Source organism: Oreochromis niloticus, unplaced genomic scaffold (genome assembly GCF_001858045.2).
Source record: "Oreochromis niloticus isolate F11D_XX unplaced genomic scaffold, O_niloticus_UMD_NMBU tig00007510_pilon, whole genome shotgun sequence".
In the NCBI taxonomy this organism is placed as follows: domain Eukaryota; kingdom Metazoa; phylum Chordata; class Actinopteri; order Cichliformes; family Cichlidae; genus Oreochromis; species Oreochromis niloticus.
In genome coordinates this window covers 1,235,039-1,286,546 of record NW_020328614.1, presented here as the reverse complement: position 1 = coordinate 1,286,546, position 51,508 = coordinate 1,235,039, and the positions used below count along the sequence as shown (strand labels likewise).

Genomic DNA, 51,508 nt, shown 5'->3' with positions numbered 1-51,508 from the left:
TCGGTATCGGATCGGTTTGAAAAAATTGGTATCGTTGCATCCCTAATACATACCAGTGACATCGCGTCACCCCCCCCGTTAACGACCACCTCAGTGGCTTCAAGCGTAGGCTTAGCCTCTACAGCAAATATATATTAAAAAAAAAACAGAAAAACTGGAAATATACACAATAATAAGAGTAACAGATGAAAGTTAAGAGCACGCAGAGGTTTAAAGATAAGCAATTTTAAACAGGTGAGTTTTGAGGGTGGACTTAAAAAGAAAAGTGGCTAAAAGCCCTGCCCCCGATTGTAATAAGACAAGAGGAAGGAACAGAGAGAGAGAAAGAAAAGCTGAAGATCTGAGGCACTGGGATGGGAAGTTCATCTGTAGTAAATCAGAAAGGTATGGTGGAGAGAGACAGAATGAATAGCCTTAAATGTATAAAGGATTATTTTAAAATGAATGCAAAATTTAACTGGGAACCAGTGAAGCTGCTTCAGGATTGGGGAGATGTGGTGGGTAGAGGAAGTCCTAGTAATAATACGGGCAGAGAGTTCTGGACACATTGGAGCTTGTTGATGGATTTTTTTTTTTTTGTAAGGCCAAATAATAATGAATTACAGTAGTCAATTTGAGAGATGACGAGATTATGGACGAGAATGGCAGTGGCATGAGGAGTGAGGAAGGGGCGGAGGCAATTGATGTTACGGAGTTGAAAATATGCTGCTCGTGTGACATTATTGATATGTGAATTAAAGGATAATGTACTGTCGAGAATGACACCCAAGCTTTTCACAGAGGGAGAGATAGGAACCAACGAATTATTGATAGTGAGAGAAAAACCTTTAATTCTGGACAGCAATAGTTTAGTGCCAACCAGGAGAAGTAACACACCCTCTGAAACACCCTCGCTGCAGGAAGGAGCGCTTTCACAGATCATTCATCCCAACAGCAGTTAGACTCTATAACTCCTCAATCACAATGTCATAAGTCACTGGACATGTATATTTAGTGTGTACGTGTGTGTGTGTGTGTACATGTCTATACATAGGAATAGTAGTGGTACAATAGTTATGTTAAGCTATATAGTTTATGTCTTGCATATTTCCACAACCATATCCATAATCCCATAGTGTGTATGCTACCGTTGTATATAGTGTATTAACTTATTTATTTTTTATTTTGTTTGTACTCTATTTGTATTTTTTGTATTTTTCCTTCTGATATTTCTTCTTTCTGATATCTGTACCTGAGCAGAGGTAACGCAAAAGTTTCCCCGTCATGGGATAAATAAAGTTTCATCTTATCTTATCTTAAGTTCTGATTTGTTGCTGTTGAGTTTAAGGAAGTTGGAGGAGAACCATGAATTGAGTTCACAAAACACATAAACATTTACGATTATAAAAAAGCATTCAAAAGCATTTAAGATTATACATTCAACTCAACAGTTTAAAGTGGTTATCACTGCACCTATAATAAAGGTTAATTGGGTGCCAATATGTTTAAACATCTGAATACAATATCAATGCTGTAGATTATGTTATTAATGCAATGGTAATGATGACGATTATGAACAACAGCAGTAAAATATTTCCCCGATCTCCACACATCCCATTTGTCCATGGAACTGAATTTGTGTTGCTGGAGTCCGGTTTGTATTTCTCTGAGAAACCTCTGGGGGAGTATCCCCTTTTCCTGAGGCTGCGAACCAGAATGGTGATGGACTCCTGGAGAGCTCCGTGTTTTGGAAGGGATTCTGTGGAACCTGATTGAGATTTTTACAATGCCTTTGTTTTGTGTTTCCTTTTTTGTTGTTGTTGCTGTTCTGTCTGAAGATCACCTGCTCGGGATTTAACTTATTAAGAACCGCAACTGGCAGATGCACATAAGCAGATTTGGTCAAGTTACGTGAAAATAGTACTTAGTTATTAATTACTTCTTCAAGAAAGTAAACCAGTTACTTTACTGATTACTTATTTTCAAAAGTAATTAGTTACTTAGTTACTTTTTAAAACATGTCACACAACCAGAATACGTAATAAAGCAATAGACTTTTCAGCACAATTCTATTTTTTTCTGTGCAATATAAATATAAAATGTAATCAAATGAAAAAGGTTTTATTAGTTTCAGTCTTTTAACTTTATCCGTCAAGCAAAAATAAAATTATATGCAACAGTCTCTGACTGGTAGAAATGTGTTTAACATTTAAACCTATTTTCTGCATATTCCAGCATCAAAGAAATTAATTTTTTGTGTTGACACTCACTCTTGTGAGTAAAAACACAGTAAAAACGATTCAGCAGCTCTTAAATCTATTGTCACCTGTGTAGCAGGAGTGGGGCTGGTGGAGGTTTGCGTGGTGCCACAGCGGTCATGTCAGAGGGGGGATCCGGGGGTTTCTCTGTGAATTAAATTTTTCGCTGTAGAAAGAAGTTTTCTTCCCATGCAGAGTGTACAGCGGATGCTAATGTTTTTGTCACTTTTTACAGAATCAAACTTAAAGTAATGTCAGTATTTTCAAGATTTAAACGCTGCGTGGTCGGACTCTCTCCTGCACTCCATGTTATCCATCGTTGATTTACACAAGTCTGTTGCCACTGACGTCGCACACTCGTACATCATTGTCATAAAACACTCTCACAAACTAAATTGCAGTTAACACAGTGTGCTTACGGGAAAGTAAATGTAATCTAATTACTTTTTAACAGTGTTGGGTAAGTTACTTTAAATTAGTAACTTAGTTACATTACTAGTTACTTCTCTAAAAAAGTAACTCAGTTACTTCAAGTTACTCGTTACTTTCAAAGTAACTAGTTACTAGGGAAAGTAACTTTGGTTTTACTCAGAATTCTCTTGTTAATGTGTTGCTTCCGTAACTGGATACCCAGCAAGATTGCCAGTCTTCTAGCTTGCTTACTTGCCACAAGTGCACTGTGCCACCTACCAACAGAAAGGAAAAAATAATGTGCACATTTCCACGAGAGAAATCCCACGCCTGGACCGTCGTTGACCGTCGCCATGATTCTAGCCTGCTTTTTACATCCAACACAAAAACTGCAGTCGTGGTGCTTTTGGTTGTACTCAGAACTTGGAAATTCTGCCTTCTGAATAGGAAGATGTAGGTAACACCAGACTGCAGATGAGCTGCATACAGAGCTGGACTGGGACAAAACAATCGTCCCGGGCATTTTGACTAGAGACCGGCCCACCATTATAGGAAAAATCATAAAGCCTTTGAATGAAAATAAACACTGTTGTGACAGTGATGTACACTGTTCTGATGGTATATATGTATCAATCTATCAGTTGTTTGTTGTAAGACTCAGATAATTATTTTTTTAAAAGCGAGACATTTTAAATGAGAATAATAAAGAAAAGTATTTCCTTGTGCCCCCCTTTCCCTGTTAATGCCCTACCTGCCCCCCTGGCAACACTTTGCTAGACCCGCCCCTGCACAGTTACCAGCTGTCAGCTACGTAGAAAAGGATGCTGCTGTTATTTGTCTCTCAGAAACAGTTCATAACTTCCCTTCAACTCATCCATGTCACCTACAAGGTAAACCTGTTTCTCCATCACCTGTTCAGCTCTGATGATTCAGTAAGGACATCTCCTGGTTTCATCTTCATGTTTCCCTCTCACCAGATAACCAAACCGATATCATGACCAGCAGCTTTACAGCTGTGGCTCCAGCAAACATCAGCTGATACTAGAAATTAATATTAAATAAATTCTAACAACAGCTGATCAAGCTTAAACGTGCTGCTGTTGTTTAACGCGACATCCGCTGGTTTCCTCTTTCTGGCGCAAAGTGGGCGATAAATAAACAAGAGAGAAAAGCCGATCAGCTGATCATTGATCAGTTTCACGATTGAAGTAGAAACAGGAGAGAATGAGAGAAGAAGAGGCAGCTGTGCAGCTTCAGCTTTGTGTCTTTTTCATTGTAGCTGAAGAACAAACTGTGTTCCTTTTCACCTCAGTACGAAACGCGTAATATTTTCTCTGAATACCAGACGATTCTGGTTTTTACGGGACGGTTGGCAACTCTAATAATTAACCGTAAGAACAAAATAAAGTTCAACATCAGTAACATAGCACCCACCCAGCTGTATAGAAACTCCGTCATGCTAGCTAGCACGCAGTACGAAAATGTCAGCATACCGAAAATAAACTCCACCTAAACTTGGTTTATATCTGACCCAGATAGACTGCAGGTCATAACTTCTTACCTGAAGTTCAGTTCACCTGACACGCGGATCGGCGGCCGCTTCGGGTCTCTCCTCTTGCCTCCCTTTTCCTTCATCCACCTGCTGGCCTCCACCACTTGCTAATGTTGTTGAATCTGCGGAAGCTCCGCGATATCCACCACACGAAGTAACGAGTAACGAGCCTATCTAAATCCCAGTAACGAGTAACGCGTTCCTGGTTTTGGCATAATAACTAGTTACCGTGCTCGTTACCACAATAATAACGTAGTTACTGTAACGCGTTACTTAATAACGCGTTAGTCCCAACACTGCTTTTTAATAATCCCTTACAATACTCATTACTGGAAAAAAGTAATCGGATTACTTGTAATATGTTACTGCCCATCTCTGCACATAAGTATGTCATTGTTTTAGTCCAGAGTTACTCATACATGCCTAAGAAATGCTCCAGCTCCTCATATAAGTGAGGTAATACAGTTGCAGGTGGATGCCAGTAAGGTGGGTGCTAGAGCTGCTTTTCTGCCTAGCAACACCCTTCGTGTTTTAATTAACCAATGTGCATGAAATAAAATTGGTATTTACTGTTTTGAAATTGATTTCATGAAAGTAGTTAACTTCATTTGGCATAACGGACTTTATTGCAGAATTCCTTAGTGTAGTCAAATTTGATCTGTGGTGTTTACTAAAGTGCAACAAAAGCTGTTTAACATGTTTCATTTTTAATTCGGACAGAAACATTGTTATATTTGTCTTTTAAGCAAATATAGCAGTCTGTGACATTACTGATGAATCCATCAGTTGTGTTTGAGCCTGTTATCACTACACAAACGTTTGTTTAGTCTTTCCCGAGAAATAACGTCACAAACATGGCAGTCAGACATCCCACGCTGGGTAAAGGTCAGGGTTGGTGGCTACACTTAACTCCCAGTGATTTTAGAGAATATCAGTGGTTACACACTACAGTGGGATAGCCCACCACTGACGGTAAGAAAATGCACATTATTAAGTAAAACAGGCACATTCGAAACAGAAATAACTTTTTGTAACAGCCGCATTAAACTTGGAGCTGATTTAGAAACATCACCTGGGAGCACTGTATGTTACTGTAATGTTTTACACTGAATGACAAACTTTAGTGTCGTGTATAGTTTAGTGTTCAGTGCTGAAAGCAGGATTGGGATTTTGTAAATGTGTAAGTTATTGACTTTGTGGAGATCAGAGTACATGAGTGCGTTTCAAACATGTGGCTGTAACAGTGTATGTGGGTGGGGACGATCAGCCGATATTTAGCAGAAGCTGACACTGAGGATTGTCACAACCAGTCATGGACTGTCTCTGGATCCTGAGCTGCACTCTGTGTGTCCTCCTGAGCTGGATACATGTGGATCAAGCGGTGGCTGAACCGTGAGTTTGTCTTCAGCGTGTTTTTGTCTGTGAGTTGTTCACTGCAGTAACTGCTGTATGTGCGATGCTGTATGCAGCCAGTACCTGGTGGCCATTCCTGCAGTTATTGAAGCTGGAGCTGAGGCCAAATTCTGTGCAACTCTCCGACAGCCCAGTGGGACTCTGGTCATGACTGTCACTTTGAAGTCCCGAGAGAAGAACACGACCTTATTCACGCATACGTCAAATGAAGCATTTCAAACCTGTGTTCAGTTTAAGGTCCGCAACCAGCACTTTCACACACAAAGTGTGTTTGTTAGTTTTTATTGTAAGCATTATTGGCTTTAACGACTATCTACAATATCCCACTGTTTCAGGCTCCTTTTGTACAAAAGGAGGTGCAAATTTTTGAGGTGGAGGTACGAGGAGATGCATTTTACTCCAAACAAGTCAGAAAAGTGATGATCCAAGCGTATGATCCCTTCACATTCATCCAAACAGACAAACCCATCTACCTCCCTGGACAAAAAGGTAACAATGTGTTGTTATGTTATATATGACATGTAGTTCATTCAAATTCCATCATCATGAGCCAGCTGCTCCACCATCTCCAATTTGTGGAACAAGTTTTGTGGTCCAAAATTTGGACACACATACAGTGATTGATGTGAAATGTTTGCTTCATATAGCAAATGTTTTTCAAGATATTTAATATAATATTTAATATGGTCGATGACCGAGATGTTTGTTCGCACTTTGAAATCCGACTCCATCTTTGAACATAACTACCGTTTTTTCCAGACTATAAGGCGCACTTAAAATCCTTTCTTTTTCTCAAAAATCGATAGTGTGCCTTATATATGAATTCTGGTTGTGTTACTGACCACAAAAAGATTTTATGTGGTACACAGTGCTCAAAAATGTGTGAAAAAAATGTTTTAGTACGCCTTTGGTAAGGTACGAAGCCGCACCGCTTGATGGATTGTTGGAGCATTACGGCTACAAGAGTCAGAAGCCTCGCGGACTCGGTCTAATCTGGGTCCTAAACGCCGTCTACTTCAGGTCCTAAAGTCAAGCGAACACTGCAGCATCACTGAGAGTTAAAAACTGTCTAAATTCTTTCATCTGTAATAAAATGATCAGTGTTGCTGCTTTACCAGGTGTAACAATTAAGTTTAACATCCAGGAATCCATGAAAACAGAATTTATTAAATTTAACAGAGTTAGAAGTTAGCAGGAAGTTAGCTCGCTGGTTTTGCTAGCTACCTAAACATGATATAGCATGTTCTGACTGAGATTTCTGGATAAAAATAAAACGTACAGCTCTGCTATCACTTTCAACATAAATGAAGACAGAAAACTAAACAGCAGTGATGTGAGTAGGGTTACTGAAGTTGGGCTAGCTGGTATATAATGATGTGCTACGTGATCGCTAGCGACACAGCTATGTTAGCATAACATAAACACAGTGAAGCTGGAGGATGAACGCTAACTTTTTTCCACTCAATAAAAGTTTCCGATGGTTTTTGACAAATGCAATCGCATGGAAAGATGCTTTAAATGGCCCAAACTGACCAAACAGTCAGGAGAACAACTGAGATAATCCATCCACAATACCAGGTTAGTCATTATTATAAGATAAGATAACGTTTATTAGTCCCACATGTCGGAAATTGGTTTTGTTACAGCAGAAAGTGGACAGTGCAAAGTTACATAGCAAAAATTATAAGGCGTTTAATGCGCCCTAGAATCCAGTACGCCTTATGTATGAAAACAAACCCGTTTCAGACCCGTTCATCGTCAGTGCACCTTATAATCCAGGACGCCTTATGGTCCGAAAAATACGGTATTTTAAAAAAACTATAAAAGGAAAAAAAATCCCACAAGTTGCATATTTGAGCTCACACTAATGAAGAATTTCACACTGCTGCTGTGATGGAGAATTAGACAGTAATTCAGCTTAACTTTGTAATTGGGGACAGATAGCACAAAATGAATCATGTCTGAGTCAAATTCTTTTTATTTGACAGTTTAATGGTTTTATTTTTAATAGTTCACAATAAAATAAATATGTTTAAACATGGCTTTGGAATTCAAAGTACAAAAAAATCGTGAGGGAAGAATACACTCTAAGAAATAAAACGTTGGATTTAATTGACAAAGTTAAGGCAATCTTTTCCACAAAACCTGGTCAATTAAACATAAATCAATATGGTTGTTATCTGCAATTTCAGTGGTGATGTATATCAGAAGTGAAATTGTTCTATAAAAGCAACAGCTTTCCTTTCATTGTTACTATTTAACGCTATCAATTAGAATTTAAACACTTTGTTCATTTTATTAACTGTATTGCTTTAGGTTCAATTGACAATATTAATTTGAATTTAATGGCACCATTTAGATTGTGTTTTGGACCTAATTAATTTGATTAATAATGATTTAATGAATAGTTTCATCTATATGCTAAATGTTTAGGTATCAACAAAACAAGTCTAGAAAGGTTCCTGAGTTGTCATCTATACATTGTAATTAGGTGTTTGGACCTTTCAGAGGTCTTCAGCAAAGGTCTAACACTTAACTACAGAGTACAGGTGACAACTCAAGAACTGTTTTGCACTTGCTCACACGTTAACATTTGTAACATTCAAGATCCTTGCACTTCAATAGAAAACTCTTACACCAAAGCTTACATAAAGTGTAAATGCAAAAAAGGGTGCTGCATCAACAACTTTATTTACGGTAAGCCTTAACAAGGCAAAGCTTCTACAGGGAACAACACCGCATAAGGCAATATTAAATGCTTAAAGTGCATGACCAAAATTTAAACATTGTTGAAACTCGAAAGTTGGTTCCAAAGTGACATTGTAGTGTGCTGTAAAATGTCAAATTCAATACAACAACTTGTTTTTTTGTTTGTTTTTTTTTTGTTTTGTTTTTTTGTTTTTTGTTGCCTGTCCCATTTGGTTCTTAAGCCGTCAGAATTGTTGTCTGAAGACCAACAAGGATACCAAATGGATTTATTTTGCCAAATGGATCATCATGGCATTGCCGTATTGGTCCATTTGATCAAACTTTGTTATTATTATTTATTTTATTTTCAGTTGTTACAGATGGGACAGACATGACTGGGGGATAGGAAAGGGAGAAAGAAAGAGAGGAAGGAAAAGAAAAACAGAAGGGAAAAGAGACAGTGAGAAAGGGCACTTATAAAGACAAAGAGAAAGAAAAAAAAAAAAATCTCCTGGATCACCTGTTGAGAGAAAAAGAAGAGAAGACAAGCAAAAAAAACCAAACAAAAACAAAGCAACATACTAAACACAACACCATCACGTTAATCTAGCTAAGTGTGAACAGCAGTAAATACTAAATATTGAAAGTTGTTGTGCAGCACGCAGGACAGACAGCGCACAATGTGCTTTGAAGTAGCAGCTAAGAAAGGTGTAGTTTATGTCTACGAACAGTGAACACCCGTGTGCACACCTGTGTGGATCAACGCGCTTGTATACAAAAGGTTTCCCCATGTAACGGTCTGCTAGAGGGTGTGGAGGGCCATAGCCCCGTCCCCCAGGGCATGAAGCAGGCATGGAGGAGATCCAGGCTCCAGACATCCAGAGGACCCAGAGTGCGAGAGCCCAAGGAGTACCACCGGAGGGGCATCCGTGCCACCTTCCTGGGAAGGGCTGAGGAGATCCCCAGACGAGGGGGTCACCCAGTAGCCACGGAGCAGAAGCCAGAGGGGGCTGCACCGGTGTGCCCGCCGGCTCTGCCGGCAGCCAGCTGTGCCAGAGTGAACCGAGTTGCAGGCCCCGAGGCCGGAGGCCCGAGGGCCCCCTTTGCCCCGGAAGAGGCCTGACCGAGCGACAGGCATCGGGCCCCGCCAAGTAGCCACCGGGAGTGAGCCGGTGCATACCTGAGCGCCCAGCCCCGGACACCAAGAACCACCAATGCACCAACCCCTGAGGGCATCAGCTACCAGCAGGGAGTGTGGTGAGGGGAGATAGGCCTCCACACTTGGAGGGCCTGGGAGTACCCAGGGAGGTGGAGTCTAAGACCCGACCTGACATATAGACACAGACAAACAGGCACACACAGACATAAACATGCTTTCCCACCCTCATGCACACATATACAAACACTCAGCACTCACCCAACGTAGGGATAGACATACATAGACATGTACACACAATCATACTCCCCAAACATACTCTATGCCCTGGGTCCAGGTACCCTCGCCCCCAGAGGGGGAAACGGCACCCAGACCCAAGAGATGTGACCCTTTCCCCTGGGGTGGAGGCAAGCAGACCGCCCCAGGCTCCGCAGCAGCAGGGAGGCCAATCGGACAGCCAACACCTCCTCCCAGCCCCCGCCCCGATGGCTAGTAGAGAACGGGGGTGTGTGAAGACCCCATACCTCCCTCCTCCCGCTCATGTGTAGTGTTGCTGCGTGTTGTTCTAAAGTGCATTCAAAACAAGGGAGGGCATGGTGCTGCTGCCAGAGAGCAGCAGGTGTTAGCACGGCCCCTCCCGAGAACCCTCAATGTCTACATGGATTTAAAATTGAGAGGTGGGCACCGGCGCCAGAGGTAGGGTTGAATACACAGACCGTCCTCTGGACGCCGTTAACGTGGTCACCCTCAAGGCCCTATATATATATATATATATATATATATATATATGTGTGTGTGTGTTATGAGAGTGTGAATAATGTGGATGTCTAAGTTGTGAAATAAAATTGAGGCACAGGTGGCCAGAAGGGGACAGAGGGGGGGGGGGGGGATGCCTCCCCTGCACCCTGGTGACACACCCGCACCCCAAGGCCCTACCTGTGTGGGTGGGTGTGGTGGAGCGGGAAGAGGGAGGCAGCCGGGGATGGGGAGGAAAAGAAGGGAGGGGCAAGATGCCCCTCCTTAGGGCCAGCTCCCCGGCTGACCCCAGTAGGCACCCCCGTCCTCTAGTACCCACCAAGGCAAGGGAGCCCAGGCCCATCCCGATCGGGGCCCACGGCAGCAGCACCGCTAAGCCCCACAGGACCTGGGGAAGCCCACCCCACCCCACCGCAGAGGAAACTATACCCACCCCAACATTCAATCATCTCCAGACTACACAAGACAACAGACACCCAGGTTAGGTTTATTCTCCACCTCTCCTGTGTCTCTCCCCCACCTGCAGAGTGGACTTCTGCAAGGATGGAACAACCTCCCTGCCAGTTGAAGAGTCCCCCAGTTAGGTCGATGCACCAGAGGCCCCCTGCGCCAGGGCTGAGCCCCCGTGCACCCACCCGCCCACAACCTCGGCGACACACCGACGAGGACCGAAGCCCCAAGGCCCAGCCAGAGCCCCATCACGGAGACGAAGCACCCCCGAACCCCAAGCCCCCCGCCTGCCCTGGATCCACTCAGGGGCAGCCAGGCTACCAGGCCAGTAACCTACGTCCGCCAGTACAGACCATCCCCCAGCCCCGCTGCACGCAGCCACGAGGAGAACACATCGAGGAGAATACAACAACTTGTGATTCTAGTCAGATCTGCAGATTTACCACAGCAACTTAAAAATCACTGTATAATGCAATTACAGAAAATACTTAAGTGACACAAAAAGGTAAATCTGGACAATTTAGTTCCCAGTTCCAAAAATCTGATTCAGAATTATAAGTTTTCTATTATATAATAAATTTTATAATATAAATCATAATTTTACAATTAAAAAAAATGCATATAGCAAATCTCAAAATATTCTTAATTAAATGCTAAGACCAAAAATCCAGCACTTAACTTGAGTACAGGTGACAACCTTAGAACCTTTTCACATTTATTTGCACATACACTTTAACATTTATAACACTCAAGATCCTTGACCTACAATGGAAACCTGGTACACCAGAGCTAATATGAAGTGTAAATACAAAAAAAAATTGTGTTGCTTTAACAACTTGAACAAAAGCCTTTAATGAGGCAAAGCTTAAACAGGGAAACAACACTGCATAATGCAACATTAAATGAAGTGTGTAAAACAAAATGTAAACATCTGAAACAACTTTCCAGTTTCAACTAAGTGACAGTGTAGTGAGGAGTAGGATGTCAAACCTGCCAGAATGATTTCAGGATCTACAGTTGTAGGTCTGCAATGGCTACAGTCTGCAGAATTACCACAGCAACTCAAACTGAAGAAAATGTTGTGAAACAAGAAAATATATCAATCTGGGTAATTTTGTCCCCAGTTCAAAAAACTCTGTTTCTGAATTACGTTTTCTTTTCCACAATCAAAAGAAAAATAGCATTCAGTAAATCTCTTAAATATTAAAAGCTATGACAAAATATTTACAAACAAGGATCAACATATATATATTTATAAACTTTTAAACAGTAAAACTTTTAGTCAGCAAGAAAACAGAGCACTTATTTTGGGGGACATTTCGATCTGGAAGAGTCATTGCGTCTCCTTTTGGCAGAGTTTGTTCTTCAGCACTTGTATTTTGTTAGACAGTTTTTTGTCTTCCAGTCCCATGAGCACCTTCTGGAAGAACTCAAATGTGTAGCGAAGTGACTTTGGGTATCGCAGATTGAGGCAGTTAATTAGCCCAAACAAAAGTGCACACCTGCTCGCCACATCGTGAAGATCCTGCAAGACGGTGCATCTCTCGATAATGATGCCAACATCTTCAAGGGAGTCATCAGGCTGTGCTCCTTCGTGGATTATTTTATAAACACCCCAAATCCATCCTTTCGAGCTCTTCAGCTTCCATCACGTTGAAATCCTGAAAAGGACAGAAATATTTTAAATCCGTTGTATTTTGGTCATCCCATCATCTGTCTATTCACTCCATTTTAGTTAAATGGTCCACACTACCATAATTACACAGACCCCTGAATGAGACTGAGGAGAACAGACCAAAGAAAAGTGTGGATTTAAGACTATCACCAAATAAAGACCAAGAAGAAGAGAAATGAAACATGGACTGGGCAGAAGGAGCATGCAGCGGTGCACACCGTTAAGCCCGGTTCACATGGCAGGAGTTTCAAACGGCCGAGAGAGTTCCAGACTGCACACGTATCGAATGACAAAAACAAAACTAAAAAACTGACACTTGTGGGTGCCCCTACCATGTGTGGTGTATGGCCGCACGATGCTAATGAAACACCCTATGAGCACATTTTTCTCGCGAACATTCCCAGGGCAAACAGCAAATCTCAAACCCTCTTGAGATAAAATGTGACTTTGGAGTAAATAACCAAGTTGGCCAAGGAGGGGGCATTTCCAATAGTTGTGTGAGTTGTAACAGAAAGGACGACAAAAACAATAAAATGGCTGTAAGATGAAGGGTTGGAATCCAGCAGCAGCTGGATGCTACCTGCTACACAACAGGTGGTGAGTATTTTCCCCTCTACACTGACTGAAGAGTTAATTTACACCTCACTCAGATGGACCTGTGCCAAAGTAATATTATTAATAATAATATTAATATTGTGCTGACCAGGGTTATTTTCTTTAGTTTAGCATAAAACAATGTAAGTGCATGGAAACAAAATCCTAGTAGTTCCCATGCACTTTATTGTTGTAAGCTAATTTAAAGAAAACTATTCAACTTACAAAACTCTGGGAATTATGACAGTCAAAATTTTACTGAGGGGTGAAAATATCCCTTTAAAAATAAACTTACCATGTACTCTTTGATATTTTGAGGGTTCTCATTCAGGTATATAATCACAGCTTGAAGGATGCATTCACACTTCACTTCGATTCGGGAACTCTAAACAAAACAACACATGCAGGGCAATTACTGTTTTGATGTTAGTAGAGACCCCCACAAACATAAAAAGACAATTTTTATTGTTGTTTAACCAATTCATAATTGTTTGTAAGTAATTTTAAACATGCTTTTTCCCCATAAAGATGAATTTATAATCCTCATTTCACAACTTGCAGGGAGAAACAATGTCACAGTAATGTAACGTAGCCTGCTAGTTGACAATCTTGATGTATGGTTTTTAACTGGATGCACAGCAGACACCTACTTTCACAAATGTCTGCTTTCCAAAATATACTAAAGGGCAAAGCAGATTTTATTCTAATATTTAAAGTAACAGTGTGTAGTTTTCTGCCATTAGGGGGCAACACGTTGCAAGCAAGCACTATTTTGTGTTAGAGAATGAGAAGCTTACAAATTCATTCCCATAAAGATTATATGTCAACTAGCTTTCCAACAATATCTTCACGTTGAAGTCACTGCTCCAATAACTTTAGCAGTGGAATATATTGAAAGGTTTTTTTTGTTTTTTCCTCTAGAACATATTCCTCTGGCTCAACAGCATTAAACTTTTCATAGTAAAACTTCTTGCGCTTAAATGTTGTTTCAAGTGATCCTCCTTTTGCAATACTTTTAAGTAGTGGATTTTCAGTGTATAATACAGTGCACAACTCATTCACTAGCGATGCACTAACCTCAATATTATGCTCCTTGAGAACAGCCAAAGTTAAACTATTTGTTAAGGGTAAAGCAGAAGTAGTGAATAGAAAATGTAGCCCCTTGATTAAATTGTCGATTGCTATTGTTGGTACATGGGAAAAGATGTCCAACGTCAATAAAACCAAGGCAAGGTTTTTAACTACAGCTTCCTCCAAATTTTCAGTAACTACACCAGCTTCACAATGCAAGTCAGAGGACCCTTCATCTGCAGACTCCTCAGAAAGACCATTTTTACTTGTAAATTCAGTTCTTTTCACTATTTCATTTTTGAAATCTCTTAGCATGTATGAATGTTTTCTACTCTTGTGTCTGGAAAGTACCATATACATTAGTTTTGAAAGAACAATTTTGATAAACAATCTACTGTCTCAAACCTCTTGAGATGTTTATTAATATGGAGGAAGCATTCTCTGCTTGTTGATATGTGGCTTTCAGAACAAGAAGGACAAGTCAAAATAACATGTTCTACAGTGTGAGAGGGCTTAGCAACATGTGCACGACTTAGATGAGTCCTAAGACCACCCCATGTTTTGAAAGTACAAAGACAATGACTGTAAATGCACGGATATGAGCGTCTCAGACCAAGAATTGAGTGTTTAAGTCTCAAGTGTTTTAGAATTTGGTACCTTTTAGATACACTTAAAGAGCAAAGCTTACAACACCACATTTAGAACCTAAAAGACCAAACAAGAGAATTCAAAATGTAAAATTGCATATTAAGGAGAAAGTAAATAATATGAAAGCATTTTGTACCTTTACATGCACTTTTGGAGCACAGCTCAAATCTCCACAGCTCCAAATTCCACAACCAGCAACCTGGGAGAAAAAGAAAACCACAAAAAAATCGTGTACAGTGAGACACATGCAAGGGGTTGCACGGAGATGGTCTAAACTTAAGAACACTCCTATTTCTTTTAAAATGTATTAATAATACAAGTTAAATTTCAAATGCTCCAACATTTCTGTTACTCATTTCATAAATCATGCCTTCTATCTCCAATCGATTGTCTTCTGTTCATGTGACCACGTTTACCATTATATACCGGAGCAACCCAGTCTGAACGTGACCCCTTGCCCCCCAAAATAAAATCAAGTATACTAGGTGGTTAGTGTCGGTTTGTGCTGGTAAAATCATCGTTTGTATTGCTACGGTGTCAAGGATATAACACTTTTATTTAATAGGTCATTCAGAGTTCACGAGCCCCCCCAAGCAACACGAAAATGGCCCAAAATAGGTCAAAACATGCCACAAAATGCTCGGGTGCGAGCGAGCGTTCCCTACGACGTCTACATCACCCTACGACGTCTAAAAAAACTAGAACAAAGTGATGAAACTGGTGGAAACAGGCAGAAAAAAAATCTAGAAACATAAAGATTAGAGTAAAAGGGCGCTCACTCGCGCCCGTAAGCACGGGGAGCGTGCTCGACGCCCGTGACGTCATCACGAAAAACTAAAACATTAATAACTGCAAAATCGTAGCAGCACAAATGTTAATTTTACCCGCACAAACAAGCACTAACCAAGCAGAGCATTTTGTGGCATGTTTTTTTTGTCCTATTTTGGGCCGTTTTTGTGTTGCTTGGACCGGTGAACTCTGAATGACCTATGAAATAAAAGTGTAATCACTTTGACACCATAGTGATACAAATGATGATTTTAACAGCACAAACCGACAGAAACGGAGCATTAACCACCCAGTATACTTGATTTTATTTTTGGGGGTAAGTGGGGGTCACCTTCAGAGGTCGCCTGTTAGGCGAAGCTAAGCAAGCCGTGAATAGCTAACATTCTCCTAACTTGATACTGCAATAAAACAAATAACATAAGTGTGCTATTCGGAGTGCGAATGAAATTTTAAACGCAGATGGGGCAATATTCAAATGTGCAGTAACATCGAATATGCAAATCAATGTTTCCAATACTAGCTAAATGCTACAAAATGCTAAAACCTACAGAACACACACGGCCCATATATTTACCGGAAAAATATACGCCATATATTATCACAAAGTACTAGTTAAATTATATTCTATTAAAAATATGAAGAAATTACCTTAACTCCAACGGATGAATCACGATGAATCGCTCTTTCCAGACACGTGGCCAAAGCACACTGTGGCGTAGATGAAGAAGGTGAATGCGTATGCGCAAAGATTTTTTTCATTCTCTGCGCATGCTCAGAAAGGATGTGGAAAGGGCTCTTTGGATTTAATTAAATGTGTTCAATAAATTGAAAATATCACTATTATTTAACATTAAAACGGTTTAGAATTAATTAAATCACATTTAAAAATATTAATTACACACATAAGATTAACAATTTTAAGTATATTGAACATAAAACTATGAATTAATTTTTAAAAAGCCCAGGGTCTCGGGTGCCAAAATGTATTAAGCACATAATTAAATAATAAATTAAATTAAGTGACATTAATTAAAATATAAATTAGCAATATCAGTTCAATTTCAATAAATTAGATATATATGTCTCATACATGTTAGTCCATTATCTGAGATCTGTCTTGGCTTGCTGTGTAGGGTAACCAATCAGATCTGTGTTTGATAAGTAGCAGTGACTTTGTTTTAAAGTATAAAGAGAGAAACAGAGGTAACCTCTCAATTTTTTTCAAAGTGAATTTCAGAGTCGTTACGATGGATAATAAAATGCGACCTGCCAATCAGCTGGTGAGTTTTTGAACAGTATTATTAATAATGCTGTTTGGAATTTGGATGCAGTGATTTACACAACAGTTTCTTAACTCCACCTGTCTTTCTTCCTTTTTCTTTCAGTATGATGTCATTGAACTTCAGGTAAGGGGGCGTCTCCAGAAAAGGCTTTTACTTCTCTTGTAAATGCATCAACACAACACTGAACATATGCAGTCAGACAGCCTTGAAGGTTTCCTGCTCACTGCTTGCATACACACTGCTTCTGCAGTATTACTCCAAGTTACTGACAGTGCAAGGTTTAAAACTTGGACAAATTGGGTTGCATGTATGTAATACACACCGTGCAGGGGCCTGTTCTGTCACTGCCCCACATGTAAAAATAAAATGACAGTGATTAAATCAAAATAATAATCTTGATTTAATTACTCCACAAACACAGCCACAGCTTCCCTGTCATTACAGCTGAGGTTTCTTTATATCACTTAATTTTTAAACATTTATAAACAAGTGCTTCACATCTAGAAGGGGACAAAGCTGGTTACAAATGAAGACAGGTCATTTTTAAGTCCCTCTAAATTTATATTGTCCAGTTTTAGCTCTAATGTTGTTGAAAAAGAAAATAAAGAATCTAGTTGGTACTGTATTTACACCTGTGTAGTAGCTGTCACTGTCATTTGATTTAACAGGATCCTAATAGTAATAGGATTGGACAGTGGCTAAATGAAACATCCAATAGCAGAATACTGCAGCTTTCTTACTCGTTGGACACTGAGGCCCGTGAGGGACCGTACCAGATCATTGTGTCAATGGGTGAGAGGAAAATATCTCACAATTTTAAAGTGGAGAAATATGGTAAGTCAGTCTTATTTATTTTTAAATTCTTTGTTGTAATGGAGTGCAAATGCTGACATTCATATTTTCCCCCAGTTTTACCCAAATTTGATGTGACAGTAAATATATCTGAAGAAGTGAGTATTGGGCAGGAAGACATTGAAGCTAAAGTGTGTGCAAAGTAAGGAAAAGTTCTTTCAGGACAAATGACATATTATTGAAAAATCTGGAGTTTGGAGAGCAAATGACTCATAATGTGTACTTATTTTTCTTTAAACAGGTACACGTATGGACAGCCGGTACCAGGACGTGTTACAGTTAATGTGTGCAGACCTATTGATAGGTACTTTTTCCATGGTGTATCGGTGCACAGTGAGGAGGATTTGGCCCTATTGCAGATAAGTGCACCCTGCCACACAGAGACAAAGCAGGTACAGTTATGGTTTTATTTCTCTCTAACCTTTTTTCCCTGATACTTTGGGTACATTTAGGCCACTGCATTAGCATTACAGCATACAGGTTGCCTGCTCTACCCAGATGAACTGGCGCCGTGTGTCCTCTTCACTGTTTTTCCCTACATGTCATCATCTCGTACTTGTCTCATCCACGGATTTGAATTTTTAGTGATATCTCATCTTTCTTGGATGGACGTGTCAGCTCCAAAGGAGTGAAGTGGTTATTGTTGTGCCTAAAAGGCTGCATAGGTTGTGTTGGTGTTTCTAATATCTGCTAGATGATTAGCATTACTGGTAAGGCTAAGGCAAGTGGTGTGTCTCATTATGTCTGTTACACAAAAGAATACAACTTCTGTGAGAAATCTAAGAACTTCAAAAATACTCTGATCAGACTGCGACACCTAAACAAGCTGAATGAATATACACATATCCAAAGATTCAGCTCCTGTTTTAAGTTTGAACAATTTAGACTGATTTACTGAGTTACTGCTCAGTGTTGGGAAGGTTAAAATGTATTCCACTACAGATTACAGAATACATGCCTCAAAATGTATTTTGTAATGTATTCAGGATACGTTACTCAATGAGAGTAACGTATCCTGAATACTTTGGATTACTTAATAACTTATCATTCTTTTTACTACTACATGAATGAACTATTTCTGTGAGTTTTATTAGTATTACTGAAGGCTACTCGCCTTCCACTTATCCTTTTCAGGGTCACGGGGGGCGCTGGAGCCTATCCCAGCTGTCATAGGGCGAGAGGCGGGGTACACCCTGGACAGGTCGCCAGTCTGTCGCAGGGCTAACACACAGGGACAGACAACCATTCGCACTCACATTCACTCGCACATTCACACCTAGTGGCAATTTGGATTATCCAATCAACCTATCCCCACAAGCTGCATGTCTTTGGACGGTGGGAGGAAGCCGGAGTACCCAGAGGAAACCCACGCAAACACGGAGAACATGCAAACGCCACACAGAAAGACCGCGGCCTGATGGTGGGATTGAACTCAGGACCTTCTTGCTGTTTGGCAAGGAGGTCCTTTTTACTACTACATGAATGAACTATTTTTGTGTGTTTTATTACTATTACTCAAGGCTACTCGCCATACCAATACCAACTAGATGTTAAAATCTTAATATAAACGAGTAACAGTAGGTGGACATTAGGTAAGGCTGCACCTTTTGCAGCGATCTCACATAGAAAACTATTCCGCGCGTTTATAAAACAGGTCAGCAACTCCGAACCGTAGTAAAGGGACCTCTGGTTAATACGTCGGGTTTGTGTTGGGCTCGTAGCTGAAAACCAGCTTTACTTTGTTGTCTGGGTCAACTTTGCTAGCGAGAGACAGAGAGAGGCATTGAAAGGCTGCTCCAACGGAACTTATTTTTTCCGGAGGAAAACACGAACAGTCCAGTCTCAATACAGTGGCTTGCAAAAGTATTCGGCCCCCTTGAACTTTTCCACATTTTGTCACATTACAGCCACAAACATGAATCAACTTCATTGGAATTCCACGTGAAAGACCAACACAAAGTGGTGTACACGTGAGAGTGGAACGAAAATCATACATGATTCCAAACACTTTTTACAAATAAATAACTGCAAAGTGGGGTGTGCATAACTATTCAGCCCCCTTTGGTCTGAGTGCAGTCAGTTGCCCATAGACATTGCCTGATGAGTGCTAATGACTAAATAGAGTGCACCTGTGTGTAATCTAATGTCAGTACAAATACAGCTGCTCTGTGACGGCCTCAGAGGTTGTCTAAGAGAATATTGGGAGCAACAACACCATGAAGTCCAAAGAACACACCAGACAGGTCAGGGATAAAGTTATTGAGAAATTTAAAGCAGGCTAACTAACACTGCACATCACTCTGAACACACCATCCCCACTGTCAAATATGATGGTGGCAGCATCGTGCTCTGGGGGTGCTTCTCTTCAGCAGGGACAGGGAAGCTGGTCAGAGTTGATGGGAAGATGGATGGAGCCAAATACAGGGCAATCTTGGAAGAAAACCTCTTGGAGTCTGCAAAAGACTTGAGACTGGGGCGGAGGTTCACCTTCCAGCAGGACAACGACCCTAAACATAAAGCCAGGGCAACAATGGAATGGTTTAAAACAAAACATATCCATGTGTTAGAATGGCCCAGTCAAAGTCCAGATCTAAATCCAAGGGTGAAGGGAGCGCCATGCATCGCAAAGGCCGTAGTCGCTCATATACTGTTTGATTATATTTGTGGACTGCCAATTACGCTGAGTTCCTGCTGAGCCTATTGAGCCTATCCATTTCTTCATTTAGTCCAAGGTTGAGGTCGCCTCCAAGAACAAGTGTGCCATCTAAGTGTTCAGAGAGTGCACTGAAAAAACCGTGAAAGAATGAGGGGTCATCAACATTTGGACCATATATACTTACAATACATAGCTTTTGGTTAAGTATAGATAGGTTAACGATTAGGAATCTGCCCTGTGGATCTATAACTCTTTTGAATATTGTGAAATTAATATTTTTATGTATTAAAATTGCTACTCCTCTTTGTCTAGAATTATAACAGGCTGAGAACACATTAGGAAACTCAGGTGTTTTAAGTTTATTCAAACCTGTGACAGGCATGTGAGTCTCTTGTAACAAACAACGTCTGCCTGTAGTTTTTTATTTTGGTTAAGTATTTTTAACCTTTTTTCCCTAGAGCCAGCTCCATGCACATTCCATGTGACATGCTTGCCCATAGTTGTGTGTTTGTGGCTAATGACGTACGCTGTGTGTCTTGCTTAGATGGGTGAGGAAAATGGAAACACATCATTTTTTTGTAAATAAAGAGAAGAAAATGTGCAGCGAGAAGCTCCATAGGTCTGACTATGTGTGTGCATAATAACTAAAATGGGCAAATGTGTGCGTGTGTGTGTCCTATATCTGTGTGCACTGTGTGGCTGTTGTAAATGTGCTGCCTTTAAACGCATGTGTGTGGGTGATCGTGCAGAGTGAGCATGTAGAAATAGACAGTGTCCTTTGTGGATGGATAGGGAAACAGGTGATCGACATGGTGAAAGAAAAGAGAAGCAAAGAAACCAAAGAGCAAGGTGCGCGACAAGAGAGAGAGAGGGAAAAAGAAATACAAACGGACACATTCCAATTAAGGCATTGGCGGAGAGTGACAGTGACGTTATACTAAATTAGCAAACTGATATTACAAAGTTAAACAGATGTTAATGCAAGAGAGTGTGAGTGAAAAGTGTAGTGTAGTGGATTCTTATCTGGTGTGCGGTCAATACAGCCATGGAGTGGTGCTGGGGTCGCGGTAGAGCTGTCCGTCCATGTAGAGCCAGTCCACAGCGATGACAGCCCGGGAGCCTTTCTGAATAAAACTACGTCGGACTAGAAAGAGGACCCTGCGTCGTTCCAGGATCTCTCTGGGGAACTGGTCGTTCATGCTGAAATCCGTTCCTTTCAGCTCTCTGCCGCGACTCTTCACCTGCTCCTTCTGCTTGATGTGACCGAATTTGGCCACAATAGGACGTGGTCTCCCGCTTCCTGTCTTCGGATCCCCGATGCGATGCACTCTTTCAAACCCTATGTTGTTCACCGTGTCCTCCGGCAGCTTCAGGTGGGTTTTAATAAAGCTTCTCACGGTCGTTTCTGGGTCCTCTCCGGCAGACTCTGGAATACCAGAAAACACAAGATTATCTCTCATGCTACGGGCTTGTAGATTGATAATGGTCTCTTTTATTTTTTTATTTTCTATGTTTAATTGGGTCACATTTTCGGTTAGAGATTTGACCGAGTCCCGTAGCGTGGCGTTTTCTGCAGCAAGTGTTTCCACCTGCTGCTGGCTGAACTCCAGGGATTCTTTTAGAGATTTAAATTCCCGGTGTAAGATCTCCACCAGGGACAGCCTCGCATCAAAACTGGACAATCGCTTATCGATTGACTCCAGGATGTCTACGATGTCTTTGCTGGCAGGCGATGTTGTGCCGGGGGAGTCTGCCAGGCGACATCTTTTAGATAACGGCGTCTCAACTTTGGCCGGGGAAGACGCGCTCTGGGCCTTTCTCCACTACTAGGTCGTGGAAGCACCGGTCTATGAAATCTTGGAGAGCGTCTAAACTCTCCTCGTTGTCCTCCAGGGTGTTGGAGATAGTTGGACAGATGTGGTTAGTTAAATGACAATTGTTTAATGTATTTGGAATACTTGAAGTTTATGCTATCGTTTGCTTTTTTTTTTTTTCAGCCAAATCTCCAGCGTCTGACGTCACCTACAGCATAGTTCGCTCTTCCTTCCTCAGCTCCGAGTTCCTTTCCAGTCACCTTTCTCACTCACTATATGTTAATAGAACTCTCTGCATTGAATCATATCTGTTATTAACCTCTGTCTCTCTTACACAGCATGTCTTTTATCCTGTCTTCCTTCTCTCATCCCAACCGGTCGCAGCAGATGGACCCGCCCCTCCCTGAGCCTGGTTCTGCAGGAGGTTTCTTCCTGTTAAAAGGGAGTTCTCTTTCAAACATTCGTTTCGGTGTCTCACTATGGGGAACGCTCTCTCAGCGTTGTCCTCAGAAGCCTCTATATCATTACTCCAGCTAGCATTGGCTGGCAGTCATGACGCTTGGCTTCTCATCTCCACCCAAACCAGAAACTTTCCATGTCATCTGGTCCGTCCCTGCCCTCCAAGGCCGAACGCCTGCAGTCCTCCCTGGCTGACAAGGCGTATAAATCAGTTGCCACCACCGTGAGGGCATTGAACGCCTCATCGCTCCTGCTAGCCTACTAGGCGGAGCTCCAGGAACAGACAGCTGCAAACCCGGATGCTAGCGAGCTGTGGGAAGAGCTGGGCGTTGTTACGGACCAGTGTCTCCACCTCACTAGAGCAGCAGTACAAACGGCGGGCAGAGCTCTCAGCATCATCGTCCTACAGGAGAGAGCAAGATGGCTGAACTTGTCGGGGCTTTCGGACAGAGAAAAACGTGACATTCTGGATGAAAGCATCGACCCCACTGGCCTTTTCGGGACCGCCGTTGCCACCATGCAGAGACGGTGCGAGGATGACAGGGGATTTCTTTAAATCACCCTGCCGTTCTTTGTTCAGCTGAGACACCTGAGTTAGAAAACACACAAACACTGCAGATTTTCTTTAACTCACGAGGACGGTCACAGAGCACTCGCACAGGAGACACTCATGGACTCGCACTTTGTCACCGTCCGCGTTTCTTTATTTATACACGATGTTTCTGTGTGTGTGTGTGTGTGTGTGTGTGTGTGTGTGTGTGTACAAAGATAACAGAGTTATTCTCAGAACTCAGAGCTGAGGTTCCCCTTTTCTAAGCCTGTATCTTCCAAAACAAAAAGAGGAAGCTGCAAGTTGTTTATCACAGAAGAGTTCATGTCAAAAGTTAATAGGTGAAAAGTCACGTAGACATGTGCTTAATAATGAATTAAGGAATACATTTCATGGAGCTGATCACATATATCTTCAATAATCTTTTAACAGAGGAGAAAAAGAAAGAGGGAGAGGCCCTGCAGCTGTGTCTCCCTAGGAAGACCCAGGATGCATCCCCGCCTCCACCCAGTCGCCGCACGTTCGCTCAGGTCACCAGCCGTCCAGCCGGCGTGGCGACGTTTAAAATCCCTCACCGCCCAGCCCCGCAGGTCGTGGCCCAGGGTCCCCTAGGATCGCAGAACCCTAAGACCCACTGGCCCAGGAAACATGTCCCACCTGCTGCCGCTTAGGGTGCCCCACCACCAGCCAAGCAGTCGGACCGCAAGAAGAAGCGGACTGCCTAACATCCCCCACGGGGAGATCGGAGCCGGATCAGCCCGGGCTCCAAATTCACTCCAGGGCTCAGTTCCGGAGCCCGTTTGGAGAAGTGTGTTCTGCCTCCACCCTTCAGCGCCTGGGACTCGAGTTGGATCCCACAGAGCGCATTTCAACAAAGAGACGACGAGACACTGTTTAGCTGAATCAAGCATGTCACAGTCTCACAAAAACACACTGTTTATTAAAAACTCACCCGCTGCATCCAGGCATGTTGTCAAGGGCACGGGAAAAATGTGTGAAAAACACAGAAAGTATGTTGAAAAACATAATGCCCCCACGCACCCAGACACCACCGGGGTTGATTCCCTCAGTGGTGTCCGGCCCCATGAGCGCTTATCAAGCGCGGGCCGCCCACGCATGCGCAGTCGGGTCTGGCCTGCAGGACCAGTTTCCGCCACAAGAGGGAGCCAAAGCTCCGTCTACTGTGGAGTGCCTGTCTTTGGGGCCGCTGTCAGCAAGAATAGAGAGATGGCGAGCTCTCGCTGCGCCAGAATGGGTTGTGAGGACATTAGAGCGAGGCTATCGTTTGCAATTCGCAACCACCCCTCCCAGATTTCACAGAGTGATTTTCTCTCTTGCAAAAGGCGAATCAGCCAGGATCCTGCAAGAAGAAATAACTACCTTGCTACCAAAGGGAGCAGCACGAGAAATAGCCCAGGAGCAGAGCCAATGTAGCTTTTACTCGAAGTATTTTCTCGTGCCCAAGAAGGGAGGGGGACTGCGTCTGATACTGGACCTACGGGCTCTGAATCAGCATCTGTGGTCATACAAATTCAGAATGTTGACGACCTCCACTCTGCTGCATGTAGTGCGCCCAGGCGATTGGTTTACATCAATGGACCTGAAGGACGCACTGATCATGTGGAGCAGCATCAATCTGTTGTCACTGAGAGCTACTCACATTCCAGGAGCTCTGAAGTTGGGAGCAGATTTAATGTCCAGGGGAAACCCGCAGTACGGGGACTGGACCCTGCACCCACATGTGGTGACCCAAATCTGGACCCACTTTGGCCACCCACAGGTCGATCTGTTTGCCTCGAGGGAGAACGCTCAGTGTCCACTGTATTTCTCCCTGAAGGACCAGGAGGCTCCGCTAGGGTTAGACACATTAGCTTACACCTGGCCACATGCTCTGCTTTATGCGTTCCCTCCACTGGCCTTAATTTCTCCCACTCTAACCAGAGTGAGAGAGAGAGGGCTAACAATGATATTGATCGCCCCGAGGTGGACGAGGTCCCATTGGTTAGCGGAGATTATGCCCCTCTTGTGGAACGAACCTTGGCCTCTCCCTCTCTGACGAGACCTAGTCTCCCAAGCCAGGGGGGAGATTTTTCACCCTCACCCCGAGCGCCTCGTCCTGTGGGCTTGGCCCGTGAGAGGTTGAATCTGAGTACGGCAGGACTCCCCCAGGTTGTTATAGCCACTATTCAGAGTGCTAGAGCCCCCTCCACGAGATCATTGTATGAGAACAAGTGGAGGGTATTTGAGGAATGGTGTGGAAAGTCTCACACTCTCTCCTTTCAGTGCTGTGTTACAACAATTCTTTCCTTTCTCCAAGAACTGTTAGATAAAGGAAAGGCCTTTTCCACGATTAAAGTATATCTAGCAGCCATTTCAGCCTGCCATATGGGCTTCGTGGATGGCCCAGTGAACCATCACCCGCTAGTCTGCCATTTCATGAAAGGGGCACGACGGCTCCACCTGGTGTCTAAACCTCTCGTTCCCACGTGGGATTTATCCCTGGTGCTTTCACAGCCACCATTTGAACCACTAGACCAGGTGGAAATAAAAATCCTGTCTTTGAAGACTGCATTGCTCCTGGCTCTCGCATCTGCGAAGCGTGTCAGTGATATTCATGCGCTGTCAATACACAAAGAGTGCACCTGATTCACGCAGGATAACTCTAGAGCAGTGGTTCTTAACCTGGGTTCGATCGAACCCTAGGGGTTCGGTGAGTCAGTCTCAGGGGTTCGGCAGAGCCTCCGCTGTGACATGCACGGCACATTTTGTGCACCAGTAAGAAACGCTACAACACAGAGCGAACACCATCCCCACTGACACAGCGGCCAGGGAGGCAGAAGAACAGCACATCAAGAAGGCCCTGAGTAAATGTGGTTATCCCAGCTGGACTTTTGTCAAAGCTGGGAAGGCGCCTAAAGAAAGCTCCAGCCGATCCAGGAGAGAAGGACAACCGCCGCCCAGGCGAAAACCTGTAGTGATCCCATATGTGTCAGGAGTATCGGAACAGTTGAGACGCATTTTTTCTAAACACCGGGTCTCTGTGGCTTTTAAACCCCAAAATACGCTGCGCCAAAAACTGGTCCAGCCCAAGGATCGGGTCCCCCGACACAAACAGAGTAACATAGTGTACGCTGTTAAGTGCCAGGAGGATTGCCAGGATTTATACATCGGGGAAACCAAACAACCTCTAGCGAAGCGGATGGCACAACACAGAAGAGCAACCTCATCAGGCCAGGACTCTGCAGTTTATTTACACCTACAGGCCAGTGGACACTCTTTCAAGGATGAGGATGTACACATCCTGGACAGGGAGGAACGCTGGTTTGAGCGCGGAGTCAAGGAGGCCATTTACGTGAAAAGGGAAAGACCATCTCTGAATCGAGGAGGGGGCCTAAGGGTACATCTTTCGCCATCTTACAATGCTGTGATTGCAGCCATTCCCCAACTCTCTGTGAATGGTACTCATGGCCATTGATCAGTGTTCTTTGATCAGTGGGTTTTGGTCAGTGATTGTTGATCAATGGTCATGGGAATTTGCATAATTATGATTAAGGAACTGACCTCACAGCCCATTGTTCCTTCAGTGGGCTGGTTTCAGTCATTATGCAAATGTACTGTTTATAAGGTTTGGGGAAACCTGCAGTCAGCTGAGACTGAAGAAGTCACTTGGATGAGTGACGAAACGTTTCTCCCACAAAACGCTACGTCCAGATGAACAGAATCAACTTTTGGAGAAGCTCATATTTTCCATGATTCTATAAAATCTCATAGTTGGCCCTTTTAATATATTTTATAGATTCGATTGTGAATGAGATTTGATTCTAATTTTGGTTTATTCTTGTATCGCACACAGCAGTCATTTTCTTTCTTTATTGTTCTTTCCAGGCAGACAAGACTGGCTGTGCAACTTTTTCCTTCAACATGTCAATTTTTACTAAAGTTGACCTAAAGGTGCTTCAAGATGTTCTGGATATCAGGGCCAAAGTGGAAGAAGAGGGAACAGGTAAGTTGTGTTATTCCTTTAAAATGACACATCAATGTGTATTTAACCAAAAAGGGATTCACGGGATTGTAACATGAAAGTTTTTACATTCAGGTATTTCACACCCTCAAGAGAAGAGAATCAGGATTTCTTATGTCCTTGGAAAAGTGTCTTTCATTAACATGCCCAAGGTTTGGGAACGGGGATCTAATGTGGAAGGAAAAGTAAGCCTAACATGTTGTTTTCAGCTGAGTTTGTCGTACAAAGCACACTTATGTTATTTGTATTTTCCATTGATAGAGCATTGTGTGTTTCAACAGGTCAGAGCAGTGTACCACAATAATACACCAGTTTGTGACGCATCGGTCTACCTGTTCATGGGAGAAATGTGGCAACCACGCTCACTACAAAATCTGACAACTGACAGCAACGGTGTGGCTTCATTTTCTTTCAGCACTGATAACTTTGACCAGGATATCCAACTCCATGTGAGCTGACACACTGAAACAATGTGTAATTTAATGCAGCCATCACAGCAGCCTGAAGCCACAATTGGTTTCTGATAGGCTGCAAATGTCCAAATACCTCTCACAGTAAAAAGTGGCAATACTGAAATAGTTTATGACTCATCTTCCTCCACCTTTGCCTTGCTTATAAAGACTGCCTCATTGACCAATGTTATTTTTAGATCAGTTTTTAAATTTTTGTTTCCTATCCTCAACTAGGCAAGCCTGACACCAACACTGGACTACCCAGGATATAGAGCTGCATTCTATGACAGGGGATTTCACACCTTATCCATGTCCCAGCCGTCCTCTCCTGATATTAAAACAATCAGCTCTGTAGAGGTACAGACGAACGATAAAGCAGTGCCCTGTGACGCAGAAGAAGACATATCAGTAAACTACACTATAGTGGGAGAGTCTCCAGGGTCTGTGGATGTCATTTATCTGGTGAGTTATCTCTGGGTTTACTACAAAGTTGAACATGACCAGACTTTTGTGTGTTTGCTAAAAAACTACTGTCGTAAAACCCATCATGACTGAAGAAGACACTCTCAGTCCATCATGAGAATCCAGCAGCCTCGATCTATTTCAGCATAAATACTGATCCAGCCCAAACTATATGCTTTAGCAAAAAGGACATTTTAAGACTAATCTTAAAAGTAGAAATAGTGTCTGTCTCCTGAATCCAAAGTGGAAGCTGGTTTCACAGGCTCCGTGTCTGGTCCCTTTACTTTGTCCCTTATCATTTTCTGTCAGCTTAGTAATTAGCCTCAGTGTTTAGTCCTTTGTTCATGATATCCTCAGTGTTCTCTCTCTGCTAAGTATTTAAATTCTTAGGCCTTCTTAGTTTTAGTCATCTGGGTTCTGCTCTCAGTTAAAGTTGTTTGTATTCTAGCCCTCATTATAGTTATTATGCTTTTCCTGTGTTCCCCCTGCACTTTTGACTGATTGATTGATGAACTTTATTGATCCAGAAGGAAATTGGGTTAAAGGCTGCCAGCAGTCCAGCGCCATCTTACCCTTCCAGCCATACATATGTTACACCCCTGAAACCAGGGGGAAAAGAATCACGAGAGTGATTATGACTTGTGTCTCTCACGCAGTGGTTTATTGCAGTGAGGAGAACACGCGAAGAACATGTGGGGACGACAGGTCAGAAGAATTAGAACAATGGAAATACACAATACACGAGGAAAGACTAGGAGAAAAAAGACCCACCCAGACTGAGCCCCTAAAGGGAGATCGGTTTGAGAACAGAAAGAACACCTCAGCACATGAATCTTCAAATCTCACAACATAAAAGACATCAGAGGCATTATTAAGAAGAGAAATCTTGGTCCTAATGTTCTTTCTAACTTCAGGCCAGTTTCTAAATTCTCTTTTATGTCCAAAATTTTGGAAAAAGTTGTTTTCAAGCAACGTCAGAGCTTTTTAGATGTTTGTGGCATTTGTAAAGCATTCCAGTCTGGTTTTAAATCTCGTCCTGAGACTGCACTTTTATGAGTTTTTAATGATCTTCTTTTAACTGTAGACTCAGGTTGTTCTGTTGTTTTAGTCCTTTTAGATCTGACTGCTGCCTTTGACACAGTTGTTCACAACATTCTCTTATGGAGACTCAAACACGTTGTTGGTCTTAAAGGCTCAGTTTTATCATGGTTTAAATCATACCTGTCAGAGAGCTCATGTTCTGTTGCTATTGGGCAATGCCCCTCTTCCTCTGCCCCTGTGTGTTGTGGTGTGCCACAGGGCTCTGTTTGGGGTCCAGCTCTGTTCTCCTCATACACGCTGCCTTTTTTATTTTTATTCCTATATTTAGGAAATACAACATTCCCTTTCATTGTTATGCTGATGGCATCCAAATTTGCTTCCCCTTGAATCTGGATGTCTCTGTCCCACTGCAGCCTTTGCTTAACTGTCTGCGTGATGTTAAAGACTGGTTAACACAGAATTCTCTCACCCCAAATGAAAATAAGACCAAAGTTTCTGAAAGTCATAAGTTAACTGATACCCTCGGTCCGCTCGCTTGTCATCATTCTCACACTGTATGAAATCTCTGAGTGTTTTTGGATAGCTCTTCAAATTAGAGAAGCAAGTGTTGATAGCTGTGAAAACTAGTTTTTATCAGTTATGTGAAATAGCCAAAGCAAAGCCATAAAAAAACATTAAAAAACACATTGAATTAAAAGGTGTCAAAACTTTTCACTGGTAGTGATGTACACAGATATCAGTGCTAGTTCATTCTTGTTTTTAAATGATTTCTGTCTTCCAGGTGTTGTCCAGAGGAGCTGTCACCATGCAAGGACAAAAACAGGTTCAAGTGCAAGATAGATCGGGTAAAATTCCCATATTTCCACAAATGCCACAGCCAAGCATTGACGTTGGTCTGTTTTGTTGATCTGTGGATGTATGTTTGGACCTGTGTTTCAGTGAATGAGGGCCAGGTGTCCTATAAAGTCAGAGTGTCTCCTGAGATGGCTCCAGAGTTCCAGGTTGTGGCTTATGCCGTCCTGCCAAGTGAGGATGTAATTGCCCACAGTGCTGACTTCTCTACTGACAAATGCTTCAGCAACAAGGTGAGTGTAATTCTAGAGGTGTGCTGTGTGTTTGGTGTCTGCAGTCATGCTCTGGTGTTCAAATCAAAGTCAAATTCAGTTGGCTAAATCACCTGAGGATTTCTAGCATATACTGGTTGTTGCACAGCTGTTTCTACTCTACCTGAGGACTCAAAGTGCTTCTTTATATGACCTCATGACCCGCTCACTCCCATTTATGCAAGCACCTTTTTCAATGATGATGCAAGTCCTACCTATCTAACACTGACACAGTGTTCATACAGTGTTCAATGTAGTGTACAGCCATCCCACTGGGACTCATGATTTGTCACTCACCACAGTGAAGCAGCGCATTTAGCCAGCAGTGAGTGGGGAGTCATCACAGTCACTAAACATCTACGGGTGTTTTGTGTGTGTCAGGTGTCAGTGGAGTTTTCACCGTCTTCAGCCGTCCCAGGTGAAGAGACCAACATGCAGGTGACGGCCCTGCCACGTTCTCTGTGTGGTGTGAGCGCCATCGACAAGAGCGTTCTCATCAAGGAGCCTGGGAAGACTCTGGATGCAGATAAGGTAACTGCTGATATTAACACCAGTGAGGTGGACACATCCCTTATTTCCAGAGCCCGTAGTGTCAGAAGTTACCAACAGCTCACGCCTTCGCTCTGGTACTGATAAGTATTCTTTGGGCAGGCGTACATTCAACTGTTTTAAACAGTTCAATGCTGAGTTTGTCTTAAAGCAAACTAGTATAGAAATAATACAAGGTTACAAATGCATGTGTCTGTGATGACAGTCAGGTAAATGTATCACCTGCCAGTCAGTGTCTACTTTATTGAGAAGACTTTAACTTTACATTAAAACTGCTCAAATACATTAGTGTTTGTTGATGTTAAACATACAGCAAAACCTGGAAAAAGTGAGACTTAAAGGAGGTAAAGGAGCTACAGAGACAGCTTCAAATGGAGAACACTTACTGTAGCCATATAAGTCACTAAGAACGAACAGTTTATAGAGAAATTTTACAACTTCTGTAAGTTTTTTTAAAACAGATTTCTCAACTACAACATGTCATATCTGTGTCTCGGCTTACTGCTAACTTGATCATTTTTATTTATTCATTTTTTAAGAACCCTTCTTAGGTAATCTAGCATTTCAGTTGAACCTAATCGGTTCTAGTATTTACACCAGTACTTCATGTAAGAGTTTAACAAATATGTGGACCAAATGTGACATTGATCATGATAGATCAGTCAAAACTTCATAGGACTAAAAAAGTTTGGAGGTTTTGCTGAAAAGTACTTTTCTTTTCAGATATTTGACTTGTTCCCACTCAAGAAATCCTCAGGTATCCCATATGAGGTTGAAGATGCTACAGAATGCCTTAATGTGAGACCAAAAAGATATGTTTTGCCGTACCCCAGACGAGGGCAAAATGATGCCTATGCAGTTTTCCAGGTAAAATACATGTATACCTGTGAGTCAGTCAAACATAATGTAAATGCAATAGTTTTTATTGTTACACAGGGTTTTACTGATCTTTGTGTGCTGCTGAAATTTCTAGAAAGTCGGACTGAAGATGGCAACAAACTTGCTTATTCGATTGCCTTCATGCGTCAAGTTCAAAGGAAAAGTCTACCATGATGTCTCAATTGAAAATTATCACGTCTACTACTACGGTGAATCATTTGCTTGTTTGCGTTGTGTTTTCGATACAATTTTTCTTTGTATTCACCAAAAAGAAAACCGGTAATTATTTTCCTTTTTTTTCTTTAGATATGGTTCCGGATCTTAGGGATTATTCTGTTCGACAAAGTAGTCCTGGTCTGGGATCTGCTGGGAATCTTCCTCCTGAAGCTGCACCAATAGAGACAGTTCGCTTTTTCTTCCCTGAGACTTGGATCTGGGATCTGGTGGAAGTTGGGTAAGTATCTCTTGTGAAGAGATCTGGTGCATATTACATTTTTAAAAAGTTTATACGATCACATTTAGAAACCCATGTGAACTTTCTGATGTGTCTTTGCACACATGAAAAATATGAAAATAGAATAATTGTTTCTTAAGCATGTTTTGATGCTTCAGGCCGATGTTTTCTCATATTTAAAGTTGTGCTTTGTTTTTGTGGGATATATTATTTCTTCAGCACCGTGGAGCTCTTTTACTTTGTCAGTGCAACATATACAAGAAATTCACACTGCAGGATGTAACTATACTGTTATACAAGTAATTTACAGACATAAAAACATGTTTGATTATGTTATAGAATATGTTTGTGTGTATGTGCTACTTCAGAGATGATGGAAAAAGGGGCGTGCCCCTGACTGTCCCAGACACCATCACCACCTGGGAGACGGAGGCTTTCTGTTTGTCCTCTCAGGGTTTTGGTTTGGCTCCTCGTAAAGAAATGAAAGTCTTCCAACCTTTCTTCCTTGAACTCACCATGCCCTACTCCATCATCCGGGGGGAGCACTTTGAACTGAAGGCGACTGTCTTTAACTACCTGACCAGCTGCATCATGGTAATGAATGATTAAAGTGTTTAAATACATTTCTGTTCATAGCCAAGGAAAACCATACTGAAAACATTACTTTCTGAGCTAAATTTATATCATAGTTATTAAAATATAATAGAAAATATATTTTTCTTTGGCAATATAACCATGCAGGATGCAGGCCGTTCTTGAAGGGCCCCTGCTCACCAACACCTACAAGCTCACCTGCAAGCACTGACAACAGGATTGCACAATCAAATGTCTTTACACTACCAACCCTCCTCTAGCTTTCTTTGTGCGCTCATGCACCTTGTAGAACAGGGTTTAGTGTGGAAGCTGTAAGAAAACAGATGGAGGGAAACGATTAGGAAGGGAGTGATTAAAGTATCCAAGTAAAATGAAGGTCTACTTTGATCATGAGTTCATAACATCAGACTTGTGCATTCATTTAGATGCTTAAAAAATGTCTTCACATTTGAACTCAGGTTTAAATGTAGCCATGAGATTGTTGAGCTAGTTTAAAATATAATGTCTGTGTTCCTCGTACAGGTTACTGTCACTCCTGGGCCGTCCTCAGATTACACCCTCACGCCTCTCTCTGGTGATCTGTACACATCCTGTTTGTGTGCCAACGAGCGCAAGACCCTCAGGTGGACCATGATCCCAACAGCCTTAGGTGAGAATCAGGCTTTGGTCCTCCACACTGCCAGGAAACCGTGTGTGGCAGGCTGAGTACGACCCAAGTGCAGGACCCAGAGCAGGAAGTGACTTAAAAGCAGCTTCAAGTAAAAAGAATCCACATAAGATGGCTAAATAGAATAAATGGAGATTAAAACATTAAAGAGAAATTATAAAAACACTATGTGAGAAATACTGTTGAAATATAAGTTATCATAATGAAATGAGTGAATCTGAGACCCAATAAGCTTTATTCATGGAATTTAGAATGCTGTATGTGCATTAGACAACAGTGAGTGTGCAGTGTAGAGCTAGGACATGTAGACAGTCAAATCCAGCTGCAAATCAAGGTAAACCAAGAATATAAACTCTGTGGACTGTGGCACTGGGGGTTGGGAAGCGCATCTGTAACCGGAAGATCGCCGGTTCAATTCCTAGTCTCTCTGTCCTAGTCGTTGTGTCCTTGGCCAAGACACTTCTACCGCCTACTGGTGTTGGCCAGAAGGGCCGATGGCGCGATATGGCAGCCTCGCTTCTATCAGTCTGCCCCAGGGCAGCTGTTGCTACAACTGTAGCTTGCCTCCACCAGTGTGTGAGAGTGAATGAATAATGGAATTGTAAAGCACTTTGGGTTCCTTGAAAAGCGCTATATAAATGCAATCCATTATTATTGTGTTTGGAAGGCTAAACGTGCGGGTTGTAGGGAGTGGGGCAGAACGTTGATACCTCCAGTCTGAGGGTAGCAGCTGCCTCCATCCTCATGCTTTACTTAATGCAGCTGTCTTAGCCAATTATAAGTCATTTTGAAACCTTCCTTTCAATTCTCATCAGTTATTTACATTATGCATGCTTCCCTTGGACAGTATCATTAGAACAGACTGTTTGCAGTTGCATTGCCATGTAAATTATTTCTTCTTAATCTTAATTAGTATGATTTGCAGTACTTTGGCCTCCAGCAGGACTCAGCATCAACCCTGACATCATTTTGGACTGTTTTTTTTTTTCAGCTCATGTTTTTCATGCCTGATGCAGTAAAATTTCCAATTATAATTTATCTTACCTTCGATTTAGAACCAACATTAAATCTAGAGATCCAGATTTAGATCTAGTGTGATCACAGTTAACTGTCTCCTTTTGTCCCAACACATTCCCTTCTAGTTTCTACAAAATCTATAAAATAACCTCAGTAACCTTTATTTTAATGGAGAGATAAAGAAGGTGACCTGTGCTGCTGTTTTTAGGGGCTGTGAATGTGACTGTGTCTGCTGAGGCCGTAGCGTCCCATGTGTCATGTGATAATGAGGTTGTGAGCGTACCAGACAGAGGTCGCATCGACGTGGTCACCAAATCTCTCATAGTGAAGGTCAGTACCATAAATACAAGACCAGAAAAACATTTTTACTCATAAAATTTAAATTGTTCCTCATTTTAAAGATAATTTTGCACGTCCTCTTCCTCAGGCTGAGGGAACTGAGATGACAAAGACGTACAACTGGCTTCTTTGTCCAAAAGGTCAGTGTGATTTCCATCAGCAACACCAGTTAAATTATGTAAATAAACAAATGACCTAAATAAGCAGTGGAGTGCATTGTGTAAATAAAATGTTATTTTTTAAAGTAATAATGTTAATAAAAATGTGCCAAATTTTCACCTGTTACTTTCACAGAAAAAGAAACGATATGTGCTGAAGATCAGGCCACCTGGTGACTTTGAACAGTAACTCTGTTGTAGTCGTGACTTCCTGATTGGACTTTTGTTGTGTCTGTACACAGGAAGCCCGCTGACAGAGGAAGCAGAGATACATCTGCCTGAGAATGTGATAGAAGGATCTGCCCGCACTTCTGTATCAGTCCTGGGTAAACCTCATGATTTCATCTCAATTTTGATTCAGCCAAATAAAAATATGGCAAGTTAAAGCTTTGTTAAAAAGGCAAATAGCAAATTACTAAAACAACAGAAAATAAGAGACATCATGTTCAAGTAAAAGTAAAAACCGTATTCAGCTTTTAAAAGATGATTTCATTTATTAGTTTATTAGTTTAGGGCTGGAACGTCTATTACCGCGGGAACGTCATTGCACTGAATTTCAGCCATAACCTGCCGCGTACCATAAGAACGCTGAAGGTCTCCTTTCGTGTTCCTCAGGAACGCCGCGGGATGTGACAAAACGTCAGCATGTTACGCCTCGGGACTGAGAACGGGCTGTGCTGTCAGACCTGCAGGGTTTAGGCCTGTGCTGTTCTCCTCTGTCTTATACTGAACACAAACTATTTTTTTGGACTGGCACAAATAATTTCTGTGCCTTCTTATTTGATGCAGAACACCTGATTGTTCTGTAAATAGATTTAAATGGTTATATAAAAAACGCCTGAGGCCTTGGCTGCAATTTTAGGTAAATAGTATCATATAACTTTGTTGTTTGCAAAACTTGTGCATAATTTTTAGAAATGTACAACTTTTATTTGCATTTCAAGTTATGAAAATGATTCGTTAAACATGTTTGTGGGTTTTACAGTAAAAAACATAACTTTTTTCTACTCGGATTTTGAATTTTTTGTCTGAATTTAGATCAATTGTGCTAATATAGTATGCCAAAATGAAAAAAATCACTCAAATTTCAGATATTTGAAGTTGTGCTGAAAGTAACGATACCAAACAAGGCAAGACAAACAGTTTTTAAAGCTGAAATATAGAGGTAAAATCAAGAGTAGTCAAAAACAGCCAATTATACCCTGACCCCAGAGGGTTAATTGCCCAAGTTTGAGATTTAAGGCACAAACTGATAGCTGGACATTCTCCTGGTAGAGAGTTCTTCCCTCCAGGTCGTGGCGTGCTACTGAAACAGCAGAGGCATGATTTAACACTGGGCACCAGCTGCCTTAACCAGACTCCTCCGTCGCTAACCACCTGAACCCAATGCCCCACCCCTCCCCTGCAGCTGAGCCACAGACACCCCTACGCCTCATAGCCCCAGAGCATCACACTGCTACCACTGTTAGTATGATGTGATGTTCTTTCTATGAAATGATGCGTCACTTTTAAGCCAAATGCAACAAAACTCAAAACTTTTTCTCTTCAGTCCATATAATATTCTTCCAAATATCTTGTGGAGCATGGAGATGTTTTTTGGCAAATGTGAGATAAGCTTTTGTGTTCTTTTTGGTCAGCAGTGGTTTTGTCCATGAATGCTGTTTTTGCCCCGTCTCCTTTGTATTGTTGAATCGTAAACTCTGACCTTTACAGAGGAAGGCAAGGCCTTCAGTTCTGGGTGTTGTTGGGATTCGTTTGACTTTTTCAGTGAGTCGTTGATGTGCTAATGGAGTAATTTCAGCCACATCTTTTCTAGTTTCCTCAGTTTGTGGATAATGGGTTCCAACATGCTGCACTGGCGCTCCAAAGCTGTAGAAATTGTTTTTAACCCTGTCCAAACTGATAGATGTCAAGACTTCTCGCCTATTTTTGAATTTCTTTCAATCATGGCAACGACGTGTTTCTTTTAGCCTGCTTCCCTTTGTCAAACAGATTGTACTTGAGTGATTTCTTGATCCAGCAGGTTTGGCCTTAATCAGGTCTGGGTCTGGTTGGTGAAATGAAACTCAGTCTTCTCAGAAATATTTGGTTAATCACAGTCAATCTACGATTTTCAGTTTGGATGTTTTTTCGCTCAGCAAATGAAATCATCATTTAAAATTGCATATTGAAATTATTCAGGTTATCTTTGCCCAATAATACAAAGTTGTTTTACACTAGTTCTGTTAGTTTTAGTGAATCAGTGTTTTTGATCAGGTGACATCCTCGGCCGGGCTCTGAAGAACCTGGATGGATTGCTGCAGATGCCGTATGGATGTGGGGAGCAGAACATGGCTCTCCTGGCCCCCAACATCTACATCCTCCACTACCTGAAAGGCACACAGCAGCTCACCACAGCCATCATGGAAAAAGCTACTAACTTCCTCACCAGTGGCAAGTTTTTATTGTTTCCTCTAAGAAGGAAATCATTTGAATCACTTCAACACACACGGTTCAAGAAACAAGCCGACATGAGGCAGAACATTAGCCACAGTTTTGGGTCAAATGTGTCATTTTCCTCATCTGTCAGCAAGAGTCGTAGAATTTCCCAAATCTTGATGTACACATGCAGATCCATAAACAAATGGAGTCCAATCATCACCATAGCAACAATGTCTCGATCATTGTGTCTCTGTTATTACAGGATACCAAAGACAGCTCAACTACAAAAGTGCTGATGGTGCTTACACCACATTTGGAACAGGACCAGGAAACACTTGGTGAGAACATCACTGATCAAACATGTCATAAACCAGAGAGCATTAATAACATAAACATGTCTACCTCTAATACTTTAAATAATTCTCCATTTAATCCTTTGACTATGCTAAAAACTTTTGGTTAATACTGTGTAATTTAGTAGGTAGGAAGGAGCATTAGAGCCACATAAAAAATGTTATTGATCATTATTAGAATAAAGTCAAATTTTAAAGATTAAAGTTGTAATTCTACTTAAAAAAAAAGTCTAAATACTATTTCAATAATAAAGTCTTAATACTGTTTTGTGAAAAAAGTCAAATTCAAATCTAAGAAAACAGTTAAAATGATTACAGTTGTTGTTTCAAACGACTGCTATACCCTGTAGAAAATGCCTTGTGTAGCTGTAGTGAAATAAATCAGTCTTCCTGTGATACAGCATAGATCCTCTTTATTCCACGAGCGTGTAACCATCGGTATCCTTGCATCTGTGCATTAGCAGCTATTTCCTTTTATACAAATCTAACCACATGCAGATTTCTGCACCACTTTCTGCTTTTCAGTGTACTTATACTTACTGCCACACGGTTTTTATTGCTACAAGTGACATCAGTTCCTTCCTTGTTACTAAAACTGAGTCTGAAGTAGGATTTCACTAATTCAGAGGGTAAAGCAGCCGTGGCAGTTTGTCCTGAAATAACTCGCTCACATTTTGGCTTTTTTCAAATTTAATCTTGAAATTTCAACTTTATTTTCAAAATGATCAGTATTTCTTTCTCTTAATGTGACCTCACAGCCAAACATTTCCATCGTTGTAAGACGTGTAAGTGTTGTTTTCTTTTTGTCAGGCTGACTGCGTTTGTGGTAAGAAGTTTTGCCAAAGCTCAGTCTTTCGTCTATATTGATCCCAGAAAGATCGAAGAGTCTAAGTCCTGGCTGCAACATAGACAACAAGAAAATGGCTGTTTTGAAAAGTCTGGGAAACTCTTCAACAACAGAATGAAGGTAACCTGCAGTTTTTTGCTGTTAGACTGTGGAAACAGCCTCCAGTGTGGACGAACTTTAACAAACTTTATTAATAATGTCATGCATACATGGAAAACACTGTATTAAATACTGTAATAGCTCACACCAGTACATTCTATTATTTTATTTAAGAAATAATTTCCATACATCTTGCTCCATTCACACCAGCACTGCCTTCTATGTAGCATTCACACATATTTATACAAAATACAAAGTATGCACTAGAGACCAACTTGGGATTAGTATCTTGCCCACAAATATTTGGCATGCAGGCTGGAGCAGCGGGGAATCAAACCATCAGCCTTCTGATTAGTAGATGACTACACAAACTGTTTATAAGGTTGGGGAAACCCGAGGTGAAGAAACATCCATCTCACTGGAAATACAATGTCCAGATGAACAAAATCAACTTCCTGTTCATCTCTTTAGCTGGATGTTTGAACATGCATCAAGACATTCATGATACTAAAACCACATGCAGCTAAAAATCATTTTCATGACTTCATATCCCTGAATGTTGGTGCAGTGATGATAAGTGTCAATGATGTCTTCTGTTGACAGGGTGGTGTATCTGATGAAGTGACTCTCAGTGCGTACGTTACTGCTGCCTTCTTGGAAATGAATACATCCCAACATGTGAGTAGACTCGAAGAATATCAAGGTATTTAACAAAAAAAGCAGTAGAGTTTGTCCTGCTGAGCCATGGAGTTAGGTTCAACCAGCAGTCCCTACACATAAGCAGGTCTCACTACCAGCCAACATCACCAGGTGACACAGCTCACCTTTGCTATTTCTATTGGCACTCTTATATGGAGCATGCATCAAGTTACCATTACCGTCACCCTCCACATCTTCCCGAGCTCTTCTCTGAGCCCTTAGTATTTCTCGAGCTTCTCCTGTCCCTACTTCCTGATGTTGTTGTCGTTCGGAACTGCTACATCAATCACGGCGGCTGTCTTCTTCTGTTTGTCTACCACCACTATGTCCGGTTGGTTAGCCACCACCATTTTGTCTGTCTATATCTGGAAGTCCCACAGGATCTTAGCTCGGTCATTCTCCACCACTCTAGGGAGCGCCTCCCATTTTGACCTTGGGTCCATACTCAGCAAAGATTCTTCTGTATACTATGTCGGCCACTTGGTTATGGCCTTCCATGTATGCCTTGCCTGTTAGCATCTTGCACCCTGCTGTTATGTGCTGGATTGTCTCAGGGGCATCTTTACACAGCCTGCACCTGGGGTCTTGCCTGATGTGATAGATCTTGTGCTCAGAGCTTGTTCCTGTGCTGCTATGATTAGTGCCTCTGTGCTGTCTTTCAGTCCAGCTTTGTCCAGCCACTGGTAGGATTTCTGGGTATCATCTACTTCCTCTATCTGCCGGTGGTACATACCGTGCAGGGGCCTGTCCTTCCATGATGGTTCCTCGCCGTCCTCCTCTTTCTTGAGTTTCTGCTGCCTGAGGTATTCACTGAGCACATGGTCGGTTGGGGGCCATCTTCCTCATACTCGTGGATATTCGTTGTTTCATCATGGAATGTGGTGCTGACACTCACCAGTCCCCGGCCTTCTTCCTTCCATTTAGCACGCGGGACTTGGGGTGAAATCCTCCATGCATGTTCTCCTCCTTTTGCCAGCTTATTAGAATAGAATAGAATAGAATAGAATAGAATAGAATTCAACTTTATTGTCATTGCACATGCACAGGTACAGGGCAACAAAATGCAGTTTGCATCCATCCAGAAGTGCTTTAGCCATGATATAGATATATTACAATATATATTAGCAATAATATAGATATGTAAGTATATTACAGAAATGGGTCTATTATGGTATGTTATAATGTACACGGTATGAAGTATGTTATGAATATGCTATAACTATAAGTATGTACAGGCTGTAGTGAGTACAAGCTATGTACAGGCTATGAACAGGATATAAATATGAAAAACTATAAAGAATATGTAATAAAAAACTATACAGAAATATGAGATATACAGTTATACAGAAATGTGAACTATGCAATTTATGAACAGTTGTAGGATTAAAAATTATCGTATGTACAGAATGATTATTTACACAGAACTATACAGTAGTGCAGTTAAGATAAGTGGGATATGTAGATAATTTCTACAGAGGCTGTATAAAGTGCTAGTGGTTGTGAGTGGTGGTTCAGTCCATGTTATTATTGTGTGTTTGAGGGTACAGTTGTCCATTGTGTGTGTGTGTGTGTGTGTAGGTGGTTGTGGGTGTGTGTATGTTCAGTCCATGAGTTTAACGTGGGTCAGATGTCAGGAGGCAGAGTTCAGGAGTCTGACAGCTGTAGGAAAGAAGCTGTTCTGGTACCTGGTGGTCTTAGTCCGGAGGCCCCTGTAGCGCCTCCCAGAGGGCAGGAGGGTGAAGAGTCCATGTGATGGGTCACTGGAGTCTTTGATGATTTTCCCAGCCCTTTTCAGACACCGCTTCCTGTAGATGTCCTTTATGGCAGGAAGTGGTGCTCCAGCGATGCGCTGGGCAGTTTTCACGACCCTCTGCAACGCCTTCCGGTCCGAGGCAGAGCAGTTCCCGTACCAGACTGTTATACAGTTGGTCAGGATGATCTCGATGGTGCAGCAATAGAAGTTCACCAGGATGTCTGAGGACAGGTGGTTCTTCCTCAGAGTCCTCAAGAAGAAGAGGCGCTGGTGAGCCTTCTTGACCAGCTTGGAGCAGTTGGTCGTCCAGATGAGATCCTCGGAGATGTGGACTCCCAGGAACTTGAAGCTGTTCACATGCTCCACAGCCGTCCCCTTAATGTGGATGGGTGGATGTGGGCCAGCATTCCTCCTGTAGTCCACGATGAGCTCCTTGGTCTTCTCAGTGTTAAGCAGCAGGTTGTTTGTGTCGCACCACTCAGCCAGACGATCCACCTCCTCCCTGTAGGCAGTCTCATCGTTGTCACTGATGAGGCCAATCACCGTGGTGTCATCTGCAAACTTAATGATGGTGTTGGAACCATCAGCAGGTCTGCAGTCGTGGGTGAAGAGGGAGTAGAGGAAAGGGCTCATCACACAGCCTTGTGGTACACCGGTGTTCATTGTGATTGTAGATAAGCAGCGGTTATCCAGCCGGACATGTTGGGGGCGGTTGGTCAGGAAGTCCAGTAACCATTTGCAGATGAGGGAACTGATGCCCAGGTCTGTCAGTTTCCTGATGAGTTGTGAGGGGTGGATTGTATTGAACGCTGAACTGAAGTCTATAAACAGCATTCTGGCGTAGGTGTTGTTGTTGTCCAGGTGTGAGAGGACAGAGTGCAGTGCGATGGAGACTGCATCCTCTGTGCTCCTGTTCTGGCGGTATGCGAATTGGTGGGGGTCCAGGGTGGGGGGGAGACAGGATTTGAAGTGTGCTAAGACCAGCTGCTCTAAGCACTTAGTGATGATGGGGGTGAGTGCTACTGGGCGGTAGTCATTGAGGCTAGATGGGTTGGAGTTTTTGGGTATCGGGACGATGGAGGTGGATTTGAAGCAGGCCGGTACCACAGCGTGGGCCAAGGACAGATTGAATATGTCTGTGAGCACTCCTGCAAGCTCCCCAGAACACGCTCTGAGAACACGCCCGGGGATGCCATCAGGACCTGCAGCCTTGTGGACATTGATCCTGCTCAGCACCGCTCCTACATCGGTGGGGGAGAGAGTCAGAGGTTGGTGGTCTGGCGTCGTGTCTGTTTTGGTTGTGGTTGTGGGGTTCCCTCGCTCAAAACGAGCATAAAAGTTGTTGAGCTCGTTGAGGAAGGAGGCATCATAGGATGTGGGGGAGGGTTTGGTGGTCCTGTAGTCTGTAATGGTCTGGAGTCCTTGCCACATGCGTCGGGGGTTGGAGTTGGAGAAGTGTTCTTCTACCTTCTTTTTGTAATGGTGTTTGGCTTTTTTGATGCCCTTCTTTAGATTAGCCCTGGCTGTACTGTAGGCGTGTGCATCTCCTGACCTAAAGGCGGTGTTGCGGGCCTTCAGGAGGAGACGAACATCCCGGTTCATCCAAGGCTTCTGGTTGGGGTACATGGTGATCTGTTTCTGGGTGGTGACACTGTCTGTGGTTTTGGAGATGTAATCCAGTACAGATGAGGCATACTGATCCAGGTCTATGTGGGTGAACATATTCCAGTCTGTGTTTTTAAATCTGTCCTGGAGCACTGCGTCCTTCCCCTCTGGCCACACTTTAATTGTCCTCACAGCAGGTTTCACACGTTGGATGAGTGGTGAATACCTAGGTGTGAGGAACAGGGAGAGATGGTCCGATTGTCCAATGTTGGGGAGGGGTGTTGCTTTGTAGGCTCCAGCCAAGTTGGAATAAACATGGTCTAAAGTCTTGTCTCCTCTGGTGTGGCAGGAGACATGTTGGTGGAATCTGGGGAGGACTGTCTTTAAGTTGGTGTGGTTGAAGTCGCCAGCAACAATAAAAGCAGCCTCGGGGTGTTTATTCTGGTGTTTGTTAATGGCAGCAGGGTACCTGATGACGGGCAGGCTGTAGGTTTTGATAGGCCGGATCCTGTCCTAACATTCTGCTGACTCCTCAGGATTTGCCTGACCCTCTGCAGGTACTTGGTGGTAGCAGCTTTCCCAGCAGCCTCTTTGTGGTTCCCATTTACCTGTTGGATCCCCAAGTACTTGTAGCTGTCCTCTATGTCTGCAATGTTGCCTTCTGGTAGTTCGATTCCCTCAGTTCTCACTCTTTGTTATCATCGGACTACATTTCTCCAGTCCAAATGACATTCCAATGTCGTTGCTGTATATCCTGGTTGTGTGGATCAGTGAATTGATGTCTCGTTCACTCTTGACATACAGCTTGATGTCATTCATGTACAGGAGATGGCTGACAACTGCTCCATTCTGTAGTCAGTATCCGTAAGGGCAGAGCATCTCCTTGGTAGATGGTGATTGTGCTATGGGCTTGAAGTTGGCCTCTAGTGTTGTATGCCACATCCCTATTGAGTTGTTGGTAAAGGCTCTTAGAGTCCTGTTGATCTTGTACAGGTCTAGGCATTCCAGGATTCAGCTGTGGGGCATTAAGTCATAGACCCTCTTGTAATCAATCCAGGCAGTCTCGGCTGATTGTTACAAGTAGCTGGTGTTGTGCACCTCTGGTATTCTTGCCAATGAGTGGGGCACAGGAACATGTGTCTGTTCATCTTAGCCACTATGATGCCTGACAGGAGCTTCCATGTGGTACTGAGGCAGGTTATTGGTCAGTAGTTGGATGGGACCGATGGGACCGATCCCTTCAAGACTGTCCGGCCTAGTTGGATGGGACCGATCCCTTCAGGACTGTCCGCCCTACAGTTAGCCATTCTGGGTGTTTCAACTAACAGCTGGTTCATTTGTGCTGCCAGACGCTCATGGAGTGCAGTCAGCTTCTTCCAGCAGTAGACGTGAGCCATACTAGTGTATGGCAAGGTGCTGCCCAAGGCTGTTAGTCGTTGCTTGGCAGTTTCCATGGACAGCTTGCTATACTTCTTCTTGGGCACCGTCTTTGTCACACCTTTCTGCAGCTCTGATAGTTGGCTAACCTCCCTCCTTGATCTTAGCCTCTAGTCTCCTTATCCTTGTGGCTGTTCAACCTGTAGCCAAGCATCTCTCTGATCACTGCTGCAGTACTTTAGATCTTCTTGTTAGTCTCGATAAATAGTTTCAAGTTTTGCCATGATCTTACCTTTCAGGTCAGTTCCTCTCGCACTATAGCACTTGGGTACCCGAGTACAAATCTCGGGTGGAGGTGATGACATCTCCCCCCTGACCTGTCGTCCTGGCTCCCCCTTGCCGTAGCATTTGTGTTGTACCTCGTCAATCTCTAGCTGTGAGAGCAATACCCTTCTTTCGAATGTTGGAACACTGAGCTATTAGTTGTTTTGCCGTCAATGTGGATGATGGGTGTTGAAGATTCCATAGGTCCCTCATCCTATTCATGTAACCCCTTCCGCCAGGGTTACTTGTATAGTAGCATTCCAACAACAGCCTATTTTCATCTCTTGCCCACCAATGCCTTCTTGTTCCAATAGTTGATCCGGGCGACGTCCGAGCCGGTATGCATATATACATACATACACAAAAGTGTATAAACCAACAATATAATATACAATCTAATATGTATATTACATGTACCCCAAAAAGTTGATTCTGTTCATCTGGACGTTTTCAGTCGGAGAAACGTTTCGTCATTCATCCAAGTGACTTCTTCAGTCTCAGCTGACTGCAGGTTTCCCCAAATCTTATAAACAGTACATTTGCATAATGACTGAAACCAGCCCACTGAAGGAACAATGGGCTGGGAGGTCAGTTCCTTAATCGTAATTATGCAAATTCCCATGACCACTGATCAACAGCCACTGACCAAAACCCACTGATCAAAGACCACTGATCAATGGCCATGAGTACCATTCACAGAGAGTTGGGGAATGGCTGCAATCACATCATTATAAGATGGCGAAAGATGTACCCTTAGGCCCCCTCGATTCAGAGATGGTCTTTCCTTTTTCACGTAAATGGCCTCCTTGACCCCACACTCAAACCAGCGTTCCTCCCTGTCCAGGATGTGTACATCCTCATCCTTGAAATAGTGTCCACTGGCCTGTAGGTGTGAATAGACTGCAGAGTCCTGGCCTGACGAGGTAGCTCTTCTGTGTTGTGCTATCCTCTTAGCCAGAGGTTGTTCGATTTCCCCGTTGTATAGATCCTGGCAATCCTCCTGGAACTTAACAGCGTACACTATGTTACTCTGTTTGTGTCAGGGTGGACCAATTTTTGCCGCAGCGTGTTTTGGGGTTTAAAAGCCACAGAGACACAGTGTTTAGAAAAAAATGCACCTCAGCTGTTCTGATACTTCTGACACGTACGGGATCACTACAGGTTTTCACTTAGGTAGCAGTTGTCCTTCTCTCCTGGATCGGCTGGAGCTTAGGCTTACGGTACACATCAGCTTTTAAATGTCCCCCATTACTGATGGAAATCTCACAGTCTAAGAAGGCTAACCTGACACTTTTCATATCCTCCCTGGTGAATTTGATGTGTCGGTCCACCGAGTTAATGTGATCTGTGAATTGTGGAACATCCTGAGAATTGATTTCCACCCAGGTGTCATCCACATACCTGAACTCTCACCAGCAAGAACTTGTATCACCACCCAACCTGTACTGTGTTTATTCAATATGTTCTTTATATTGTAAATACTACTAGAAGATTGCTCCACTCTTTGCTTGATCTGTACTTTCCTCTAATTGCTGTGTTTTCCCACATCTGCCACTTTCTATTATCATGCTGATGTTTTGAGTGACTAAATCAGGAATACTGCCTCCTATTCTTCTCATACTGGGTTTAATGAAAGAAGATTTCTGTTTTTCCATTGAAGTTCTTTGTTGTGATGTTTTAAAGGATCCTGTGATGAACAAGAGCCTGGCTTGTCTCAAGGAGTCTCTCAGTGACCTGAGCAACACCTACACTACAGCTCTGCTGGCCTATGTGTTCACTCTGGCAGGAGACGTGGAGACCCGAGCTCACCTTCTGCAGCACTTAGACACAGTTGCAGTGAGAGAAGGTCAGTCATCCTTTAGCAGGACATCATTCAGGCTTTATTAGCATCACTGTGACTGTTATTGTGTTTGTAGGAGGTTTCCTCTACTGGTCTCAGACAGCAGCAGAAACATCAGCCTCCCTGTCAGTGGAGATCAGTTCTTATGTGCTGTTGGCCAAACTCAGCGCCTCCCCGACTGCTGAGGATCTGGGATATGCCTCTGGTATTATCAGGTGGCTGACTGGGCAGCAGAACTATTACGGAGGCTTCTCCTCCACTCAGGTACTACACCACCCGAACAGCATGAAGCTCATCTTTGAGTTCATATACAGTCTTAGACAAAATCAGAGACAGAAGAAATAATACTGAAGCTTTCATTTTTCTATCAGATATGTAAAACAGATTTGTTTTAGCCAGGCAGGGATGTTTTTATTCTTTAGTTAGAATATGACATTTAAGTTTTGTCTAAAAATTCATTGTTTTAACAGAATAGCAATGTTACCTCAGACTTCTGTACACCAACTACACGTAACAGCCTGTAAATAACAGATCACCTGCAAGTTTATACCTGTAATTTCTATACTTTGATAATTCTCAGTTAAAGATATTTTAACCTGTTTAACGTTTATTTAACCAGGAAGTGAAATTTGGAAAACTTGAGATTAAGGATCTCTTTTGTGAGAGGGTTTCAAAGTGACACAGGTGGTTTTAACTTAATGTCTATTCCACTTAAGCCCATGTAATATGGAGACATATGCTGTGTGCGTGTTAACCACAATGCATCCATCCTGTAGGACACGGTGGTGGCTCTTCAGGCTCTGGCTCTCTACTCCACTCTGGTGTTCAGTCCTGAAGGTTGGAGCACAGTGACAGTTCAGGCTCCCAGCAGTCAGCTGACATTTGATGTAAATCAGAGCAACAAACTGCTCTACCAGGAGGAGGCGCTGCAGGACGTGTCAGGAAAATACAGCCTGGAGGTGAAGGGCACTGCATGTGCTTCAGTGCAGGTCAGTGACAGCATCATGTGACAAGCTCCTGGTTGATGTCAGAGAAAGGGTTTCTTCTTTTTCTTTTTACTTATAAAACTTTAGAGAGCATTAGCATTTCCACATGTAAAGCTCATCTTGCACATGTATTTTCATACACAATAAAGACATTAGACCTGACAGTAATAACTGTAGAGAGTACAATGCTATTTTAAACTAAATTAGAGAACTGAGCAAAAATAAATGAACTTTCTGTCTGTATCAGAATCAGGGAAACTATTTATACCAGAGGGAAAATGAGTTGTCATGGCAGCAAATATACAACAAACATCAAGCACTCGTATAAAATGAGTGTAGCTATAACAGAGATACTCATATTAAGATGAATATAGACATATAGGTATGAATATAAAAGTATGTGTGCAAATATGTGTCATGGTGTAGAGCAGTGACAGCAGGGTGCACTGAGGTGTGATTAGTTCTGTTCCACACGTGACCCAAGTGTGTTTCCCAGATTTCTGCCACCTACAACATCCCAACACCTGCTGATGTCACCACTCTCAGTGTGAAAGTCCAACTAGAGGTCAACACCACCAGTGAATCTGCTAGACCCAAATTCACTGTGCAAATACAATCACTGTAAGTATGTGACAGGTTAGAGGAGTGCTCTTTACCCGTGTGGAGGAACTGCTGGTAGATGAAAAGCAAGTGTGCAAACAGGTCAGTATAATCACACTGTTCAAACACAGGTACAGTGGAAAGGAGAAAACTACAAACATGGTGATCCTGGACATCAAAATGCTCTCTGGATTTTCCCCAGACCCCGAGTCTTTGAAGAGTGTGAGTAATTAGACAGATTCTACCAACGAGTGTATCTCATGTGATAATTGTGATGATAATAATAAAGATGATGTCATCTCCTCACAGCTCAAACATGGCCTCCTGGTGAGTCGTGTTGAACAAAAGGAGGATCATGTTCTGGTGTACTTAGAGGAGGTAAGTGAAAGTCACTGTGGGGACACCAGATGATGATCTTTGGTACAAACTGTGTCTGCGATTGTTTCTATCTCGTCCAGTTATCAAAGGACACGCCCATCAACCACAGCTTAGACATCATCCAGGAGCTCCCAGTGGACAACCTGAAGCCAGCCGTGGTCAAGATCTATGACTACTACCAACCAGGTCCAAGTCTAGCTAAGCTTTACTCCAACAGCACACTGACACACTTCAGAGGATCCATCAGACTGAACAGTTCATACAAGCTGATGTTTCCATCAGTGGGACACAGAGAAATGACACTTTCATGTTTTTCTACCATGTTTCTGTCAGGTGACCAGGCTGAGACCCAATACATGTTTGTCTCGTGAGCTGCAGGTAAGAAGCTGTAATAACACACACGTACACCTTTCACACACGTTCATGTTCACAGCATCAATGAAAAGGACCAACTTTGAACTTTTACTAACTTTTATTCTTCGTCTCACAGTTTGAAGAAGGTGTGGCTGGTCCTGAGGTTTCAACCTGCATTTGAATAAAGATACTTTTTCTGCTCACATGTGTGTGTGCGTGTGTGTTAACAGCTCCAGTATTATTAATGCTTCTTTAATAACATGCTTCATTATTAATAATAGGCAGAATGGAAAATATATCAGCTCTTTATAAAACCACTGTGGTGGGGCGTGGTCTGCGGTGCCATGCGGACACACCTGCATGGCATCCGCAATCACGATACAGGGTTGTGGGGTGTGTGTGGTGGCAAGGAGAACAAACCTTGTTCTTTTTGACCCCAGATAACGTAAATATTGGTTTATTGCTTTACAGCCCGGTGATGGTAAGGTCTTGCAGTGCCCCCCACCCCCACCCCACACACACACACACACACACACACACACACACACACACATTGTATCATATCATATCAAATTTATTTATATAGCACACTTAAAGACCAAAGTACACCAAAGTGCTTTCCAGTAAAACGATGATACAGATAAAAATCATGATATAAAATATAAATTACAGTTTTGATCTCTCATTAGGAGAGATCAAGGTTAAACAAGTGCTTTTTTAGACGTGATTTAAGGGATTGAACAGAATCTGATGCGCGGATGTCAAGACGTAGATTATTCCATAATTTGGGTCCAGCAATGGCAAAGGCACGGTCTCCTCTGGTCTTCAGCTGAGACCTAGGTTGCACTAATAGCAGTTGGCCCGATGGTCATAGCTGATCTCCTCTGTCTGTATAGCCCTAAGAGAGCACTAAGTAATCAGGTGCCACATTATTTAGGAATAAACAATAAGATTTGAAAATCAATTCGATATTTAATAGGAAGCCAATGTAAGTTGGCTAGAACAAGGGTGATGGAATCATACCTTCTAGTGCCAATTAAGAGACGTGCTGCAGCATTTTGGACCAACTGCAATCGCTGAATGAGGGGAATTTGGAGGCCAAAGTAAAGAGAATTATAATAATCAAGTCTTGAAGTGATGAAATCATGAATAAATTTCTCTAGATCTTTATGTGGTATGTAAGGTTTAGTCTTTAAAATTTGGTGTAGTTGGTGTAAGCGAGAAAATGTTTCCTTTAAGGCCTACATGTTCTAACCTTGCCAAAAGAATATCATGGTCAACCATGTCAAAGGCTGAAGTCAGATCTAATAGAACTAAGACCGCAGAGCGCCCAGAGTCAGCAATTAGAAGGAGGTCATTGAAAACTCGTAGTAGGGCAGTTTCCGTACTGTGACGCGGTTTGAATCCAGACTGGAATTTATCACTTATACCGTTTATCTCTAAATGGGTCTGTAGTTGCTGAAACACTATTTTCTCTAAAAGTTTTTGACATGAAGGGGAGTTTAGAAATCAGCCTGTAATTTGCGAGAGTGTTATAATAATAATAATGATAATAATGATAATGCATTCTATTTAAAAATAGCGCCTTTCAGAACACCCAAGGACACTGTACAGCAAATAAAGCAGATGAAAACATTGCAGTATATGCAGGAGCTGGACATGCCAGTGAACATGAAAATCATTTTGTGCAAGTTGCCATATAAAATGAGAGTGTCACAGTCTGGCGGGGGCAGACTGTATGAATTGAAAAAAAGGACCCAAAACGCAGACTCCAAGGAACAGGGAACAGAACTTGAATGTTAACAAAAAGAGAGCCGTTTAATAAGGCTGGTAAAAAGGGCACAAAGAAAGGGCAAGGCAAACTGAAGTAAATTAACATCAACCTAAACTGGGAGAACTAAATAAACAACAAGAAAAACCTAGACATGAAACATGGCATGAACACAGACGACCTGACAATGACACACTGAAAACAGAGGACTTAAGTACACAGGAGGTGATTAGGGGAAGTGGAGACACATGGGGAAACAGCAGACACTAATCTGACATAACGAGACAAGGAAGCAAAGTTGACTACGCTGACATAGGACACAGACCTTCAAAATAAAACAGGAACATGAGACACAGACAAGACAGTATAACCTTGATGACATAAGGCACGCAGCATGAAACACATAACACATAACACATAAAACACATAAAAGGAGACTAATACACAGGGGTAGAAAACACAAGGGGAATCTAAATAAACAAATGAACTTAGATAATCTAATGAACTTCAAAATAGACCATGAATATCAAAAACGCAAATTTAAAATGCTGGGTCAAAAGACCCAGGATCATGACAGAGAGAGAAATGGAGAGCCTTTGCATATGATATATTGGAAACTTCTAAACACAGAGCTCGGTTTCAAGATTTGGTTGCATTTATTGAAAAGCAGGTGAAAATTCTTTCGGATCCTTTATTTGGGGACATTCAGAATGTAACGTCAACAATCCCCGTCTCAAAGGTTGACAACAGACTGAAGTCACAACCAATCAAACAAATTAAAGGGAACAGCTTTGCTGCTACACTCACGAACATGAATAAAACCTACAGCATGGAAAGGCTGATTACCACAACAAACCATGACTTTACAGTAAAGCCATCTTGTGTCTGCTGTACTCAACGACACACACTGGATGAGTGTCAACAGTTTCAGGGGAAGAAGCACAGAGACAAAATGTTTTTTCTAAAGGAGAAAGGGCTGTGTTTTGGTTGCTTAGGTGCTGGGCACATAAGTAAAGACTGTGCTAAGCGTTTGACATGTAGGACGTGTGGTAAAGATCATCCCACTGTCCTCCATATTGATAACAATGGTTTAAGTCCAGAATCCTCTGGAGAGCCCTCCTCTTCAAAGAATGCTTTCCATTCTGCCAGTTTAAATAAAGTCTGTTAAAGGTAGTCATGTCATACAGACATATGCTTTTTTAGATCCTGGCAGTTCAGCTAGCTTCTGTCCAGAGCATCTCATGCAAAATCTAAATCTTGTGGGCAAAACAACTCACTTCCTGTTACAAACGATGGGTCAAGAAAAGGTCG

The 51,508-nt window shown here is 42.4% G+C and overlaps 1 protein-coding gene and 1 long non-coding RNA gene across 2 annotated transcripts; one reads left to right on the top strand and one right to left on the bottom strand.

The window, feature by feature from the left end:
* Window positions 1-5,492: 5,492 nt before the first annotated feature.
* Window positions 5,493-48,629, top strand: LOC100701251 (alpha-2-macroglobulin). Its single transcript, XM_025904904.1, has 36 exons — window positions 5,493-5,592; window positions 5,670-5,850; window positions 5,949-6,102; window positions 16,668-16,720; window positions 16,826-16,846; window positions 17,392-17,557; window positions 17,633-17,717; window positions 17,817-17,967; window positions 26,940-27,057; window positions 27,151-27,260; window positions 27,357-27,524; window positions 27,762-27,989; window positions 29,812-29,875; window positions 29,970-30,115; window positions 30,515-30,664; window positions 31,406-31,549; window positions 31,656-31,770; window positions 31,868-32,015; window positions 32,384-32,609; window positions 33,132-33,258; window positions 34,502-34,623; window positions 34,721-34,772; window positions 35,033-35,116; window positions 37,047-37,223; window positions 37,474-37,549; window positions 38,375-38,531; window positions 39,114-39,188; window positions 45,952-46,114; window positions 46,185-46,372; window positions 46,885-47,097; window positions 47,591-47,715; window positions 47,826-47,916; window positions 48,004-48,072; window positions 48,153-48,258; window positions 48,406-48,450; window positions 48,563-48,629. Exons 1-35 carry the CDS (start codon window positions 5,513-5,515, stop codon window positions 48,441-48,443), a joined length of 4,371 nt encoding a protein of 1,456 aa, XP_025760689.1. The 5' UTR covers window positions 5,493-5,512; the 3' UTR covers window positions 48,444-48,450; window positions 48,563-48,629.
* LOC112845472 (uncharacterized) lies at window positions 13,239-16,661 on the bottom strand. Its single transcript, XR_003218296.1, has 3 exons — window positions 16,089-16,661; window positions 14,788-14,850; window positions 13,239-13,317 (listed from the first exon to the last, which is right to left on the bottom strand). It is a non-coding gene; the product is annotated as an uncharacterized LOC112845472 (long non-coding RNA).
* Window positions 48,630-51,508: the final 2,879 nt, after the last annotated feature.

Excerpts from the sequence above, each read along its gene's own strand:
- LOC100701251 (XM_025904904.1), top strand. The coding sequence starts at position 5,513 with ATGGACTGTCTCTGGATCCTGAGCTGCACTCTGTGTGTCCTCCTGAGC. Across the intron at positions 16,721-16,825 it reads TGCGACCTGCCAATCAGCTG|TATGATGTCATTGAACTTCA; the intron begins GTGAGTTTTTGA and ends TTTTTCTTTCAG. Across the intron at positions 27,261-27,356 it reads GATCTAATGTGGAAGGAAAA|GTCAGAGCAGTGTACCACAA; the intron begins GTAAGCCTAACA and ends GTGTTTCAACAG.